We start from the raw sequence: 72,089 nt of genomic DNA, 5'->3' as shown, positions 1-72,089 counted from the left end.
GGGTTTGTCATTTCTGCCTTAGGAAGGGATATCTGTGTTCAGATGATTTAAGAACATAGGAAAGTGAAAGACGGAGAGACCACATTAGACTTTAATGTTTTTAAAGAGAAGCTCTATGCTCACTAGCTTCGGGACCACAATGAGCCTGTCTCATATCGCCTGCCTTCAAAAGATTGTTTTCTGCTCCATATGTCTTAATAAAGATTCTGGAAATAATGGGAGCCAAAAGGATAGTAAAAATCTGTAGGTGATTTACAGATGATGCAGGGATGTAAGTGAGCCCCTGCTAACTGTCAACCTTAGCTAATGTTGTGGGTTTTGCCTAGGTTGGTTCTCTATTCATGTCACTGAGGTGCCTTATCTGACCAAGAGATAAGGAAGCCTTCGGACCAAGAAATGATTGAAGAAAAGCCTGGTTTGAGAGAATTTTTTCTTCCCCCCCAATAAAACAATTCAGTGATGTCTACTCTTTATTGAGACAAGGTGTCAGGCTCTTCTATGAGCTTGTTATAGAAAATCCATTATCTTGATTCATCCTCTTAAAGAAGTGGAATATGTTGTACTCTGCTTGAGAGATGAGGAAAAGAATTTTCCAGATTCTGGGAATTTGACCTGGTCATACAGTGAAAGTGAAGGGACTCAGGCTAAAATGAGACGACATCCTGGGTGCTGACTTGAAGGTGGTTAGAAAGACCTTGACTTTAGTCAAATCATTTGTCTCCCACCTGGAGGTCACTTGACTCCCCGATTTCTCAGACCTAATTTCTAGATTTCTCCTCAGGTGCCTGAAGACCAGCTTGGAAAACCTCACAATAATGCACTGCCTGCTCACGGAATCAGACTTGATCCATCTGTCCCAGTGTCCGAGCATCAGTCAGCTAAAGGGCCTGGATCTGAGTGGGGTCATTTTTTTTTTTTTCTTATCTTTATTTTTTTTTTTCCCTCTAATTTATTTTATTTTTAAACTTTACATAATTGTATTAGTTTTGCCAAATATCAAAATGAATCCGCCACAGGTATACATGTGTTCCCCATCCCGAACCCTCCTCCCTCCTCCCTCCCCATACCATCCCTCTGGGCCGTCCCAGTGCACCAGCCCCAAGCATCCAGCATCATGCATCGAACCTGGACTGGCAACTCGTTTCCTACATGATATTTTACATGTTTCATTGCCATTCTCCCAATTCTTCCCACCCTCTCCCTCTCCCACAGAGTCCATAAGACTGTTCTATACATCAGTGTCTCTTTTGCTGTCTCGTACACCGGGTTATTGTTACCATCTTTCTAAATTCCATATATATGCGTTAGTATACTGTATTTATGTTTTTCCTTCTGGCTTACTTCACTCTGTATAATAGGCTCCAGTTTCATCCACCTCATCAGAACTGATTCAAATGTATTCTTTTTAATGGCTGAGTAATACTCCATTGTATATATGTACCACAGCTTTCTTATCCATTCATCTGCTGATGGACATCTAGGTTGCTTCCATGTCTTGGCTATTATAAACAGTGCTGCGATGAACATTGGGGTACACGTGTCTCTTTCCCTTCTGGTTTCCTCAGTGTGTATGCCCAGCAGTGGGGTTGCTGGATCATAAGGCAATTCTATTTCCAGTTTTTTAAGGAATCTCCACACTGTTCTCCATAGTGGCTGTACTAGTTTGCATTCCCACCAACAGTGTAAAAGGGTTCCCTTTTCTCCACACCCTCTCCAGCATTTATTATTTGTAGACTTTTGGATCGCAGCCATTCTGACTGGTGTGAAATGGTACCTCATAGTGGTTTTGATTTGCATTTCTCTGATAATGAGTGATGTTGAGCATCTTTTCATGTGTTTGTTAGCCATCTGTATGTCTTTTTTGGAGAAATGTCTATTTAGTTCTTTGGCCCATTTTTTGATTGGGTCGTTTATTTTTCTGGAGTTGAGCTGTAGGAGTTGCTTGTATATTTTTGAGATTAGTTGTTTGTCGGTTGCTTCATTTGCTATTATTTTCTCCCATTCTGAAGGCTGTCTTTTCACCTTGCTAATAGTTTCCTTTGATGTGCAGAAGCTTTTAAGGTTAATTAGGTCCCATTTGTTTATTTTTGCTTTTATTTCCAATATTCTGGGAGGTGGGTCATAGAGGATCCTGCTGTGATGTATGTCGGAGAGTGTTTTGAGTGGGGTCATTGTGACCAACTCTAGGCCTGTGATCCTTCAAATTCGGCTGGAGAAAGTAGCAGCCACTGTCCTGGAACTGGGCTTAGATGACTGTGAGATCTTGGACTCCCAACTTGAGGCCATCCTGCCTGCCCTGAGCCTCTGCTTCCAGCTCTGGTCCTCAGTCTGTGAGGGAACATCCTATCCATGGCTGCCACGGAGAAGCTGCTTCTCCATACTGCTGGGCTGCCCAATTTAAGTAAAGAATTTTATTCTGCCCCTCGGGAGAGTTATAGGTCTCAAGGAGTTTTACTCCAAGGGAGATTTGCTCAGCTTCAGGCTGGGTTGAAGGCGATTCTGAAAGTCTTAGGACAGCCCAGGACCATCTGGCTTAGCTCCAGCCCCTTTCTTCACTGCAGTGATGACATGCTCTATCACATGGAGCCTATTACCGACCACTGCAATAGTTCTGCCTATTTGATGCCTCTATCAAAAGCTTCCTTGGAAACTAAAATGAGGCTACAGTGGCATTGTATAGGAGCAGAGATCAATGGTTTTTCACATCTGTTTACTTCAAGTGGGAAAAGTTAAGGTGATCCAGTAAAGGTGCAGGATTGCAGGCAGAAATGTTGGCTTGGGGACTTGATATGACTTTGGGGGCCATGTATCCTATACAGTTGGAAATGTGAACCTAAATTTCTTTGAGGGAAAAGGGCTTGAGATACTCTTGTTAGAGTCATACCTGAGTTGACTGAAATGTTGTTAAGGTTGTTAAGAAATGGTCAGAAATAAAGGGATCCTCAGTGAAAACCAATGGCACCCCACTCCAGTACTCTTGCCTGGAAAATCCCATGGATGGAGGAGCCTGGAAGGCTGTAGTCCATGGGGTTGTGAGGGTTGGACACGACTGAGCGACTTCACTTTCACTTTTCACTTTCATGCATTGGAGAAGGAAATGGCAACCCACTCCAGTGTTCTTGCCTGGAGAATCCCAGGGACGGGGGAGCCTGGTGGGCTGCTGTCTATGGGATCACAAAGAGCTGGACATGACTAAGTGACTAACACACACGCAGGGCTTCCCTGGTGGCTCAGTGATAAAAGAATCTGCAATTCAGGGACCTGGATTCGATCCCTGGGTAGGGAAGATCCCCTGGAGGAAAGCATGTCAACTCACTCCAGTATTCATGGCTGGAGAATCCCATGAACAGAGGAGTCTGGTGAGCTATGGTCCATAGAGTCTCAAAGAGTTGGGCACAAATAAAGCAACTGAGCACACAGTCATCATTACTTTGTTGGAGGCCTGGTTAACGATTGAGTAATGTGACAGATGACAGCCTTATAAAATAGACAAGATATAAGTAATACTACTAATAATATTAATAAAGTCTGAGTACAGCAGAAGCACAAGGTAGAAATAAGTTGAAAACGGCAAGAGAGAATAAATTAACACAATGGTTAGCATAACTAATTATAATCTGGTTGTAATAAACCATCAAGTCCAGATGGGAGTCAGATGGAGAAGCCAAATTCTAAAGTATCAGGAAGAGAGAAGTGGATAAATGCTTCACTGTTGTTTACAAAAGAATAATTTATCAACTTGTTGTAAGTCATAGTTAGCAAAGAGGAAAGATTTTCTGGAAAAGAAATACAAAAAGCCAATGTATTTCAAAATAAATCATAAAATTATAAATCATATTTTCAGTTCATTCATTCCATTCCCAATTATTTCCTATTGATCTGAATGAAGTCATCAGGTTTTCCATTAGTTTTATAATTTCTTACCCAGTTCAATGGAATGGTCTAAAATCACCAGAAATTTATATTTGCCTAAAAGTTCTCTTTATGAATCTTTTCAAAGATTTTCCTTTTATAAAAGTATCAGAGCAAAACAATTATTGTTGATAAATAACAAAAGACTTCAAGTGGTAGGATTAAAGATCTGATTATGATGCAATTGAAAGGAAACTTGGGTATTTCGGTGACACACAACATTTCAAGATAAGAACTAGAATTATGACTGATAACATTGTACCAGCACATATCAGGTTTTTAGAAAGTCCACATATATTTTAGAATATCTGTATTAATGACAGGCTTCCCTGTGGCTCAGACAGTAAAGAACCCGCCTGCCAACATAGGAGACTCGGGTTCGATCCCTGAGTCAGCAAGATACCCTGAAGAAGGAAATGGCAACCCACTCCAGTATTTTTGCATGGAGAATCCCATGGACAGAGGAGCCTGGCAGGTCGCAAAGAGTCAGACACAACTTGAGCGACTAACTGTATGAATGACACTTACACTCCAGTACTCTTGCCTGGAAAACCCCATGGACGAAGAGTCGGACTCAACTGAGTGACTTCACTTTCACTTTTCACTTTCATGCATTGGAGAAGGTAATGGCAACCCACTCCAGTGTTCTTGCCTGGAGAATCCCAGGGATGGGGGAGCCTGGTGACCTGCCGTCTACGGGGTTGCAGAGTCGGACACGACTGAAGCGGCTTAGCAGCAGTAGCAGCAGCAGCACCCACACAATATAACCCAAGAAGGGTTTACCACCACCTATGTGATGTTTCCACGGAATTAGCATACCAAATACATTTAATGTGTTTAATATTTCTCTTTGGGACTTTTCTGGGGCCTTTGGAAGCAGCTCAAAGTTACCTAGAGGTCAAAAGAAATTTATTTAGAATTTGACATGGGAAAATATGTCAAAGGTATCCAAATGTATCAAATGTGGTCATAGAGAAGCATAGGTCACTGTGAAACAATATTTATTCATTCAACCAACATGACAATAGAAGATTTTTTAAGGCAAATACAGATTATTAGAAAGCAAAGAAGCTCACAGTCTGTTATAAAAAAATAATTCAACTTAAAAAACAAACAAAAAATCCTCTGTTCTCTTAACAGAAAGAGAACAGTAAAATGCAGACCTGTACCAGCCCACTCTCAATGACAAACTTCATTTACTTAATTAAATTCAATCTGATTACACCCTCACTTTGTACAAAAATCTTTTCTTAGGGGTCTCTGTTTATAAACTTTACACGGCTTTCTGTATGTATAGTAGTCTATTCTTTATTCTCTTTCCTGTCGAGAAACAACCAGCTTTAGTACAAAATAACTTTCTTTCCTTTTAAAAAAATACATTTCTATTCCCCATATCTTTTTTCTTTTTCTTTTGGCTGAAAACACACATCTTACTTTCCTTGCACACTGAAATGTTTCCCTTAATATTTCTTGTAGCTTTAATTACGTATTTCAGTTAGAATTCTCAACTCTTAAAGACCCAAATCTCCAGCAGAAGCCAAGAAGCAAGGAATTTTGAACACACCAACAATCCTCATTGGCAAAATAAGGTATCTATCTTGTACCCTCTCAGTTCAGTTCAGTTCAGTCGCTCAGTCATGTCCGACTCTTTTCAACCCCATGAATCCCAGCACATCAGCGCTCCCTGTCCATCACCAACTCCCGGAGTTCACTCAGACTCACGTCCATTGAGTCAGTGATGCCATCCAGCCATCTCATCCTCTGTCATCCCCTTCTCCCCCTGCCCCCAATCCCTCCCAGCATCAGAGTCTTTTCCAATGAGTCAACTCTTTGCATGAGGTGGCCAAAGTACTGGAGTTTCAGCTTTAGCATCATTCCTTCCAAAGAAATTCCAGGGCTGATCTCCTTCAGAATGGACTGGTTGGATCTCCTTGCAGTCCAAGGGACTCTCAAGAGTCTTCTCCAACACCACAGTTCAAAAGCATCAATTCTTCAGCACTCAGCCTTCTTCCCAGTCCAACTCTCACATCCATACATGACCACAGGAAAAACCATAGCCTTGACTAGACGGACCTTTGTTGGCAAAGTAATGTCTCTGCTTTTGAATATGCAATCTAGGTTGGTCATAACTTTCCTTCCAAGGAGTAAGCGTCTTTTAATTTCATGGCTGCAGTCACCATCTGCAGTGATTTTGGAGCCCCCCAAAATAAAGTCTGACACTGTTTCCACTGTTTCCCCATCTATTTCCCATGAAGTGATGGGACCACATGCCATGATCTTCGTTTTCTGAATGTTGAGCTTTAAGCCAACTTTTTCACTCTCCACTTTCACTTTCATCAAGAGGCTTTTGAGTTCCTCTTCACTTTCTGCCATAAGGGTGGTGTCATCTGCATATCTGAGGATATTGATATTTCTCCCGGCAATCTTGATTCCAGCTTGTGTTTCTTCCAGTCCAGCGTTTCTCATGATGTACTCTGCATAGAAGTTAAATAAGCAGGGTGACAATATACAGCCTTGATGTACTCCTTTTCCTATTTGGAACCAGTCTGTTGTTCCATGTCCAGTTCTAACTGTTGCTTCCTGACCTGCATATAGGTTTCTCAAGAGGCAGGTCAGGTGGTCTGGTATTCCCATCTCTTTCAGAATTTTCCACAGTTTCTTGTGATTCACACAGTCAAAGGCTTTGGCATAGTCAATAAAGCAGAAATAGATGTTTTTCTGGAACTCTCTTGATTTTTTGATGATCCAGCAGATGTTGGCAATTTGATATCTGGTTCCTCTGCCTTTTCTGAAACCAGCTTGAACATCAGGAAGTTCACGGTTCACATATTGCTGAAGCTTGGCTTGGAGAATTTTGAGCATGACTTTACTAGCGTGTGAGATGAGTGCAATTGTGTGGTAGTTTGAGCATTCTTTGGCATTGCCTTTCTTTGGGATTGGAATGAAAACTGACCTTTTCCAGTCCTGTGGCCACTGCTGAGTTTTCCAAATTTGCTGGCATATTAAGTGCAGCACTTTCACAGCATCATCTTTCAGGATTTGAAATAGCTCAACTGGAATTCCATCACCTCCACTAGCTTTGTTCATAATGATGCTTCCTAAGGCCCCCTTGACTTCACATTCCAGGATGTCTGGCTCTAGGTGAGTGATCACACCACTGTGATTACCTTGGTCGTGAAGATCTTTTTCATACAGTTCTTCTGTGTATTTTTGCCACCACTTCTTAGTATCTTCTGCTTCTGTTAGGTCCATACCATTTCTGTCCTTTATAGAGCCCATCTTTGCATGAAATGTCCCCTTGGTATCTCTAATTTTTTTGAAGAGATCTCTAGTCTTTCCCATTCTGTTGTTTTCCTCTATTTCTTTGCATTGATCGCTGAGGAAGGCTTTCTTATCTCTTCTTGCTATTCTTTGGAACTCTGCATTCAGATGCTTATATCTTTCCTTTTCTCCTTGCTTTTCACTTCTCTTCTTTTCACAGCTATTTGTAAGGCCTCCACAGACAGCCATTCTGCTTTTTTGCATTTCTTTTCCATGGGGATGGTCTTCATCCCTGTCTCCTGTACAAGGTCACGAACCTCATTCCATAGTTCATCAGGCACCTTATCTATCAGATCTAGGCCCGTAAATCTATTTCTCACTTCCACTGTATAATCATAAGGGAGTTGATTTAGGTCATACCTGAATGGTCTAGTGGTTTTCCGTACTTTCTTCAATTGAAGTCTGAATTTGGTAATAAGGAGTTCATGATCTGAGCCACAGTCAGCTCCTGGTCTTGTTTTTATTGTCTGTATAGAGCGTCTCCATCCTTGGCTGCAAAGAATATAATCAATCTGATTTCGTTGTTGACCATCTGGTGATGTTCATGTGTAGAGTCTTCTCTTGTGTTGTTGGAAGAAGGTGTTTGCTATGACCAGTGCATTTTCTTGGCAAAACTCTATTAGTCTTTGCCCTGCTTCATTCCGTATTCCAAGGCCAAATTTGCCTGTTATTCCAGGTGTTTCTTGACTTCCTACTTTTGCATTCCAGTCCCCTATAATGAAAAGGACATCTTTTTTGAGTGTTCTGAAAGGTCTTGTAGGTCTTCATAGAACCGTTCAACTTCAGCTTTTTCAGCGTTACTGGTTGGGGCATAGACTTGGATTACTGTGATATTGAATGGTTTGCCTTGGAAACGAACAGAGATCATTCTGTCATTTTTGAGATTGCATCCAAGTACTATATTTCGAACTCTTCTGTTGACCATGATTGCTACTCCATTTCTTCTGAGGGATTCCTGCCTGCAGTAGTAGATATAATGGTCATCTGAGTTAAATTCACCCATTCCAGTCCATTTTAGTTTGCTGATTCCTAGAATGTCGACATTCACTCTTGCCATCTCTTGTTTGACCACTTCCAATTTGCCTTGATTCATGGACCTGACATTCCAGGTTCCTATGCAATATTGCTCCTTACAGCATCAGACCTTGTCATCACCAGTCACATCCACAGCTGGGTATTATTTTTGCTTTGGCTCCATCCCTTCATTCTTTCTGGAGTTATTTCTCCACTGATTTCCAGTAGCATGTTGGGCACCTACTGACCTGAGGAGTTTCTCTTTCAGTATCCTATCATTTTGCCTTTTCATACTGTTCATGGGGTTCTCAAGGCAAGAATACTGAACTGGTTTGCCATTCCCTTCTCCAGTGGACCCCATTCTGTCAGATCTCTCCACCATGACCCACTGTTTTGGATTGCCCCACGGGCATGGCTTAGTTTAATTGAGTTAGACAAGGCTGTGGTCCTAGTGTGATTAGATTGACCAGTGGGCGGCTGTGACCAGCAGACTAAGCGCGGCTGAGAGGAGCTATCCCACGTCCGAGGTCAGGGGAGAAGCCAGGAGGACCCCATGCCTGAAGGGCAGCGGCCAAGATGAGTTACCCCATGTCCGAGGTCAGGGGCAGAAGCCGGGAGTACCCCATGCCCAAAGGGCGGTGGCCAAAGGAGTCACCCCACATCCGAGGTCAGGGGCAGTGGCAGAGAGTGCCAGGCTGCTACGGCGCAGAAACGGCCGAGAGGAGCTACCCAAGTCTGAGGTTAGGGGCAGTGGCTGGGAGGAGCTACCCCCGTGCCCGAGGTCAGGGGCGGCTGAGAGGAGCTACACCGCGTCCTAGGTCAGGGGTGGTGGCTGGGAGGAGCTACCCCACGCGCCCATGCCCGAGGCCAGGGGTGGCGGCCGGGAGGAGCTACCCCACACCGGAGGCTAGGGGCGGCGGCCGGGAGGACCAACCCCGTGTCTGAGGCCAGGGGCGGCGGCAGGGAGGAGCTACCCTGCGCCCGCGGTCAGGGGCGGCAGCCAGGAGGAGCTACCCAGTGTCCGAGGCCAGGGTGGTGGCCGGGAGGAGCTACCCCACACCCGAGGCTAGGGGCGGTGGCCGGGAGGAGCTACCCTGCATCCGAGGCCAGGGGCGGCGGCCGGGAGGAGCTACCCCGCGTCCGAGGTCAGGGGCGGCGGCGGGAGGAGCTACCCCGCGTCCGAGGTCAGGGGCGGCGGCGGGAGGAGCTACCCCGCGTCCGAGGTCAGGGGTGACTGAGAGGAGCTACACCACGTCCGAGGTCAGGGGTGGCGGCTGGGAGGAGCTACCCCACGTGCCCATGCCCGAGGCCAGGGGTGGCGGCCGGGAGGAGCTCCCCAACACCCGAGGCTAGGGGCAGCGGCCGGGAGGACCAACCCCATGTCCGAGGCCAGGGGCAGCGGCCAGGAGGAGCTACCCTGCGTCCGAGGTTAGTGGCGGTGGCCGAGAGGAGCTACCCCGCGTCCAAGGCCAGGGGCGGCGGCCTAGAGAAGATACCCCACGTCGGAGGCCAGGGGCGGCGGCCTAGAGGAGCTACCCCGCGTCGGAGGCCGGGGGCGGCGGCCTAGAGGAGCTACCCCGCGTCGGAGGCCGGGGGCGGCGGCCTAGAGGAGCTACCCCGCGTCGGAGGCCGGGGGCGGCGGCCTAGAGGAGCTACCCCGCGTCGGAGGCCGGGGGCGGCGGCCTAGAGGAGCTACCCCGCGTCGGAGGCCGGGGGCGGCGGCCTAGAGGAGCTACCCCGCGTCGGAGGCCGGGGGCGGCGGCCTAGAGGAGCTACCCCGCGTCGGAGGCCGGGGGCGGCGGCCTAGAGGAGCTACCCCGCGTCGGAGGCCGGGGGCGGCGGCCTAGAGGAGATACCCCGCGTCGGAGGCCAGGGGCGGCGGCCCGGAGGAGCTAACCCGCGTCCGAGGTCAGGGATGGCGGCCGGGAAGAGCTACCCCTCGTCGAGGTCAGGGGCGGCGGCCGGGAGGAGCTACCCCGCGTCGGGTGCCAGGGGCGGCGGCCTGGAGGAGTTACCCCGCGTCCGAGGTCAGGGACGGCGGCCGGGAGGAGCTACCCCGCGTCCGAGGTCAGGGATGGCGGCCGGGAGGAGCTACTCCTCGTCGAGGTCAGGGGCGGCAGCCGGGAGGAGCTACCCCGCGTCGGGGGCCAGGGGCGGCGGCCTAGAGGAGATACCCCGCGTCGGAGGCCAGGGGCGGCGGCCGAGAGGAGCTACTGCTCGTCGAGGTCAGGGGCGGCAGCCGGGAGGAGCTACCCCGCGTCCGAGGTCAGGGACGGCGGCCGGGAGGAGCTACCCCACGTCCGAGGTCAGGGGCGGCGGCGGAGAGGAGCTACCCCGCGTCCAAGGAGCGGTGGCTTCGCGGGCACAGGAGGGCCTAGAGGACCTATCCCACGTTAAAGGTTAGGAAGAGCGGCAGTGAGGAGATACCCCTCGTCCAAGGTAAGGAACAGCGGCTGCACTCTGCTGGAGCAGCCATGAAGAGATTGTAGCCTCTAGAACCATGTATTTTCTCATAGCAGAGTTTCATTCCTTAATGTGTTTGCTGCTGCTGCTAAGTCGCTTCAGTCGTGTCTGACTCTGTGCGACCCCATAGACAGCAGCCCACCAAGCTTCCCGGTTCCTGGGATTCTCCAGGCAAGAACACTGGAGTGGGTTGCCATTTCCTTCTCCAATGTGTGAAAGTGAAAAGTGAAAGTGAAGTCGCTCAGTCGTGTCCGACTCTAGCGACCCCATGGACTGCAGCCCACCAGGCTCCTCCGTCCATGGGATTTTCCAGGCAAGAGTACTGGAGTGGTGTGCCATTGCCTTCTCCGGGCTTAATGTGTTTAATAAACTCCAAAATCTTTAGATTTCCTTGGGTAAGAAGACAAAATTAAATAAACCAGGACCTCATTAGCAATTAATGTTTCTGTATTTTATGTTACTTGAATGGATACTCAGTGAATAACGATCATTTAACTTAATTTTGCAAAATTCTAAAGTTTTAAGTTATCAAAAATCTGGAGAAACTGTTTTAGATAGACATACCCAAAACATAATTATTTCTAACATTTACCTGAAAAATACTACCTTTACTCTATAAATTAAGAAAATATCATCATTTTGCCAAGTTATTTTCTCTTGCTGGCAAACTCTGCAACAGAACTAACATGAACTTATTGACCTTCAGAAAACCTAGGAACAATAAAAGTAAGGCATGTCTTTCTAAGGGAAGTAAGTTAGACAGAGAAAGAGAACCATCATATGACATCCCATATATGCAGAATTTAAAAGAAATGATACAAATGACCTTATTTTCAAAATAGGAACAGACTCAGAGTTGATCTTACAGGGGGAATAATGGGGGAAAGAGATAGGGAGTTTGGGATTCACAGGCACATACTGCTATATTTAAAATAGATAATCAACAAGGTCTTGCTGTATAGCACAGGAAAATCTGCTCAGCATTATGTGGTAGCTTGGATAGAACAGGAGTTTGGGGATTGAATGGATACATGTGTATGTATGACTGAATTCCTTTGCTGTCCACTTGAAACTTTCACAACTTTTAATTGGCTATTCTCCAATATAGAATAAAAAGCTAAAAAAGAACTAAGGCATGTCTGTGTTGATTAAACCAACAATTTTAAACTAGATTTAATATCAGATATTATTTTAATGGGTTGAATATTTCTGAATAGTCACTGAATATTTCTTAGGTCACATAAACCTAAAATTCTTACTCAGTTTCCTTCATATTTAAAATATTTACTTTGTACATACTTTTAGGTTTATTATAAATTTATTTATCTTAATATTAACTAGAGGTAGAGATATATCATATGTATAATGTACGTAGAATATATAAACAGACAAAACTAGAGAACTCATAGCTTCAATTCAACAGTTATGAATCAGGTATTACAATGTTAATTTACCATTTATAAATAACATTTGGAAAAAGTTAAAAAATTTTTTTCTCAGATGACTAAGGCTTTACTATGTGGGAAAAACTTTTTTTTTCTTTTTTTTTGGGGGGGAAAAACTTTTTTAAGATTTTGTATTTTTGCTTGACAATTCTTTAAGAGGCTATGAATTAGATTTGGGGTAAGGGAGCCTTTCCAGCAGTTTAAAAAGGCCTCTTTTCCCACCTTTTTACTCCTCAACTAGTTTTAGGTTTTACTTGATTGAGTTGATAGAGTTCAGCCTCAGATTATTGTGTGCTGTGTTTATTTCTCGGATTTGCAGAGATGCAAAACAAAGCAGTTGCTTCTATTTCCCTGAAGAACTGATCTGCCAGGGAAATGATGTGAAATGATTGATTTTTCAAACCATATAGTCATTAACTTTCTTTTTTATATGCAAGTGAGAAGATTTCTAAGTAAACTGAAAGTCAAGAGTTCTACATTCTAGAATTTGAGAGTTCAATTTATGATGCCCTCAAAACTGGCACAAGGCGTTCATCAAAGGCTCTCTTTTTGATTGTGCAAGTTAAACCCAGAACAACCACAACAAAAAGAACCCTCTATCATTATTTTTATTAGCCCCTGGATATTTGCTCTCTAATTTTTACTTTGTATTGGGCAGGTTCAGGTAACATCAGTTTCCTTTAGTGTTTTCAACTAATCTTTCTGAGGGGCAGATTCACAGGTTCTGCCTTATACTAAGGAATCAATTCCTAATGAGATATAATGTCTATTCCATAATATAATAAGGGAAAAGAGATATAGCCGTCTTATATATAGCCTATTTTAAGTACACAATTTTTAATGAAATTTTATCTCCATTTTTTTCAAGTTTACAACTTTAATTTCCGATTCCATTAGGACCCTATCAACAAGCCTTGGTTTTATAAGGAGTCCTAGAAGCTTTCCTTTCGTTTTATCCACTGACCACTTTATCTGTTTTTGTATAAAAAGTTGCCAGGGATTCAGCCAGTGTATATGTGCATATTTAAACCTGAATAATTAGAGCAGAATTGTATGAGGTCATTTAACGTAGGTGTCTCCCTTTTACCCATCCCACCTTGGAAAGTGTTGTGTCAGAACATTTTAACCCCCATTAACATTTGTTTTCCTTATTCCGTGTCTTAATAATCATCTAAAGATTTTTATTTTGGGGAGATGAATACCTTTAAATTTTCCAGCTTGTTAAGAAGTCTTTCGGAGAAGGCAATGGCACCCCACTCCACTACTCCTGCCTGGAAAATCCCATGGATGGAGGAGCCTGGTGGGCTGCAGTCCATGGGGTCGCTAGGAGTCGGACATGACTGAGCGACTTCACTTTCAGTTTTCACTTTCATGCATTGGAGAAGGAAATGGCAACCCCACTCCAGTGTTCTTGCCTGGAGAATCCCAGGGCCGGGGGAGCCTGGTGGGCTGCCGTCTATGGTGTCGGACATGACTGAAGCGACTTAGCAGCAGCAGCAGCAGCAAGAAGTCTTTAGAATTTCTATCTTTTTAAAAAAATTTCCTTGTTAATCAATCTAATTAACATTAATGAGCCTAATGTTTTTCTTAGCATCTATGAAACAAATTGAGGAGAAATTGAAATAATAAGTGAGGCTTCCCAAACTGGTTTTTTATTTGTTTTAAAATATGTGAGTTATTAGGTTAATGAAAGTGAAAGTATTAGTCACTCAGTCATCTCCAACTCTTTCCAATCTCATGGACTGGGGGCCACCAGGCTTCTCTGTCGGTGGAATTCTCCAGGCAAGAATACTGGAGTGAGTTGCCATTCCATTCTCCAGGGGATCTTCCTGACCCAGGGATTGAACCCCAGTCTCCTGCATTACAGGCAGATTCTTTACCAGCTGAACCACCCATAGTTATACATATATTTTCCCTTTCTTTCTATTTTGATTTTTCCCATTTGTTGTTGTTCAGTCTGACTCTTTGCGACCCTATGGATTGCAGCACACCGGGGTTCCCTGTCTCTCACTGTCTCTCAAAGTTTGCCCAAGTTCATGTTCTATATTCAATAGTCCATGATGCTATCCAACTGTCTCATCCTCTGCCACTCTTTCCCATAGTTACCGATAAATTAGTTGTTTATGCTGAGAGCTCTCTATAAAATTTTTCATTTTAGAATTTCCTCCAACTTAATGTATCCACTCTTTGGCCATTTGTAAGTATTATTTTAGTAGTGATTTAAACCTATAAGACACAAGAGATATCCTCACAAGAAAATGCAAAGGTTATATGGAATCCTCACAAAATCTGACAAGTTTGCTCCAAAAAATAATCTAAGAAAGTACCTTCATTGCACAGGTGGCTGTAACAAAGGTTAAGATGAGAAAGGCTCCTGACAATTGGTACAGCCAAAAGGACTGTTCAGAATCCCAAGCATACACCATATGTGTACCTTTCCGATGGCAGAGACCAAGCTCTCAAACTCAGGAAAATAAAAATGCCGTAGATGTTCAGATAAAACATTTACACCTCACAGACACTGGGAGAGAAATGTAAGTTCCCTCTAGAAGGGCTTTTGTATCTTTAAGGTCGGAATTCTGAAAAGGAAAAAAAAAAAGAAAAAAAGATTTTTTTTTCAAGCCTGGTGTATATAGCTGTGAGCATTATGCTACCACTTATGGAATATCAAAAGAATCCCAAATTGGCTGTTTTCAAGCTGAAATTTCCTTTAGTATTATTTCCCCTGTCCAGTAAATACTTACAAGCATATGCTCCATATATATTGGACACAAATTAAGCTGGAATGTTACAGTTTGGCTTTCTGACACCACTCTCTTCTCTGTTTGAGAGACTCTGTTTACTATTAAAGTGGAACTGAGGAAGTGTTGGTCACTCAGTCGTGTCTGGCTCTTTGCGATCCCATGGACTGCGAAGCTACAGTCCCTGGGATTCTCCAGGCAAGAATATTGGAGAGGGTAGCCATTCCCTTCTCCAGGTTATTTCCCTGACCCAGGGATCAAACCCGGGTCTCCCGAATTGCAGGCAGAGTCTTTACCATTTGAACCACCAGAGAAACCTACTATCAAATTGTATTTGTTAAGGATGAAACTTAAACTGTGTGGTGGGTCAGTGTGCTCCTTGCAAGCTTAACTCCACTAGGTGTCACCCTGAAGACATTGCAGCTCTCTGAATTGTCTCTGATTCTCCCTCCAGCCCGGAGAAGGCAATGGCACCCCACTCCAGCACTCTTGCCTGGAAAATCCCACGAACGGAGGAGCCTGGTGGGCTGCAGTCCATGGGGTGGCTAAGAGTCAGACACGACTGAGCAACTTCACTTTCACTTTTCACTTTCATGCATTGGAGAAGGAAATGGCAACCCACTCCAGTGTTCTTGCCTGGAGAATCCCAGGGATGGGGGAGCTGCCGTCTATGGGGTCACATAGAGTCGGACACGACTGAAGTGACTTAGCAGCTCCCTCCAGCCAATTAAAAATGCTGTGGGTGCTCAGCTGACTGATGTCCAATTCTTCTACCTCATCCCAGGACAAGCAAGTCTTTTAATTACTAAGTGGGTTTCCCCGTGGGACAACAGTAAGGTATGAATACTTTGCCTCCACCACTCCCCTCAGTCTCTGAGTCACTTGAGAACACTCTAACCAACTGGGAAGAATCTCCTTCCTCTTAATTGGAGCAAAATGCTCATGTGTTGTTTTCACTTTTACCCCAAACACTTATATTAAGACAGCCAAATTGAGGAAAGAGGTCAGGTCAGCCTCCTACTTAACCACTCAGCCAAGACTGCTCAGTGTCTTTCAATTAAGTAAGTCCCAGTGTCTTCCAATTGGACTCCCTCAGAATCTTTCAACTGTGGGGCCAAGTGCCTGCTATTAACCATCATATAAAAGTCAGGATCATGAATCAATAATTGAGGATCTGAGAATCAGAAGAGAGTAATCCAACATAGTCTGAAGTCTTCCAGAAAGTATCTTGTAAAAGGGGACTCTGTTGGTACCAAGGCTCTGCTTCTTTGTAGAGTTAGGTGAAGGAGAGAAGTCAGTTCTGGCTCCTTTCATGGTCACCAAAACTGTTTCCTGTAAAAATGTACACAGCCTGAAAGTTGAGAATTATGTTTTATATAGTGGCCTTACTGAGAACTACAGTTCAGGGAGAAATCTCAAATAGTTCTGAGGAACTGTTTCAAAGAGGTAAGGGAGGAGTCAGGGTATATAGGAGACCCTGATGGAAAAAAAAAAAAAAAGTCAAACATCAAAAATTTATTGCTAATCACAAAAACCAGATATCTCAAATTAGTGATTATGACACTTTTCTATGTATGGGAAGGTATAACAGTCTGGGCTTATTGAATCCATTCCTTTGATACGCATCTTAACTATCTAGGGCCAGTATCCTGTTTCTCCATCCTGAATTCCCCTCAGGGTGCTCTGTTGGAGGAGCTGCAGTGGCTGAAAACTCTGGCTGAAGCATTCATCATATATGAAATGGCAGGTGGCATTCTTTGTCCACAAGCAAAAGCTTAGGAGAAGACCACAAGTGCGACTGGAAAGAGAAGTCTACTTCAGTCCTCCCTGAGACGCACCTACTTGCTGGGTAATGGAAATGGAGAACAGTTGCCTTCAGAAGTGTTTAAGCTCAATCACAGACCTATGTCCAACATGGGCAGGAGAGGCTGTGTCTGAGTGTTATCAGTGAATCTCCTGGGACCTGGACTCTGAGTCAGCTCCTTCCTGCAGGTGGTCTCTTCCATGGGTAGAGGCCGGGTGTGGGCAGCTCCTGGAGACAGAAGTGGCATTGGATTACTACACAGGGGGTCAGTGACTCTGATGGGAATCATTTTGGAAATTTGGGGCTGACTGGGCCCTGAACACACAATTGCAGGATCTCAGTCCACCCTATGTGTCCACTTTTCCAAGGTCTGAAGAACTATATAATGAATATGGGTGGGAAGAGTTCATAGGTGACTTCCATGACTGTGCACAGTGAGAACCAGGGCTGCTGATGAGGAAACACCAGTTATAAAGTTGAGAAGGTGCGCTTCTCCTCAGAAGTACAAGGAACATCTCTTACTTCCCAAGACCCCTGTGACATTTGTTGACTTGGTTTTTTAGGTGGCATTTCAGGAGGTAGTGTGTGTTCCAAGTGTAAACCACAATAATGAAATGGCAATGCAGATGACCAGTTAAGGTACCACAAGGCTGGCTGTGTGGCCTGGGTTGGGACTAGGTGATGGAAAGCATTCTATTGGATCCCGATGTTGAGAGGCTTCCTGGGGGAGCTATTCTCCACCCCAGACCCTAGGTTTGCCTGAACCTACAAAAACCACTTCAGGTTTAGCTGCAACTCTTATTTCTCTATATGCTGGCAAATTAAAGGTGATCTCAGGATTCATACTAAATATAATCCCAGAAAAGAAAACATATAGGTGATCAACAGGTTACATGAAAGATGCTCAACATCACTAATCAGATAAATGCAAGTCACAACCTCCTTGAGATATCCCCTCATATCTTTTAGAATGACAGCAATCAAAAAGATGAGAGAACAAGTGTTGAGGAGGTTGTGGAGCAAAGGAAGCCTTTGTGCATGGTTGGTGGGAATTTAAATTGGTCTAATCACTGTAGAAAACAGTATGCTGCTGCTGCTGCTAAGTCGCTTCAGTCATGTCTGACTCTGTGCGACCCCATAGATGGCAGCCCACCAGGCTCCCCCATCCCTGGGATTCTCCAGGCAAGAACACTGGAGTGGGTTGCCATTTCCTTCTCCAATGCATGAAAGTGAAAAGTGAAAGTGAAGTCGCTCAGTCATGTCCGACTCCTAGTGACCCCATGGACTGCAGCCTACCAGGCTCCTCCATCCATGGGATTTTCCAGGCAAGAGTACTGGAGTGGGGTGCCATTGCCTTCTCCGAGAAAACAGTATGGGAGTTCCTCAAAACATTAAAAAGAGAACTATCATATTATCAAGCAATCTACTTCTGGATTTATATCTGAATTTAATGAAATTGCTATTTCAAAAAGATACTGCACTCCCATGTTCATTGCAGCATTATTTTAAAAAGCCAAGATATGGAAACTAAGTGTCTATCTATGGATGATGGAGAAAATGGCATTTTACAGACACACACACACACACACACACACACACACCATAAAAAGAAGGAATTTCTGACATTTTCTCTTTTTAAAATTTTATTTTTAATTTTTTTAACACCAAAAACATTTTGTATTGGGGTATAGCCAATTAACAATGTTTTGATAGTTTCAGGTGAACAGTAAAGGGACTCAGCTTTACATATACATGTATCCCTTCTTCCCCAAACTCCCCTTCCATCCAGGCTGGCACATAAAATTGAGAAGAGTTCCATGTGCTATATAATAGGTTTTTGTTGGTTATCCATTTTAAATATAGCAGTGTATACGGTGACCTTTCCAAAGTCCTTAAGTATCCCTCCCCTCTGCAACCCTGAGTTCATTTTCTAGGTCTGTGAGTCTTTTTCTGTTCTGTAATTAAGTTATTTGTATCATTTCTTTTTAGATTCCACATATAAGGAGTGTCATATGATATTTCTCTTTCTCTGACTTACTTCTCTGTTTGACTTACTTCACTCAGTATGACACTCTCTAGGTCCATCCATGTTGCTGTAAATGGCCTTATTTCATTCCTTTTAACACTTGAGTAATATTCCATTATCAGATCAGATCAGTCGCTCAGTCCTGTGTGACTCTTTGCGACCCCATGAATCGCAGCACGCCAGGCCTCCCTGTCCATCACCAACTCCCAGAGTTCACTCAGACTCACGTCCATCGAGTCAGTGATGCCATCCAGCCATCTCATCCTCTGTCGTCCCCTTCTCCTCCTGCCCCCAATCCCTCCCAGCATCAGAGTCTTTTCCAATGAGTCAACTCTTTGCATGAGGTGGCCAAAGTACTGGAGTTTCAGCTTTAGCATCATTCCTTCCAAAGAAATCCCAGGGCTGATCTCCTTCAGAGTGGACTGGTTGGATCTCCTTGCAGTCCAAGGGACTCTCAAGAGTCTTCTCCAACACCACAGTTCAAAAGCATCAATTCTTCAGCGCTCACCCTTCTTCACAGTCCAACTCTCACATCCATACATGACCACAGGAAAAACCATAGTCTTGACTAGACGGACCTTTGTTGGCAAAGTAATGTTTCTGCTTTTGAATATGCTATCTAGGTTGGTCATAACTTTCCTTCCAAGGAGTAAGGGGCTTTTAATTTCAGGCCGTAGTCACCATCTGCAGTGATTTTAGAGCCCAAAATAATAAAGTCTGACACTGTTTCCACTGTTTCCCCATCTATTTCCCATGAAGTGATGGGACTGGATGCCATGATCTTCGTTTTCTGAATGTTGAGCTTTAAGCCAACTTTTTCACTCTCCACTTTGACTTTCATCAAGAGGCTCTTAATGTTCCTCTTCACTTTCTGCCATAAGGGTGGTGTCATCTGCATATCTGAGGTTATTGATATTTCTCCCGGCAATGTTGATTCCAGCTTGTGTTTCTTCCAGTCCAGCATTTCTCATGATGTACCCTGCATATAAGTTAAATAAGCAGGGTGACAATATACAGCCTTGACGTACTCCTTTTCCTATTTGGAACCAGTCTTGTTCTATGCCCAGTTCTAACTGTTGCTTCCTGACCTGCATACAAATTTCTCAAGAGGCAGATCAGGTGGTCTGGTATTCCCATCTCTTTCAGAATTTTCCACAGTTTCTTGTGATTCTCACAGTCAAAGGCTTTGGCATAGTCAATAAAGCAGAAATAGATGTTTTTCTGGAACTCTCTTGCTTTTTCCATGGTCCAGAGGATGTTGGCAATTTGATCTCTGGTTCCTCTGCCTTTTCGAAAACCAGCTTGAACATCTGGAAGTTCACAGTTCACGTATTGCTGAAGCCTGGCTTGGAGAATTTTGAGCATTACTTTACTAGCGTGTGAGATGAGTGCAATTGTGCAGTAGTTTGAGCATTCTTTGGCATTGCCATTCTTTGGGATTGGAATGAAAACTGACCTTTTCCAGTCCTGTGGCCACTGCTGAGTTTTCCAAATTTGCTGGCATATTAAGTGCAGCACTTTCACAGCATCATCTTTCAGGATTTGAAATAGCTCAACTGGGGTTCCATCACCTCCATTAGCTTTGTTCGTAGTGATGCTTTCTAAGGCCCACTTGACTTCACATTCCAGGATGTCTGGCTCTAGGTCTGATTACACCATCGTGATTATCTGGGTCATGAAGATCTTTTTTGTACAGTTCTACTGTGTATTCTTGCCACCTCTTCTTAATATCTTCTGCTTCTGTTAGGTCCATACCATTTCTGTCCTTTATAGAGCCCATCTTTGCATGAAATGTCCCCTTGGTATCTCTAATTTTCTTGAAGAGATCTCTAGTCTTTCCCATTCTGTTGTTTTCTCTATTTCTTTGCATTGATCGCTGAGGAAGGCTTTCTTATCTCTTCTTGCTATTCTTTGGAATAGCCATTTTGCTTTTTTGCATTTCTTTTCCATGGGGATGGTCTTCATCCCTGTCTCCTGTACAATGTCATGAACCTCATTCCATAGTTCATCAGGCACTCTATCTATCAGATCTAGGCCCTTAAATCTATTTCTCACTTCCACTGTATAATCATAAGGGATTTGATTTAGGTCATACCTGAATGGTCTAGTGGTTTTCCCTACTTTCTTCAATTTCAGTCTGAATTTGGCAATAAGGAGTTCATGATCTGAGCCACAGTCAGCTCCTGGTCTTGTTTTTGTTAACTGTTTTTGAGCTTCTCCATCCTTGGCTGCAAAGAACATAATCAATCTGATTTCGGTGTTGACCATCTGGTGATGTTCATGTGTAGAGTCTTCTCTTGTGTTGTTGGAAGAGGGTGTTTGCTATGACCAGTGCATTTTCTTGGCAAAACTCTATTAGTCTTTGCCCTGCTTCATTCCGTATTCCAAGGCCAAATTTGCCTGTTACTCCAGGTATTTCTTGACTTCCTACTTTTGCATTCCAGTCCCCTTTAACAAAAAGGACATCTTTTTTGGGTGTTAGTTCTAAAAGGTCTTGTAGGTCTTCATAAAACCATTCAACTTCAGCTTCTTCAGTGTTACTGGTTGGGGCATAGACTTGGATTACTGTGATATTGAATGGTTTGCCTTGGAAACGAAGAGATCATTCTGTCATTTTTGAGACTGCATCCAAGTACTGCATTTCGGACACTTTTGTTGACCATGATGGCTACTCCATTTCTTCTGAGGGACTCCTGCCTGCAGTAGTAGATATAATGGTCATCTGAGTTAAATTCACCCATTCCAGTCCATTTTAGTTCGCTGATTTCTAGAATATTGACATTCACTTTTGCCATCTCTTGTTTGACCACTTCCAATTTGCCTTGATTCATGGACCTGACATTCCAGGTTCCTAAGCAATATTTCTCTTTACAGCATCGGACCTTGCTTCTATCACCAGTCACATCCACAGCTGGGTATTGTTTTGCTTTGGCTCCATCCCTTCATTCTTTCTAGAGTTATTTCTCCACTGATCTCCAGTAGCATATTGGGCACCTACTGACCTGGGGAGTTCCTCTTTCAGTATCCTATCATTTTGCCTTTTCATACTGTCCATGGGCAAGAATCAATCTGATTTCGGTGTTGACCATCTGGTGATGTCCATGTAGAGAGTCTTCTCTTGTGTTGTTGGAAGAGGGTGTTTGTTATGACCAGAGCATTTTCTTGGCAAAACTCTATTAGTCTTTGCCCTGATTTGTTCCATATTCCAAGGCCAAATTTGCCTGTTACTCCAGGTGTTTCTTGACTTCCTACTTTTGCATTCCAGTCCCCTATAATGAAAAGTACATCTTTTTTGGGTGTTAGTTCTAAAAGGTCTTGTAGGTCTTCATAGAACCGTTCAACTTCAGCTTCTTCAGTGTTACTGGTTGGGGCATAGACTAGGATTACTGTGATATTGAATAGTTTGCCTTGGAAACGAACAGAGATTATTCTGTCGTTTTTGAGATTGCATCCAAGTACTGCATTTCAGACTCTTTGTTGACCATTATCGCTACTCCATTTCAGATTGATTATATTCTTTGCAGCCAAAGATGGAGAAGCTCTACAGAGTCAGCAAAAACAAGACCAGGAGCTGACTGTAGCTCAGATTGTGAACTCCTTATTGCCAAATTCAGACTGAAATTGAAGACAGTAGGGAAAACCACTAGACCATTCAGGTATGACCTAAATCAAATCCCTTATGATTATACAGTGGAAGTGAGAAATAGATTTAAGGGCCTAGATCTGATAGAGTGCCTGATGAACTATGGAATGTGGTTCGTGACATTGTACAGGAGACAGGGATGAAGACCATCCCCATGGAAAAGAAATGCAAAAAAGCAAAATGGCTGTCTGGGGAGGCCTTACAAATAGCTGTGAAAAGAAGAGAAGCCAAAAGCAAAGGAAAAAAGGAAATATATAAACATCTGAATGCAGAGTTAAACATCTGAATGCAGAGTTCCAAAGAATAGCAAGAAGAGATGAGAAAGCCTTCTTCAGCGATCAATGCAAAGAAATAGAGGAAAACAACAGAATGGGAAAGACTAGAGATCTCTTTAAGAAAATCAGAGATACCAAAGGAACATTTCATGCAAAGATGGGCTCGATAAAGGACAGAAATGGTATGGACCTAACAGAAGCAGAAGATATTAAGAAGAGGTGGCAAGAATACACAGAAGAACTGTACAAAAAATATCTTCATGACCCAGATAATCACGATGGTGTGATCACTGACCTAGAGCCAGACATCCTGGAATGTGAAGTCAAGTGGGCCTTAGAAAGCATCACTATGAACAAAGCTAGTGGAGGTGATAGAATTCCAGTTAAGCTATTTCAAATCCTGAAAGATGATGCTGTGAAAGTGCTGCACTCAATATGCCAGCAAATTTGGAAAACTCAGCAGTGGCCACAGGACTGGAAAAGGTCAGTTTTCATTCCAATCCCAAAGAAAGGCAACACCAAAGAATGCTCAAACTATCGCACAATTGCACTCATCTCACACGCTAGTAAAGTCATGCTCAAAATTCTCCAAGCCAGGCTTCAGCAATATGTGAACCGTGAACTTCCTGATGTTCAAGCTGGTTTTCGAAAAGGCATAGGAACCAGAGATCAAATTTTCAACATCCTCTGGACCATGGAAAAAGCAAGAGAGTTCCAGAAAAACATCTATTTCTGCTTTATTGACTATGCCAAAGCCTTTGACTGTGTGAATCACAAGAAACTGTGGAAAATTCTGAAAGAGATGGGAATACCAGACCACCTGACTTGCCTCTTGAGAAATTTGTATGCAGGTCAGGAAGCAACAGTTAGAACTGGACATGGAACAACAGACTGGTTCCAAATAGGAAAAGGAGTACGTCAAGGCTGTATATCGTCACCCTGCTTATTTAACCTATATGCAGAGTACATCATGAGAAACACTGGACTGGAAAAAACACAACTGGAATCAAGATTGCCGGGAGAAATACCAATAACCTCAGATAAGCAGATGACACCACCCTTATGGCAGAAAGTGAAGAGGAACATAAAGAGCCACTTGATCAAAGTGAAAGTGGAGAGTGAAAAAGTTGGCTTAAAGCTCAACATTCAGAAAACGAAGATCATGGCATCTGGTCCCATCACTTCATGGGAAATAGGTGGGGAAACAGTGGAAACAGTGTCAGACTTTATTACTTTGGGCTCCAAAATCACTGCAGATGGTGACTGCAGCCCTGCAATTAAAAGCCCCTTACTCCTTGGAAGGAAAGTTATGACCATCCTAGATAGCATATTCAAAAGCAGAGACATTACTTTGTCAACAAAGGTCCGTCTAGTCAAGAATATGGTTTTTCCTGTGGTCATGTATGGATGTAAGAGTTGGACTGTGAAGAAGGCTGAGCGCCGAAGAATTGATGCTTTTGAACTGTGGTGTTGGAGAAGACTCTTGAGAGTCTCCTGGACTGCAAGGAGATCCAACCAGTCCATTCTGAAGGAGATCAGCCCTGGGATTTCTTTGGAAGGAATGATGCTAAAGTTGAAACTCCAGTACTTTGGCCATCTCATGCGAAGAGTTGTCTCACTGGAAAAGACTCTGATGCTGGGAGGGGTTGGGGGCAGGAGGAGAAGGGGATGACAGAGGATGAGATGGCTGGATGGCATCACTGACTCGATGGACGTGAGTCTGAGTGAACTCTGGGAGTTGGTGATGGACAGGGAGGCCTGGCGTGCTGGGATTCATGGGGTCTCAAAGAGTCGGACAAGACTGAGTGACTGATGTGATTTGATCTGATGGGCAAGAATACTGAAGTGGTTTGCCGTTCCCTTCTCCAGTGGACCACGTTCTGTCAGATCTCTCGACCATGACCCGCCCATCTTGGGTTGCCCCATGGGCATGGCTTAGTTTCATTGAGTTAGACAAGGCTGTGGTCCTAGTGTGATTAGATTGACTAGTCTTCTGTGAGTATGGTTTCAGTGTGTCTGCCCCCTGATGCTCTCTTGCAACACCTACCGTCTTACTTGGGTTTCTTTTACCTTGGACGCGGGGTATCTGCATGGCTGCTCCAGCAAAGCGCAGCCGCTGCTCCTTATCTTGGACGAGGGGTATCTCCTCACTGCCGCCCTTCCTGACCTTCACCATGGGATAGCTCCTCTAGGCCCTCCTGGGCCCACACAGCCACCACTCCTTTGACGTGGGGTTCGTCCTCCCAGCCGCCGCCCTTGACCTCGGACGCGGGGTAGCTCCTCCCAGCCGCCGCCCTTGACCTCGGACACGGGGTAGCTCCTCTCGGCCGTTCTTGCGCCGTCGCAGCCTGGCACTCTCGGCCACTTCCCCTGACCTCGGACGTGGGGTAACTCCTCTTGGCTGCCGCCCTTCGGGCATGAGGTCCTCTGGGCTTCTGCCCCTGACCTCGGACGTGGGGTCGCTTCTCGCCCGTGCTTAGTGCGCCGGTCGCAGCCGCCCGCGCTTAGTGCGCCGGTCGCTCCCGAAGAATACAATACAATCATAATTTAAACTGTTTTGAGTCATTACAGGGTCCCTTTAGGAATGCCCTGGCTCCAGACTGCCTGAATCCTCCTTCACTACTCACTGTGATTTTGATCTGCTATCCATCAGAGAAGCCATGACTAAACCCTAGGGACCCAACCATATCCCCAAAAGCACTGCCTTTGCTCCCTTAACAGGCTCATGATCTGCTATTATTCCAACATGACATTGAAATCCTGAAGGAAGAGTTTGGGGTGAAGTAGAAAAACCTAGCTTTATTGCCTTGTTAGGCAAAGGTAGACACACCAGGCTTCTGCCTCAAAAACTATGATGTGTCTTAAACTCAGAGAACTTGATGAGAGTTTTGATAACAGTGAGTCAAAGGTTGGGTCTCTGATAAGATTAGGGTGTGTGCAGGGTCTAGGGTGTTCTGGTCTCCTAAACTTGATGAGCTTCTAAGGTCCCTTTAATCTTTCCTTAGGTGATTTCTTGCCTGATCCTCCCTTGATTAGCAACTGTTGGAATCCATCCCTGGGAACTCAGGTAAGCTCATGGAGGCTTAAGTTTTGCCTACAAGAAAGGGGAGACAGAAAGACCTCTGTGCTTGGGAGACCCACAGGACCCCACTCAGTTTCAATTTCTCATTTAAAAATTTTAAAATGAAAGCAAATAATGTTTTCAAGCCAATTTGTGGTGATACCAAATTTCTGGGAGAGAACACCCTCAAAAGTGACACAGTTTCCTTTTAGTCACTCCCTTTAATTTACAAACACAACCCAGAGAAAAGGATTTAAATCTTCTTCTTCCCCAAGAGAGAGGAAAAGAAAGTTCATTTTACACTATTTGAGTTACATTTTCAGTTTTGAAATGCCCAGTTCCAACTACCTAGCCTCCACCCTTCTCAATGTGATTTTGAACTGATCTCCTTCAGAGAAGTCTTGACCTAAGATTGGAAAACCAATCACATCTCCCAAAGCACTTCCCTTTCCTTCCTGAATGGACTTCCCTGGTGGCTCAGATGGTAAAGTGTCTGCCTACAATGCGGGAGACCCGGGTTTGATCCCTGGGTTGGGAAGATTCCCCTGGAGAAGGAAATGGCAACCCACTCCAGTACCCTTGCCTGGAGAAATCCATGGATGGAGGAGCCTGGTGGGCCCCCAGTCCATGGGGCCGCAAAGAGTCAGACGCGACTTCACTTTTCACTTTCCTTCCTGAATAGATTCCTGATCTCCATGTGTCACACAATATCTAAGTGACACTTGATAAGTGGATAGCTTATTTTACTTCTTTTCAGAACAACACTACTGTCTTTGTGAAGTAGCTTTAATTCTTGGACATTTTGATAATTTTTAATGCCAAAGATCCCCAGTGATGCTTTAAAGTTTCATCTTATCTGCTGTCACAAATCAATAACTCCTTCCTGGTTTCACACCCACAGCTACTACTACTGGTATTGGTAAAGCCCAATCAATGTTTCTAGAATGAACCTAGGAAGGAGCCTTTGACTTCAATAGCCCTCCCTCATTCTTTATCTTCCCTGAATGTAATCTGATTCCATTCATTCCTCTGCAGATTGACAAAGACTCAATCAGGATTAACCAGAGGGGCAGTGTGAAACATTATCAGGTATCATTTTCTGATTGGCTGTTTGTAGTAGGAAAGAATAAGATGTGATTAGAAAAGTCTATAAAAGCCCTCAGTACTAAAGAAAGGATACAGAATCTTCCAGCTCCAGAGGCACCACCTGGGCTCTCCATCATGTCTGAGATCTGAGTAGCCTGCCACCCACATCAGAGCTGGTGAGTTACGGACTATAGACACCTTCATTTTACCCATGATCAACTGGTGTTGAATGGTGGCATGCACCTTGGGATGGCAGGAGAGCTTTTAAAAAGTATTTCTTGAGACTTCCCTGGGGCTCCAGTGGTTAAGGTTCTGCTCTTCCACTGCAGGGGGAACTTGTTCAAGCTCTGGTCCAGGAACAAAGATCCTACAGGTGATGTGGCCAAAATGAATAAATAAAAATAAATGAATAAAAGTATATTTTCAGGTGTACTCATTTAAGGTTTTGGTTTGGCCTCTAAAGTAGTTTAGACTTAATCCCAAATATTTGGATTGGTGCTTTGGTTTATATCATTTTTAAATGTCTTAATCAAGCAGATGCCCCTTTTAATGAAAGATGTTTGCTTGGAATTTTATTTCCTGAAATTTAAAATATTTAATTTGTACACATACAGCATTCATTTTAGGGGTATCTCCTCACCTTTCCCACCCCAGTTAACTGTGGGAACTCAAGATGGAAGCTGTGTGGTCCACATGATGCTTTTATTCCCATACTTTTAAGGCTATAAGTGATATTTTAAGCATTTTTTTTCTGAAAGGATGAAGCTCAGCCTCCAGCTCCCAGTAACTACTCACCAGTGGAACATTATTAAGCAAAGCAGTGGATGAATCAGTGGTTGCATTTTTTCCCCCTCTACTTGTGACAGGCAACTGGCACTAAGGCACTTCTATCACCAGATCCAAGCCTGGTCTGCTCACTCTCACAACAGGCCAATAAATTCAAGAGATGAGAGACTAGGTGTTGAGGCAAGGAATATGACTTTTATTCAGAAAACAGCCTGACCAAGAAGATGGCAAACTAATGTCTCAAAATAACCATCTTGCTGGAGGCTGGGTGCCAGATTCTTTTATAGAATAGAGAGGAGGAGGAGTTGAGAAAGTAAAGTAGAAAGGCAATAATATCTTGCAAGTATCTCCTGGAATGTCCATCCTTGGGGAAGGGGTGTGTTAATCTCTTCATTCTTGCAGTCATTCACAGTTGGGTAGGGGCAAATTATCTCCCTGTGAGCTGAAAAAAGATGCTTTTAGTTTAGTCTTCAGGCAGAGGGCCAGGGTTCCCTGAAGCAGGCCATTATGTATGATTGTAATAACAAAAGCAACAGATTCAAGTCAATGAGAGAGATCTATTTTGGAGAGAGAATTGGCTCTTCCTGCAACAATTCCACCACCACTAGAGCAGTGGCCTTGGCCCTGAGTAGGTTCCTCTCAAGGGTGGGGAGAAACAAACTGAAGTGTGTTCCTGATTTGCCTGAAAAAAATGTCTTGTTCCTTGGAAGTACCCACAGGATTCCTTTTGGAACCAAGTCAGGATGAGTCTCCAGACCCGACCCAGACTCTTGAACCTGGCAGCAGTGAGCCTGCTGAGGGATGAGGCCTTGGCCATCACAGCTCTGGAGTATCTGCCCATCGAACTCTTCCCCCCACTCTTCATGGAAGCCTTCTGTGGGAGTCGAAGTGAGACCCTGAAGGCCATGGTGTATGCCTGGCCCTTTGTCCGTCTGCCTCTGGGGGGCCTGATGCAAAAGCCTCACTTGGGGACCTTACAAGCAGTTCTGGATGGTCTTGATATCCTGCTTGCCCAGAAAAATCATTCCAAGTAAGTCAAATCCAGGTAGCCCAGTAGGTTGCTAGACATCATGAAGAAACACTTGGGGTCATGAGAGTGAATGGTCAAAGGATGGACCAGAAACTTTTGATGATGCCAATGAAGACTCTCAGAGTCCTTGGCTATTGCTGAGCTCACTTTGGGGAAACGCCTCCTGGCAGTGAGAGGAGTGCCTAAGATGCCAGGAAACCTAAAAGAACATGCCTGACATCCTTCTAGTGATTCTTATGGGTACTGGAAGCAGAGACTGAGGAAGGATGGAAGGGGAAAAGCAGGAAGGTGAGGCAGAGAGGAAAGAAGAGGGCAAGGCTGTAGGAATGTCAAGTATAATCTCAGGTGGGAAGTCAGAGTGTAGCCTCAATTCCAAGTCTGTGGTTTTATTCTGTGGTTTCCTTCAAACAGCCAATCTGCTGTTTCCCCACAGGAGGTGCAAACTGCGGGTGCTGGATTTAAGGAATACTGGCCAGGACTTCTGGAAAATGTGGTCTGGATCAAGTGTCCATGTGTCCTCAAGCTCATCAATGACACCAATAGCTGAGGTCAGGTCAAGGACAGAGCAGCCCTTGGCTCCTTTAGAGGTGTTCATAGAACTGCATTTCAAGGAAAGTACCATAGATGACTTCCTCATCTACCTCATTAGGTGGGTGGAGCAGAGAAAAGCTTCCATACACCTGTGCTCTAATAAGCTGAAGATCGCTTCAATGTCCTTAGAAAATATTGTGCAGGTCCTGGGTATAGTGCAACTGGACTGTATTCAGGAAGTGGAAGTGAGTTGCATTTGGCATCTGTCCACTCTGGCCATGTTTGCTCCTTTCTTGGGCCAAATGAGTAATATACAGAGACTCCATCTCTCCCACATCCATGGGCTAGCATTTGAAGAGGAGGAAGAGTATCACCATGCTGTCCAAATTACCTCTCAGTTCCGCAGGTTGTACCACCTCCGGGATCTGTATTTGGAGACTCCCTCCTTCCTTGAAGGCTGCCTGAACCAGATGCTCAGGTGAGTGTGCACCACTGGCCTGGTAACAGTGTACCCAACACTAGAAAGTCAAAAGCACTCCTCCCTTTGATACTGTGATATCATCAGTTCAGTTCAGTTGCTCAGTCGTGTCTGACTCTTTGCGACCCCATGAATTGCGGCACACCAGGCCTCCCTGTCCATCATCAACTCCCGGAGTTCACCCAGACTCATGGGCATTGAGTTGGTGATGCCATCCAGTGTGATATCATATAACCACCCAAATCAAGGTAGCGGCCCAAACTAGGATGGAGGATATGGAAAGGGCCACTCTTTTAGGAAGATACAGACTAAGTGTTAGGATGTACGGGTAGTAGATATGTAATTTTTTCACTGGGCTTCCCAGGTGCCTCAGTGGGTATAGAACCTGCCTGCAGTGCAAGAGATACCGGAGATATGGGTTCGATTCCTAGGTCTGGAAGATCCACTGAAGGAAGGCATGGCAACCCACTCCAGTATCCTTGCCTGGAGAATGCCATGGACAGAGGAGCCTGGCCAGCTACAGTCCATAGGTTGCAAAGAGTTGGACACGACTGAAGCGACTGGGCACAGCACAATTTCTCCATTAGGAAGAGATATCTTTCCTAGATGACTTTGGAAAAATAGATAAGGGAAGGGGGACTTTGAAAAGGGAAATTTGCATTAGTCCTGAGCATTTCTTAATGAAAGTTCCATGCTCTCCAGTTTTGTGACTGCAAGGAACCTGTCTCAAATTCCAAGTCTGTAACAGGTTATCTTTTTATCCAGATAAGGTAATTAACATATAGTAAATGCATGATTCAGGAGATGATGATAATAGAGCAGGAGTCAAAAGAGATCTTACGAATTGGTAGGTGCCTTACAAATAATGTAGGGATGTAAGTGAGCCACTGTGGACTGTTACTTCCAATGGATGTTGTAGGATCTTCCCCAAACTGATTCTCTATGCATATCACCTAGATGCCTTGAGATAAGGGTGTGTGTGCAAGCTCAGTCACTTCAGTTGTGCCTGGCTCTTTAAAACCCTAAGGACTATAACCTGCCAGGCTCCTCTATCCATGGGATTCTCAGGCATGAATATGGGGTGGGTTGCCATGCCCTTCTCCAGAGGATTTTCCCAACCCGGGATTGAATTCACCTCTCTTATGACTCCTGCACTGCAGGCTAATTTTTTACCCACTGAGCCACCTGGGAAAGCTGAGATAAGACTGCCTCAGGTCAAATCATGTGCCTAAGTAAGCTTGAATAGCAAGCACTTTGAGTAAGTCTTTTAAAAAAAATTTTAATTTATTTATATTAATTGGAAGCAAATTACTTTACAATATTGTTGTGGTTTTTGCCATACATTGACATGAATAAGCCATGGGTGTACCTGTGTCCCCCATCCTGAACCCCCCTCCCACCTCCCCTCCCTATCCTGTCATCTCAGTGCACCAGCCCTGAGTATCCTGTCTCATGCATCGAACCTGGGCTGGTGATCTATTTCACATATGGTAATATACATGTTTCAAGGCTATTCTCTCAAATCATCCCATTCTTGCTTTCTCCCATAAAATCCAAAAGTCTGTTCTTTACATTTGTGTCTCTTTTGTTCATCGTTACCATCTTTCTAAATTCCACTCATATGCATTAATATACTGTATTGGTGTTTTTCTTTCTGACTTACTTCACTTTGTATAATAGGCTCCAGTTTCACACACCTCATTAAAACTGATTCAAATGCATTCTTTTTAAGAGCTGAGTACTATTCCATTGTGTATATGTACAACAGCTTTCTTATCCATTTGTCTGCTGATGGACATTTAGGTTGCTTCCATGTCCTAGCTATTGTAAACAGTGCTGTGATGAACATTGGGGTATACAGGTCTCTTTCAATTCTGGTTTCCTCAGTGTGTATGCCTAGCAGTGGGATTGCTGGGTCATATGGCAGTTATATTTCCGTTTATTTAAGGAATCTCCACACTGTTTTCCATAGTGGCTGTACCAGTGTGCATTCCCACCAACAGTGTAAGAGGGTTCCCTTTTCTCTGCACCTGTTCCAGTATTTATTTTTTGAAGACTTTTTTATAGCAGCCATTCTGACTGGTGTGAGATGGTGCCTCATTGTGGTTTTGATTTGCATTTCTCTGATAATGAGTGATGTTGAGCATTCTTTCATGTGTTTTTTATCCATCTGTATGTCTTCTTTGGAGAAATGTCTGTTTAGTTCTTTGGGCCATTTTTTGATTGTATCGTTTATTTTTCTGGAATTGAGCTGCAGGAGCTGCTTGTATATTTTTGAGATAAATTCTTTGTCAGTTGCTTCATTTGCTATTATTTTCTCCCATTCTGAAAGCTGTCTTTTAACCTTGCTTATAGCTTCCTTCATTGTGCAGAAGCTTTTAATTTTAATTAGGTCCCATTTGTTTATTTTTGCTTTTATTTCCAGTACTCTGGGGGGTAGGTCATAGAGGATCCTGCTGTGATTTATGTCAGAGACTGTTTTGCCTATGTTTCCTTCTAAGAGTTTTATAGTTTCTCATCTTACATTTAGATCTTTAATCTATTTTGATTTTATTTTTGTGTATGGTGTTAGAAAGTGTTCTAGTTTCATTCTTTTACAAGTGGTTGACCAGTTTTCCCAGCACCACTTTTTAAAGAGATTGTCTTTCTCCATTGTATATTCATGCCTCCTTTGTCAAAGATAAGGTGTCCATAGGTGCGTGGATTTTTCTCTGGGCTTTCTATTTTGTTCCATTGATCTATATTTCCATCTTTGTGCCAGTACCATACTGTCTTAATGACTGTGGCTTTGTATTATAGCCTGAAGTCAGGCAGGTTGATTCCTTCAGTTCCATTCTTCTTTCTCAAGATTGATTTGGCTATTTGAGTTTTTTGTATTTCCATACAAACTGTGAAATTATTTGTTCTAGTTCTTTGAAAAATACTGTTGATAGCTTGATAGGGATTGCATTGAATCTATAGATTGCTTTGGGTAGTATACTCATTTTCACTGTATTGATTCTTCCAATTCATGAACATGGTATATTTCTTCTATTTGTGTCATCTTTGATTTCTTTCATCAGTGTTTTATAGCATTTATATATGGATCTTTTGTTTCTTTAGATAGATTTATTCCTAAGTATTTTATTCTTTTCGTTGCAATGGTGAATGGAATTGTTTCCTTAATTTCTCTTTCTGTTTTCTCATTGTTAGTGTATAGTAATGCAAGGGATTTCTGTTTGTTGATTTTATATCCTGCCACTTTACTATATTCATTGATTAGCTCTAGTAATTTTCTGGTGGTGTCTTTAGGGTTTTCTATGTAGAGGATCATGTCATCTGCAAACAGTAAGAGTTACTTCTTCTTTCCCAATCTGGATTCCTCTTATTTCTTTTTCTTCTCTGATTGCTGGGGCCAAAACTATGTTGAATAGTAGTGGTGAAAGTGGGCACCCTTGTCTTGTTCCTGACTTTAGGGGAAATGCTTTCAATTTTTCACCATTCAGGATAATGTTTACTGTGGGTTTATCATATATGGCTTTTAATATGTTGAGGTATGTTCCTTCTATGCCTGCTTTCTGGATGGTTTTTATCATAAATTGATGTTGAATTTTGTCAAAGGCTTTCTTTGCATCTATTGAGATAATCATATGGTTTTTATCTTTCAATTTGTTAATGTGGTGTATCACATTGATTGATTTGCGAATATTGAAGAATCCTTGCATTACTGGGATGCCCGCTTGGTCATGATGTATGATTTTTTAAAATGTGTTTTTGGATTCTGTTTGCTAGAATTTTGTTAAGGATTTTTGCATCTATGTTCATCAGTGATGTTGGCCTGTAGTTTTCTTTTTTTGTGACATCTTTGTCCAGTTTTGGTATTAGGGTGATGGTGGCCTCATAGAATGAGTTTGGAAGTTTACCTTCCTCTGCAATTTTCTGGAAGAGTTTGATTAAGATAGGTGTTAGCTCTTCTCTAAATTTTTGGTAGAATACACCTACGAAGCCGTCTGGTTCTGGGCTTTTGTTTGTTGGAAGATTTTTGATTAGAGTTTTGATTTCCATGCCTATGATGGGTCTGTCAAGATTTTCTATTTCTTCCTGGTTCAGTTTTGGAAGGTAATACTTTTCTAAGAATTCATCCATTTCTTCCAAGTTGTCCATTTTGTTGTCATATAGTTGCTGATAGTAGTCTCTAATGATCCTTTGTATTTCTGTGTTGTCTGTCATGATTTCTCCATTTTCATTTCTAGTTTTGTGGATTTGATTATTCTCCTTTTTTTCCTTGATGGATCTGGCTAATGGTTTGTCTATTTCATTTATCTTCTCAAAGAACCAGCTTTTAGTTTTGTTGATTTTTGCTATAGTCTCCTTTGTTTCTTTTTTATGTATTTCTGCCCTAGTTTCTATGATTTCTTTCCTTCTACTAACCCTGAGGTTCTTCATTTCTTCTTTTTCTAGTTGCTTTAAGTGTAAAATTAGGTTATTTATTTGCCTTTTATTTTGTTTTTTGAGGTAAGCTTGTATTGCTATGAACCTTCCCCTTAGCACTGCTTTTACTGAATCCCATAGGTTTTGGGTCGTGTTTTCATTTTCATTCATTTCTAAGCATATTTTGATTTCTTTTTAGATTTCTTCTGTGATTTGTTGATTATTCAGAAGCATGTTGTTTACCCTCCATATGTTTGTATTTTTATTAGTTTTTTTTTTTCCCTGCAGTTGACATCTAATCTTACCGCATCGTGATCAGAAAAGATGCTTGAAATGATTCAATTTTTTGAATTTACCAAGGTTAGATTTATGGCCAAGGATGTGATCTGTCTTGGAGAATGTTCCATATGCACTTGAGAAAAAGGTGAAATTCGTTGTTTTGAGGTGAAATATCCTATAGATATCAATTAGGTCTACTTGGTCCATTGCATCATTTAAAGTTTGTGTTTCCTTGTCAATTTTCTGTTTAGTTGATCTATCCATAGGTGTGAGTGGGGTATTAAAGTCTTCCACTATTACTGTGTTATTGTTAATTTCCTCTTTCATACTTGTTAGCATTTGCCTTACATATTGTGGTACTCCTATGTTGGGTGCATATATATTTATAATTTCCACAGTTTATTGTGATCTACACAGTCACAGGCTTTGGCATAATCAATAAAGCAGAAATAGATGTTTTTCTGGAACTCTCTTGCTTTTTCCATGATCCAGCAGATGTTGGCAATTTGATCTCTAGTTCCTCTGCCTTTTCTAAAACCAGCTTGAACATCTGGAAGTTCACGATTCACATATTGCTGAAGCCTGGCTTGTAGAATTTTGAGCATTACTTTAATAGCATGTGAGATGAGTGCAATTGTGCAGTAGTCTGAGCATTCTTTGGCATTGCCTTTCTTTGGGATTGGAATGAAAACTAACCTTTTCCAGTCCTGTGGCCACTGCTGAGTTTTCCAAATTTGCTGGCATATTGAGTGCAGCACTTTCACAGCATCATCTTTCAGGATTTGAAATAGCTCAACTGGGGTTCCATCACCTCCATTAGCTTTGTTCGTAGTGATGCTTTCTAAGGCCCACTTGACTTCACATTCCAGGATGTCTGGCTCTAGATGAGTGATCACACCATCGTGATTATCTGGGTCATGAAGATCTTTTTTGTACACTTCTCCTGTGTATTCTTGCCACCTCTTCTTAATATCTTCTGCATCTGTTAGGTCTATACCATTTCTGTCCTTTATTGAGCCCATCTTTGCGTGAAATGTTCCCTTGGTATCTCTAATTTTCTTGAAGAGATCTCTAGTCTTTCCCACTCTGTTGTTTTCCCCTATTTCTTTGAATTGATCACTGAGGAAGGCTTTCTTATCTCTTCTTGCTATTCTTTGGAACTCTGCATTCAGATGTTTAACTCTGCATTCAGATGTTTATATCTTTCTTTTCTCCTTTGCTTTTCGCTTCTCTTCTTTTCACAGCTATTTGTAAGGCCTCCACAGACAGCCATTTTGCATTTTTGCATTTCTTTTCCATGGGGATGGTCTTGATCCCTGTCTCCCTTACAGTGTCACGAACCTCAGTCCATAGTTCATCAGGCACTCTTATCTATCAGATCTAGTCCCTTAAATCTATTTCTCACTTCCACTGTATAGTCATAAGGGATGTGATTTAGGTCATACCTGAATGGTCTAGTGGTTTTCCCTACTGTCTTCAATTTCAGTCTGAATTTGGCAATAAGGAGTTCATGATCAGAGCCACAGTCAGCTCCTGGTCTTGTTTTTGCTGACTGTATAGAGCTTCTCCATCTGTGGCTGCAAAGAATATAATCAATCTGATTTCGGTGTTGACCATCTGGTGACGTCCATGTGCAGAGTCTTCTTTTGTGTTGTTGGAAGAAGGTGTTTGCTATGACCAGTGCATTTTCTTGGCAAAACTCTATTAGTCTTTGCCCTGCTTTGTTCCATATTCCAAGGCCAAATTTTCCTGTTATTCCAGGTGTTTCTTGACTTCCTACTTTTGCATTCCAGTCCCCTATAATGAAAAGAACATCTTTTTTGGTTGTTAGTTCTAAAAGGTCTTGTTGGTCTTCATAGAATTGTTCAACTTCAGCTTTTTCAGCGTTACTGGTTGGGGCATAGACTTGGATTACTGTGATATTGAATGGTTTGCCTTGGAAACGAACAGAGATTATTCTGTCGTTTTTTAGATTGCATCCAAGTACTGCATTTCGAACTCTTTTGTTGACCATGATGGCTACTCCATTTGTTCTAAAGGATTCCTGTCCCCAGTAGTAGATATAATGGTCATCTGAGTTAGATTCACCCATTCTGGTCCATTTTAGTTCACTGATTCCTAGAATGTCGACGTTCACTCTTGCCATCTCTTGTTTGATCACTTTCAATTTGCCTTGATTCATGAACCTAACATTCCAGGTTCCTATGCAATATTTCTCTTTACAGCATCGGACCTTGTTTCTATCACCAGTCATATCCACAACTGGGTATTATTTTTGCTTTGGCTCCATCCCTTCATTCTTTCTGGAGTTATTTCTCTACTGATCTCCAGTAGCATATTGGGCACCTACTGACCTGGGGAGTTTCTCTTTCAGTATCCTATCTTTTTGCCTGTTCATACTGTTCATGGGGTTCTCAAGGCAAGAATACTGAAGTGGTTTGCCATTCCTTCCTCCAGTGGACCACATTCTGTCACATCTCTCCACCATGACCCGCCTGTTTTGGGTTGCCCCATGGGCATGGCTTAGTTTCATTGAGTTAGACAAGGCTGTGGTCCTAGTGTGATTAGATCGACTAGTTTTCTGTGAGTATGGTTTCAGTGTGTCTGCCCTCTGATGCCCTCTTGCAACACCTACCGTCTTACTTGGGTTTCTCTTACCTTGGGAGTGGGATATCTCTTCACGGCTGCTCCAGCAAAGCACAGCCGCTGCTCCTTACCTTGGACGAGGGGTATCTCCTCACCGCTGCCCCCCCGACCTTGAACGTGGGATAGCTCCTCTAGGCCCTCCTGCACCCGTGAAGCCATCGCTGATTGGACATGGGGTTGCTCCTCCCGGCCACTGCCCTTGGCCTCGGGCGTGGGGTCGCTCCTCTCGGCTGCTCCTGCACTGTCACAGCCTGGCACTGTTGGCCGCCGCCCCTGACCTCGGACGTGGGGTAGCTCCTCCTGGCCGCCGCCCCTGACCTTGGACGTGGGGTAGCTTATCTCGGCCGTGCTATGTGCGCCAGTTGCGGCTGCCCATGCTATGCGCTATGATTTCAATAACCTCAGGTATACAGATGACACCACCTGTATGGCAGAAAGTGAAGAGGAACTAAAAAGCCTCTTGATGAAAGTGAAAGTGGAGAGTGAAAAAGTTAGCTTAAAGCTCCATTCAGAAAACAAAGATCATGGCATCTGGTCCCATCACTTCATGGCAAATAGATGGGGAAACAGTGAAAACAGTGTCAGACTTTATTTTTGGGGGCTCCAAAATCACTGCAGATGGTGACTGCAGCTATGAAATTAAAAGATGCTTACTCCTTGGAAAGAAAGTTTTGACCAACCTAGATAGCATATTGAAAAGCAGAGACATTACTTTGCCAACAAAGGTCTGGCTAGTCAAGGCTATGGTTTTTCCAGTGGTCATGTATAGATGTGAGAGCTGGACTGTAAAGAAAGCTGAGTGCTGAAGAATGTATGCTTTTGAACTGTGGTGTTGGAGAAGACTCTTGAGAGTCCCTTGGACTGCAAGGAGATCCAACCAGTCCATTCTGAAGGAGATCAGCCCTGGGATTTCTTTGGAAGGAATGATGCTAAAGCTGAAACTCCAGTACTTTGGCCACCTCATGCAAAGAGTTGACTCATTGGAAAAGACTCTGATGCTGGGTGGGATTGGGGGCAGGAACAGAAAGGGACGACAGAGGATGAGATGGCTGGATGGCATCACTGACTCGATGGACGTGAGTCTGAGTGAACTCCGGGAGTTGGTAATGGACAGGGAGGCCTGGTGTGCTGCGATTCATGGGGTCGCAAAGAGTCGGACACGACTGAGGGACTGAACTGAACTGAACTGATATTTATTATTGTTATATCTTCTTCTTGGATTGATTCTTTCATCATTATGTAGTGTTGTCCTTTGTCTGTTTTCACAGCCTTTGTTTTAAAGTCTGTTTTATCTGATATCAGTATTGCTACTCCTGCTTTCTTTTGGTCTCTATTTGCATGGAATATCTTTCTCCAACCCTTCACTTTCAGTCCGTATGTGTCCCTTGTTTTGAGTTGGGTCTCTTGTAGGCAACATATATAGGGGTCTTATTTTTGTATCCATTCAGCCAGTCTTTGTCTTTTGGTTGGGGGATTCAACCAATTTACGTTTAACATAATTATTGATAAGTATGATCCTGTCGCCATTTACTTTATTGTTTTGGGTTTGAGTTTATACACCCTTTTTGTGTTTCCTGTCTAGAGAAGATCCTTTAGCATTTGTTGGAGAGCTGGTTTGGTGGTGCTTAATTCTCTCAGCTTTTGCTTGTCTGTAAAGCTTTTGATTTCTCCTTCATATTTGAATGAGATCTTTGCTGGGTACAGTAATCTGGGCTGTAGGTTATTTCCTTTTATCACTTTAAGTATGTCCTGCTATTCCCTCCTGGCCTGAAGAGTTTCTATTGAAAGATCAGCTGTTATCCTTATGGGAATCCCCTTGGGTGTTATTTGTTGCTTTCCCCTTGCTGCTTTTAATATTTGTTCTTTGTGTTTGATCTGTGTTAATTTTATTAATATGTGTCTTGGGGTGTTTCGCCTTAGGTTTATCCTGTTTGGGATTCTCTGGGTTTCTTGGACTTGGGTCGCTATTTCCTTCCCCATTTTAGGGAAGTTTTCAACTGCTCTCTCCTCAGGTATTTTCTCATGGCCTTTCTTTTTGTCTTCTTCTTCTGGGAGTCCTATGGTTTGAATGTTTGGGTGTTTACCATTGTCCCAGAGGTCTCTGAGGTTGTCCTCATTTCTTTTAGTTCTTTTTTCCTGTCTGTTTCCTTTATTTCCACCATTCTACCTTCCATTTCACTTATCCTATCTTCTGTCTCAGCTATTCTATTGTTGCTTCCCTCCAGAGTGCTTTTGATCTCAGTTATTGCATTATTCATTATTGATTGACTCTTTTTTATTTCTTCTAGGTCTTTGTTAAATATTTCTTGCATCTTCTCAATCCTTTTCTCTAGTCCATTTACCTGTAACTCCATTTTGTTTTCAAGATTTTGGATCATCTTTACTATCATTATTCTGAATTCTTTTCAGATAGACTCGCTATCTCCTCCTCTTTTGTTTGGTTTGGTGGGCATTTATCATGTTCCTTTACCTGCTGGATATTTTTCTGCCTGTTTATTTTGTTTAGATTGCTGTGTTTGGGGTGGCCTTTATGTATGCTGGAAGTTTGTGGTTCCTCTTTATTGTAGAGGTTGCTCCTTGTGAGTGGAATTGGACTAGTGGATTGTTAAGGTTTCCCATTTAGGGAAGCTTGTTGTTGGTGTTTTGGTGGGTGGAGTTGGATCTCTTCTCTCTGGAGTGCAATGAAGTGTCCAGTAGTGAGCTTTGAAGTGTCTATGTCTTTGGTGTGACTTTGGGCAGCCTATATTTTAACTCTCAGGGCTCTGTTCCTGCATTGCTGGAGAATTAGCATGGCACTGTCTTGCTCTGGAACTTGTTGGCTCTTGGGTGGAGCTTGGTTTCAGTGCAGATAAGGAGGCTTTTGGATGAGCTCTTGTAGATTAATGTTCCCTCAAGTCAGGAGTTTTCTGGTGTTGTCAAGTTTTGGATTTAAGGCTCCTGCCTCTGGCTTTCAGTCTTATTCTTACAGTAGCCTCAAGACTTCTCCATCTATACAGCACAGATGATAAATCATCTAGGTTAATGGTGAAAAGATTCTGCACAGTGAGGGACACCCAGAGAGGTTCACAGAGTTACACAAAGAAGAGAAGAGGAAGGAGGGAGATAGAGGTGACCAGGAGGAGAAGAGGGGGAGTCAAAAGGGGAGAGACCAGTCTAGCCAGTAATCAGTTCTCTTATGTGTTCTCCACAGCGAAGAACACCCAGAGAAATTCACAGAGTTAAGTAGAGAAGAGAAGGAGGAGGGAGGAGAAAGAGGTGACCCGGGGGAGAAAAGGGAGAGTCAAAAGGGGAGAGAGCAACCAATTCAGTGATCATATCCCTAAGTAAAAATGGGTACTGAAGATAGATTCTTAAAGGTACAAAATTGATAACAAATACCAAAAAGCAAAGCTTAAAAATCTAGAGTAGAGGTTAGACTCTCAAAGATACAATATTAAAAATACAAAGCAAAATCAATCACAAAAACTATAACAAATATATATGAAATTTGCTTTAAAAATAGGGTCTTTTGAAAAGTAATAGTAAGTTTTAAAAATGAAAATTAAAGGAGTAATAAAGAACTAAAAAATTAAAAAGTGATAATAGTAAGACTGTATCTAGGAATTTCTCTGGAGCTGTTGAGGGCAGTGTGGAGTCAGTTTAGTTTCAGATAGTTCCTTGTTCCAGCTTATACTTCTTCTCAAGGTCTATAGGCCCCTTCCAATGCTTAGTCAATGCTAACTACAGGGTTTTAATCTGTTGCACCTGTCACTTCCAGGGCGGGTCTCTCTTCTTTATTTTGGCTTCTTCTGTTTGCAAGTCTCTTCAGTTTCTAATTTCCACCCTGGCACAAGGGGGCGAAGGTGATCATTTATTTAGGCTCACTTGTTCAGTTGGGATATGGGGAGGGAGAAACACTGTAAACAAATATCACTGGCGTGTGTGGGGAATTTGCAGTGTATGGACGACACTGGGTTTGCCTCAGCTCACCACAGCCTGTGCTTTCTACACTGCTCAGGCTCCAGGTTGCTCTATAGGGGAACTGTCCTAAGTGGGCCCTGGGTTTTGTGCACTTCTGAGGGCTAAACTGCTCAGGTTCAGGTTCTCAAGTATGCCGCAAAGGCACAGATTCAGGTGGGCGTGTGTTTTGTGCCCTTCCCAGGTCCAAGCAGCTCAGGCGACCAATGCTTGGTGAGTGCACTGTCCCGGGTGGCCAGTGTGTCTTAATCACCTCCCCGGTCCCTGCTCAGTTTCCTGGGTGCACTGCAAGAGCACCGTCTCAGGTGTGCCATGTGTCTCCTCTGGGGAGCTGATCTCTGGCTGAGACCCTCCTGGCAGATGTCAGTCATCCAGGATCCCAGGAAGACTTGGTTAGCAACTGGGAGCCTGCTCACAGTTTGGTGTAGGATGCCATCTCTGGGGCTGAAATTGCCCCTTGTCTTCTGACTCTGGCTGTTGCCCGCCTGCCTCTCTTCCTCTGGCGAGGGGATGGGCCTGTCCACAGCCAGCTAGCTCTCCTTTGGTGTTCGCTCAGCCCTGTGTTCTGTGAGTAGGCCAGGCTGCACCTTGGGTTAGAACTTTTCAAGGGAATGTACCTTCTCTCTCTCTCTTTTTTTTTTCTGTTTCTGGCTATCCCACAGTTTCAGTTGCTATCTCAAGTTAGCTCCCTCAGATTGTCCTCAGGGCATTCAGGCCCAGTCCTTACCCTAAGCATGCAGTCCACGCCTCCCTGTTCAGCCCCCACTCGGTGGTAGCGGATGCAAAATTCTGGGCTACTTCTCTGCTGGGAGTTGCAGTTAGGTGCATATTCAGTGTTATTTTTTTTTTCCGCCCTCTCGGTTATGCTGCCCTCTGAGATTCCAAAACTCCCCACAGACCTGCCAGTGAGAGGGTTTCCTGGTGTTTGGAAACTTGTCCTTCACGACTCCCTCCCCGGGACAGGTTTCCATCCCTCTTTTGTTTCTCTTTTTGTCTTTTATATTTTGTCCTACCTCCTTTCAAAGAGAATGGGCTGCCTTCCCGGGTGCCTGGTGTCCTCCAGCAGTGTTCAGAAGTTGGTTTGTGGAAGTTGCTTGGCATTCAAACAATCTTTTGATGAATTTGTGGGGGAGAGAGTGGTCTCCCTGTCCTATTGCTCTACAATCTTAGGACCGCCCCTTAAGTATGTCTCTTACGACCAAAATTCAGTGATGCTCATACTTTATTAGGGCTTCCTTAGTGGCTCAGATGGTAAAGAATCTGCCTGCAATGTGGGAGACCTGGGTTCGATCCCTGGGTTGGGAAGATCCCCTGGAGACAATCTCCACCACAGTATTCTTGCCTGGAGAATCCCCATGGACTGAGGAGCCTGGCAGGCTACAAACCATGTGGTCACAAAGAGTTGGACTTGACTGCAGTTAAGCACAGCACAGCACGTACTTGGTTGCAACAAGATGTCAGGCTCTCCTGAATTTGTTTTAGTCTATTCCATTATGTTTATTCATCCTCATAATGAAGTGGAATATGTTTTACTGTTCTTGACACCTAATGAAAGAGAGTATTTGAGACTGTATGTATTTAATCCAGTCACACAAGGAGGATGAAATGATTCTGGTTGAAATAAAATTGGGCATTCTGGGTTTGATCATTATCAGATGGTCAGACCACACTTGGCCTTGAACAGATCTTTTATCTCTTAACTTGAGGTTACAGTCCACCCCAGATTTTAAAAGACAGCTATTTTTCTCCCCAGGTGCCTGATGACTCCCTTGGATAACCTTGCTATAATTCACTCTCTCCTTACGGATTCAGACTTGACCCATCTGTCCCAATGTCCAAACATCAGTCAGCTAAAGAGCCTGGATCTGACTGGTGACCTCCTGACATACGCCAATGCTGAGCGCCTCTCAGTTCTGCTGGAGAAAGTTGCAGGCACACTTGAAAAACTGGACTTAAACATGTGTGGGATTAGTGACGTCCATCTTGAAGCCATCCTGCCTGCCCTGAGCCATTGCTTCCAGCTCAAGTCCTTCAGCATGTGTGGAAACCTCCTCTCCATGGCTATCATGGAGAAGATGCTGCGACACACCTCTGCACTGCCCAGTTTAAATAAAGAGCTGTATCCTGTACCTCAGGACAGTTTGCTGTCTAGGGGACTCCATCAACCACAGAGACTTGCACAGTGTCGGGCTGAACTGTTTGAGATTCTGAAGGATTTAGGACGTCCCAGGACCATTTGGATTAGCTCTATCTCCTGTCCACAGTGTGAAGGTCATGCATTCTATCATCCTGAGCCCATTATATACCAGGGAAATATCCTTGCCTAGTTGACTGCCTATATGACAAATTTTGTTGGATACTAAAAGCTAGTACAGAGTTGCATCATAAGGGAATAGAAACTCATGGTTTCAGATACCTTCTCAATGTGAATATGAGAAGAAAAAGTGATTCAGCAAAGGTGCAGGATTGCAGAGGGAAAAGTTGATTCTGAGAGGAAAAGGGGGCTTGGAGGACAAGTGTCCTAAAGAGCCAGAAAGATGAACCTAAATTCATTAGGTGGATTTGGAGCTTTTGACATATGAAGTTACCCATGGTTGGATGTTTCTAAAGATATGGTCAAAAATAAAGAGGCTCTCAGTGTAAACTTACTGCTGTTTCTCTGAGGTATTATTCAGTTTTCTCATTTTATACATCAGGAGTCTCCAGACGCTGATAAAAGATTAAGGCACTGAATTGTCTATGATATGAAACATTACCATTTAATCAAGTTCTGTATTCTTTCTGGGTTGTCTCTTCCCTTTGCACTTATTTCTGAGGCTGATCACTGGGTTAATACACTGAAAGGGGAACATACTCAGTGTTCAATGAGCCATTGAAGAGCTCTTGGTAGGGCCCTCACTGCTGATTCAGATCATGATCCTGGACATGACCAGTCCTCATGCTTCTCCTGCTGTGTCCATAAGTCTCAGCCACTGCTGGGAAGGTTGGAGAATGCACAGGAGAGATTGGAGTTAACTCTCGGGATAGACATTCTGAGCCTCAGATCTCCTAGGCTACTTGCTTATAGATCAGACCAAGGATAAAAATTACTTTGACAAGTAGGGATTGTTAACTTGGTAATAAAAAACTAACAGAAACTAGTTATACACGGTTAGTACAAAAGTTAGTACAAGGAAAGAAATCTTAAAGATGAGAGCAGAAATAAATGAGATAGAAATGAAAACAATAAAAGAGATCAGTGAGTTTTGTTTTTTATATCAATGAGACTAAAAACTGATAGCAAAATTGATAAACCTTTATCCAGACTTATCAAGAAAAAGAGGGAGAGGACTCATATCAATAAAATTAGAAGTGAAAACAGATAAGTTACAACTGACATCACAAACACAGAGGATCGACAGACTCCCACAAGCAACTATTTACTAGTAAAATGGACAACTTACAAGAAATGGACAAATCCTTAGAAAGGTACAACTTTCTAAAACTGAACCAGGAAGTAAGAGAAAACATGAACAGACCAAACACAAACACTACAATTGAAAAGTAAAAGTGAAGTTGTTCAGTCGTGTCCGACTCTTTGCGACCCCATGGGCTGTAGCCTACTAGGCTCCTCCCTCCATGGGATTCTCCAGGCAAGAGTACTGGAGTGGGTTGCCATTTCCTTCTCCAGGAAAACTGAAAATTTGAAACTGTGATTTAAAAACTTCCAGAAAACAAAAGTCCAGGACCAGATGGCTCCACAGGAGAATTCTATCAAACATTTAAAGAGTTAACACCTATCCTCCTCCTGTTTCATCAAGCTGTAGAGTAAGAAACACTCCCAAGTTCATTTTATGGCACCACTATCTCCCCGATACCAAAGCCACACAAAGATACGCTCAAAAAAGAAAATTACTGGCCAATATCACCAATGACCACAGGCACAAAAATCCTTAACAAAACACTACCAGATATCAATAGAATCCAGCAATGTATCAAAAAGATCATACACCATGATAACCACACAAAGATACGCTCAAAAAAGAAAATTACCGGCCAATATCACCAATGACCATAGGCACAAAAATCCTTAACAAAACACTACCAGATATCAATAGAACCCAACTAAATCAAAAAGATCATACACCATGATCAAATGGGATTCACCCCAGGGATGCAAGGATTCTTCAGTATATGCAAATCAATCAGCATGACACACCACATTAACCAACTGAAGAATGAAAAACATCTATGAAAAAATATCGATAGATGTAGAATAATCTTTTGACAAAATTCAACACCCATTTATGATTAGAATGAAAGGACAAACAAAACTGGTAAACCTTTAGCCAGACACTTTAAGTAAAAAAACAGAGAAGATTCAAATCAATAAAATTAGAAATGAAAAAGGAGAAGTTACAAGTGACACCTTATTTTTATGAAAAATGTCTCAGGGAAGTAGGCATAAAGGGAACTTGTCTCAACATAATAAATATATGACAAACTCACAGAAAACATCATTCTTAACAGTGCCCTATTTCAGTGAAAAACTGAAAGCATTTCCTCAATGATCAGGAACAAGACAAGGATGTGTACTCCTGTCCCTATTATTTGACATAGTTTTTAAAGTCCTAGCTTCGGCAATCAGAGAAGAAAAAGAAATAAAAAATATCCAGTTTGGAAAATATCAAGTGAAACTCTCACTGTTTACAGATAACATGACTGTATAAATACAAAATCCTAAATATACTACTAGAAAACCAGTAGACCTCATCAATGAATTTGGTAATATTAAAGTTTACAAAGTTAATACACATAAATCTGTTGCATTCCTATATACTAACAATAGGATATCAGAGAGATAAATCAAACAAATTATCCTATTTAGTATTGCATAAAAAGAATAAAATACCTAGAAATAACACCTATCTAAGGAGGCAAAAGACCTATACTCAGAAAACTATAAGGTATAGATGAAAGAAGTAAAAGATAACACAAACAGATGGAGAGGTAGACCATGTATTTTTTTTTTTTTTTTTTTGGAAAAGTCAATATGGTCAAATGACCATACTACACAAGGAAATCTATAGATTCAACACAATCCCTATCAAGTTACCAATAGCATTTTTTACAGCATTAGAACCAAAAATTTTACAATTTGTGTGGACACAAAAAAGACCATGAATACCCAGAATAACTTTGAGAGAGAAAAATGTAGCTGTATGAGGCAGAAAAATGAGGCTCTCTGACCTCAGACTTTACAAGAAAGCTATAGCAATTAAACAGTATGGTACTGGCACAAAAACAGAAATATAGAACTATGGAACAGGATAGAAAGTCCAGTGGTAAACCCACGCATCAATTGTCATCTAATCTCTGACAAAGAAGACAAGCATATACAATGGACAAAAGATAGTCTTTTCAATAAGTGGTGCTGGAAAATTGGACAGCATAAAAAGAATAAAATTCAAGCATTCCCTAACACCAAACAAAAAAATAAAATAGACTAAAGAACTAAATGTAAGTTTGGATACTGTAAAACTCTTAGAGGAAAGCATAGGAAGAACATTCTCTGACAATAATAGCAAGTATTCATTTCAAAATATACAAGCAGCTCATGCAGCTCAATACCAGAAAAATAAACTACCCAATTAAAAAATGGGCCAAGGAGCTGAACAGACATTTCTCCAAAGAAGACATACACATAGATAACAAACACATGAAAAGATGCTCAACATCACTCATTATCAGAGAAATGCAAATCAAAACCAGAATGGCTGCTATCAAAGTCTACAAACAATAAATGCTGGAGAGGGTGCAGAGAAAAGGGACCCCTCTTACACTGGTGGGAGTGCAAACTAGTACAGCCATTATGGAAAACAGTGTGGAGATTCCTTAAAAAACTGGAAATAGAACTGCCATATGACCCAGCAATTCCACTGCTGGGCATACACACTAAGGAAACCAGAATTGAAAGAGACATGTGTACCCCAATGTTCATCACAGCACTGTTTATAATAGGTAGGACATGGAAGCAACCTAGATGTCTATTGGCAGACAGATGGATAAGAAAGCTGTTGTACATATACATAGTGAAATATTACTCAGTTAATAAAATGAACATGTTTGAATCAGTTCTAATGAAGTGGATGAAATGAGCCTATTATACAGACTGAAGTAAATCAGAAAGAAAAACAATAAAGTATATTAACACATATATATAGAATTTAGAAAGATGGTAACAATGACCCTATATGCAAGACAGCAAAAGAGACACAGATATAAAGAACAGACTTTTGGACTCTGTGGGAGAAGGCAAGGGTGGGATGATTTGAGAGAATAGCATGGAAACATGTACATTACCATATATGAAATAGATGACCAGTGTCAGTTTGATGCATGAAATAGGGCACTCAAAGCTGGTACACTGGGACAACTCTGAGGGATGGAATGGGGAGGGAGGTGGAAGAGGAGTTCAGGATGGGGGACTCATGTACACCCATAAATGTATGGCAAAAACCACTAATGTAATTAGTCTCCAATTTAAATTAATTAAAAATATTTTTGGATCCACCTCCTGGAGTAATGAAAGTATAAAAATAAACAAATAGGACCTAAATAAATTTAAAAGTTTTTGAACAGCAAGGGAAACCATAAAAAAACAAACAAAAAACAGAAAGACAACACACAGAGTGGGAGAAAATATTTGCTAATGAGGCAACCAACAGAGGATTAATCTCCAAAATATACAAAATTCTCATACAGCTCTCTCTCTCTATTTATACATGTATGTGTATATATATTTATGTATATGTGTGTGTGTGTATATCAAGAAAATGGGCAGAAGATCTAAATAGACTTTTCTCCAAAGATGACACACAGATGGCCAAAAAGCACATGAAAATATGCTCAGCATCACTAACTATAGGAGAAATGCAAACCAAAACTGCATTGAGGTATCACCTCACATCCTCAGAATGACCATCATCAAAAAATCTACAAGCAGTAAATGCTAGAGAGGATATGAAGAAAAGGGAAACCTCCCACACTGTTGGTGGAATGTAAATTGGTACAACCACTGTGGAACAGTATGGAAGTTTCTTTAAAAACTCAAAATAGAGCTACCATATCGAAATACCCATATGCTGGGAAAGATTGAGGGCAGGAGGAGAAGTGGGTGGCAAAGGATGAGATGGTTAGATAGCACCACTGACTCAATGGATATGTGTTTGAGCAAACTCCGGGAGATAGTGAATGACAAGAAGTCTGGCGTGCTGCAGTCCATGGGGTCACAAAGAATTGGACACAACTGAGTAACTGAAAAACAACAACAATATGATCCAACAGTCTGCCTGTGCATGTCCTGGAGAAGATTGTTACATAATTCAAAAAGCTAATCCACCCAACTCTTCATTGCAGTGCTCTTTACCATAGCCAGGACACAGAAACAAAATGTCCATCTACAGAGGAATGGATAAAGAAGATGTAGTACATATATTTGATGGAATATTAGTCAATCATAAAAAGGATGAAATAATACCAGTTGCAACAACGTTGATGGACCTAGAAATTGCCACACTAAGTCAGACAGAAAAAGACATGTCATACGATATTGTTTATATGTGGAATCTTATAAAAGGGTATAAGTGAAGTTATTTACAAAACAGAAGTAGAGTCACAGATGAAGAAAATAAGCTTATAGTTACCAGAAAGAAAGGGGGATGAATAAATTGGGAGTTTGGGATTGATATATATAACACTATATTAAAATAGATAATGAATAAGGACTTACTGTATAGCACAGGGAACTCCAGTCAATACTCTGTGATGATCTGTGTGGGAAAAGAATCTAAAAAGAAGGGATATATGTATATGTGTTATTCATTCACTTTGTTGTACAGCTGAAACTAATACAACATTGTAAACCAGCTATACTCCAGTAAAAAGAAAAAAAGAATCAAAAGTTCTTTGCCTAACAAAAAGAAATCAGAAACAAAAACATCTTCAGGGGCTATAGATAATATCATGACATGTTTTACAGATATTGAAATCCCTACCAGGTGGGAGAAGTTAATTTTATGCGGACCACTGGCAAGTAGACCAAAGGCCAGTTGAAAGCAGAAAGTTGATGATGTTGACTCTCAATTAAACACCACCTTCCCAGGTGGCACTGGTGGTGAAGAGTCTCCTGGCCAAGGCAGGAGATGCGAGAGATGGGGTTTTGATCCCTGGGTCAGGAAGAACCCCTGTAGTAGGAAGTGGCAACCCACTCCAGTATTCTTGCCTGGAAAATTCCATGAACAGAAGAGCCTGGTGGGCTCCAGTCAATGCGGCCACAAAGAGTCAGACACCACCGAGTGACTGAGCACAAGCACAACCAATCAGAAGGATGGCCATGAGCACACACCCCACAAGCCTCTCCCTCATCCTGTCTTTTAAAGTCTTTCCCTGATAGCTATCCAGGAATTTAGGTCTTCTGAGCAATAGTTGTCTCTGATCTTTGCTTGGCATCTGCAATAAATCCTGCACGTTCCTTCACCAATCCTAGTGTCAGAATACTGGCTTCATTGCATGCTGGTGTGCAGACCCAAGTTTGATTCAGTGAGGAAAAAAAAAATTTTTTTGTTTTTGTTTGTGTGTGTGTGTTTTCTTTTTTCTTTATGCCCAAGTAAGACAGGACTATATTCTCATTGAAAAAATCCCAATAATACAGAGGGAATAAGCATCTCTACTGTACTTCCTTCTCATCCCAGGCCCTTCTTCAGGCTTCCCCATGTGGAGTACTTTCCAGGCTTTTCTCTGATTTTCTGTACTTTTCTATGTGCATGTACAAATGTCTGGTATATCTTCCCTTATAGAACAGGCACCTAGCATGGTTTTGGTCACCTTGCTTTTACTCATTTAAGAGTAGGTCTCCCATTCAGTACTAACCAGGCCTAGCTTCCAAGGTCAGACACTATCGAGTGCATATAGGATGGTATGCATTTTTTACTAAAATAATAATAATAAAATGAGAAAAAAAGAAGAGTAGGTCTCAGGAACTTGTCTAGTGGTCCAGTGGTTATGAATCCACCTGCCAGTACAGGGGACATGGGTTCCATCCATGGTCCAAGAACTGATATCCCACATACTGCAGAGCAACTAATCTGAGTGCTGCAACTCAGAGCCTACACCCCGCAACAACTAAAGCCCACCTGCCCTAGAGCGCATGTTCCTCACAAGAGAGACCAGCACAACTAGAAGCCCACAAGCCTCAACTAGAGAAAGTTCAGGCACAGCAATGAAGTGCCAGACTGTGCACTGCACCCAAGACCCAGCACAGACAAAAATGCAGTGAAAAATCTTTTAAAAATCTGTCCTCCTTTGTATTAGCTGGCATATAGTAGTTCAGAAAACGAATGTTCCGCAGTTTAACCTCTTGCCTGCTCCTGTAAATTTAGGTTGTTTCAATTGTTTCTCTGGGGCTTTCAAGGTGGAGCTACTAGTAAAGAACCTACCTGCCAATGCAGGAGACATAAGAGATGTGCGTTCGATCCGTGGGTCAGGAAGGTCCCCTGGAGGAGGAAATGGCAACCCACTCTAGTATTCTTGCCTGGAGAATCCTATGGACAATGGAGCCTGGTGGGCTATGGTCTGTAGGGTCAAAAAGAGTGGGACATGATTGAAACGACTTAGCATGCAATTGTTTCTGTTCTATCAGCCATAGAGTGAAAAAACCCTTATACTCACCAAAGCCTCTCTTTGGTTTCTCAAAGTTTCCTTCTTGTATTCTTTAAAACTTAAATTTGTATTTAATTGGAGAATAATTCCTTTATAATATTGTTTTCGCTTCTGCCATAAACAATGTGAATTGGCTGTAAGTATACATATGTCCCTTTCCACTTGAATTTCACCCCCAAACCCCTCTAGGTTGTCTCAAAGATGACGATGATGGCCCTGGCCATCAGAACAAGATCAAATTTCCCCCACAGTCAGTCTCTCCCATCAGGAAGCTTCCATAGGCCTCTTATCCTTATCCATCAGAGGGCAGACAGAATGAAAACCACAATCACAGAAAACTAATCAAATTTATCACATGGACCACAGCCTTGTCTAACTCGATGAAACTATGAGCCATGCTGTGTAGGGCCACCCAAGATGGCCAGGTCATGGTGGAGAGTTCTGACAAAATGTGGTCCACTGGAGAAGGGAATGGCAAACCACTTCAGTATTCTTGCCTTCAGAACCCCATGAACAGTATGAAAAGGCAAAAAGATATGACACTGGAAGATGAACTCCCCAGGTTGGTAGGTGCTTAATATGCTACTGGAGAGGAGTAGAGAAATAACTCCAGAAATAATGAAGAGATGGAACCAAAGCAAAACACATTTCCGGTTATAAGATAAATAAGCCATGGGGATGTAATGTGTCTGTCACAGCACAGTGACAAATGTTAACAATATTGTATCTTGTGTTTGAAAATTGCTAAGAGAGTAGATCTTTAAAGTTCTAACCATAAAAAAACAAACAAACATGATTTGATGATGTGATGGATGATAACTTATTTCTTGTGATTATTTCACAATATATACATATGTCACAGGCTTCCCAGGTGGCTCACTGGTGAAGAATTTGCCTGCCAATTCAGGAGACATGGGAGATGTGGATTCGCAGAAGATGTGGGTTTCATCCCTGGGTCAGGAAGATCCCCTGGAGGAGGAAATGGCAACCCACTCCAGTATTCTTGCCCGCAAAATCTCATGGGCAGAGGAGCTTCGTGGGCTTCAGTGCATGGGGTCTCAAAGAGTTAGTCCGTCAGGACTTTGCGACTGAACAGCAACAACAAATAGTTGATTTACAATGTTCTGTCAGTTTCAGGGGTATGACAAAGTAATTCAGTTGTACATGCACATATATCCATTATTCTTCAGGTTCTTTCCCCATATAAGTTATTAAAGAATATTGAGTAGAATTTCTCCTTCATACTGGACCATGACTGACCCTGGCCTGATTTCCAAGTGCAAGGATCCCAGAAGTACTTAAAGGGAAAGAAACCTTCTGTGAACTCAAAGGAGGGGAGGGGACCAGGGGGACAACCCTCCCACAACCTACACCCACTGACAAATGACTCTGGTCCCATATGTATTTTGGACTGGGTGGGCTCTGGGATCCTCTCCTGCACAGGGCCAGATGCAGGGTGTCCTGAAGCTGAGACTCCTCTACAGCAGGAACTTGGGGTGCATGGGGACCCCTGCCCCAGCTGGCTTCCGACTCTGCACTTGATAGAGGGGAGAGAGGAAAGGGCTCACCTGTACTCAGGGCATGGGGTGGGTTCTTGTCTCTGTCCCTCATCCTCCCCCTCCCAGAGTTCCTGAGTCCCCAGTGGGTGGGTGTGGCCTCAAACACTGCCCCAGCCCCATGGCTTCCCAGCCCAAGGAGAAAAAACTCCTCCCAACTCCATGGTTCATTTGATCCTTGTTCCCCAGTGTCCTGTGAGTTTCTGCTGACAAACAGAAACCAGCTTCCATCAGCTACACCCCATTAAATCTGGTAGGAATGTTTCCTGCCTGATGTTCCAGTGACTTTCTGATGAGTGTTCTTTATCCTTCAGTGAAGCCAGCCTGCATGGGGAGACAACATGGTGAGGCATCTCCTGTGAATAAAAAGTATGTAAATCAGACCCTTTCCCCTTCATTTTCCCACGTGTGACTTTGAATCAGTCAAGGGTGACCCTCTTTCCATGGCTTTTGTTCCTCTCAGGGTTGCACTCACCTTCTCCCAGAGAGGCAGGAAGGAGGAAATTGCATGAAGAAACGAATGAATGAAGAGGACATTCTGGTGGTACAGTGAATAAGAATTTGCCTGTCAATGCAGGGGACATGGGTTCTATCCCTGGGCCAGGAGGATTCCACATGCCTGGAAGATACTAAGACCAAGTGCTGCAACTACAGAGCCCTCATGCTACAGTTACTGCAAGCTGTACACTCTAGGACCCCCCAGCCACAAGAGTGAAGCCCCAGGCACCCTAGAGTCCATGCTCTGCAGGAAGAGAAGCCATCACATTGGGAAACCCAAGCACTCCAACTAGAGAGTAGCCCTCAATCTCTGCAAGTAGAGAAAGTCCACGTGCAGCAAAGGTACATCACAGCAAAGAAGGAAATAAATAATTAAGCAAAAAAAATTTAAAATGAAGAAGCCCCAGAGGAGGTGATGCTGGGCCAAAACTTCACACTCACAGGACTTTCAGGGAATTTCATGACATTGGAAGGATGAAGGATCCAATGTGGGAGGCTGATCCAAACTCAGGATGACAATTTACAAAGCATAAAAGAAATGCTCAGACCCTGTTTTCAGCTATGCCATGAGAAGAAAGCAGTCACTGCTCACACTTCTCTAGAGAAGTTTCTCACAAAGAAACAAAACATTGCATTTCTCTACATTTTAAATTACAGTGTGCTAAGTAAATATTAAGGAAATGGCAACCCACTTCAGTGTTCTTGCCTGGAGAATCCCAGGGATGGAGAAGCCTGGTAGGCTGCAGTCCATGGGGTCGCACAGAGTCAGACACGACTGAAGCGACTTAGCAGCAAGTAAATATTAATTTACTAGTTTTCATTCATCTGCATATTTATAATCACAGCAAGAAAGTTCTCAAATTTTTTTAAAGGTTGGAGAATAATCATAATTTTTTGTACTGACTATTAACATAGTATTGTAGCTTCTGTTTGCATATTCATTTTTATCCTTGTGGGGAGGAATTATTCCTCTAATCTCCCTACATTCTTTAATTGGTCTACTAATGAAGTTTACATAAGGCAGATTAAAATGAGAAAAGAAAATAAATTTAAATGGAAATGTTTGTAAATCCAACAAGCACAGTAAGTCCCCAGCAGAAGCCAAGAAATTGAAGCTTAGGTATGATCTCAGGACATAGATAGGGAGATGGGCCCTGGGCTTCAAGAAAAGGGTGATTTATAGAAAAGCAGGCATTTGATAATTATAAGTTTATCCTGCCATACAGGGGGCTTCCCAGGTGGCTCAGTGGTAAAGAATCTGCCTGCCAATGTAGGAGATGTGGCTTCAATCCCTGGGTTGGGAAGATCCCTGGAAAATGAAATGGCAACCCATTCTAGTATTCTTGCCTGGAAAGTCCCATGGATAGAGGAGCCTGGTGAGCTACAGTCCTTGGAGTCACAAAAGCATCAGACACAACTTAGTGACTAAATAACCACAATAGCAATCTGCCATACAGATGTCATTTAGAGGAAGTTGTCTCGGTAATAGCTCTCTCAGGCTCCCTTTCTAAGTTATTTCAGGTAGTTCAGAGAAAGAAAGTTTTCTTTGTTTCAATTGGTAGTATCTTGATTGCCTACAGCTCAAAAAAAGAAAAAATGCATACCACATGGCACATTTTGGGGGTGGCGTTTTAATACCTTCACTTTCCTTCACTACTATAGTATAGGTTCAGTTCAGTTCAGTCGCTCAGTCGTGTCTGACTCTTTGCGACCCCATGAATCACAGCATGCCAGGCCTCCCTGTCCATCACCAACTCCCAGAGTTCACTCAGACTCATGTCCATCAAGTCAGTGATGCCATCCAGCCATCTCATCCTCTGTCGTCCCCTTCTCCTGCCCCCAATCCCTCCCAGCATCAGAGTCTTTTCCAATGAGTCAACTCTTCGCATGAGGTGGCCAAAGTACTGGAGTTTCAGCTCTAGCATCATTCCTTCCAAAGAAATCCCAGGGCTGATATCCTTCAGAATGGACTGGTTGGATCTCCTTGCAGTCCAAGGGACTCTCAAGAGTCTTCTCCAACACCACAGTTCAAAAGCATCAATTCTTCAGTGCTCAGCTTTCTTCACAGCCCAACTCTCACATCTATACATGACCACTGGAAAAACCATAGCCTTGACTAGATGGACCTTTGTTGACGAAGTAATGTCTCTGCTTTTGAATATACTATCTAGGTTGGTCATAACTTTCCTTCCAAGGAGTAAGCGTCTTTTAATTTCATGGCTGCAGTCACCATCTGCAGTGATTGGAGCCCAAAAAAATAAAGTCTGACACTGTTTCCACTGTCCACTGTTTCCCCGTCTATTTCCCATGAAATGATGGGACCAGATGCCATGATCTTCATTTTCTGAATGTTAAGTTTTAAGCCAACTTTTTCACTCCCCTCTTTCACCTTCATCAAGAGGCTTTTGAGTTCCTCTTCACTTTCTGCCATAAGGGTGGTGTCATCTGCATATCTGAGGTTATTGATATTTCTCCCGGCAATCTTGATTCCAGCTTGTGCTTCTTCCAGTCCAGCATTTCTCGTGATGTACTCTGCATATAAGTTAAATAAGCAGGGTGACAATATACAGCCTTGATGAACTCCTTTTCCTATTTGGAACCAGTCTGTTGTTCCATGCCCAGTTCTAACTGTTGCTTCCTGACCTGCATACAAATTTCTCAAGAGGCAGATCAGGTGGTCTGGTATTCCCGTCTCTTGAAGAATTTTCTTAATTTTGCTTTTCAGTTTATATATTTTTTTGTCTAAACCAATAGAATGTAAGAACTATTCATAGAGGTAACATGAGAGTAGTACCATGTCACATCGATTGGATGTTTCCCTGACACCCAGAGTATTAGTTGGCACACCCTAGACACTAAGTAAATACATTTATATACTTTTCTAATTGTGTAATAAATGATAAATGTAATTGTAGGTGTTTAAAATACACAATGATGATGATGGGATAGACAAAAACATTGTGAAATGATTATCAAGATCAGGAGACTTAAGACATCTATCTGGAACTTCCTTGGTGGTCTAGTGAAGAATCTACCTTGCAATGCAGGGGACCCAGGTTCGACTCCTGGTTGGGGAACTAAGATCTCATGTGCCCCAGGGCAACTAATCCTCTGAGCCACAGCTACTGAAGCCCACAAGCTCCGGAGCCTGTATGCCAAAACTAGAGTCCCACAGGCTGCAGTGAAGATCCTGCATTTTGCAACTAAGACCCAAGGGAGCCAAATAAATAAATTATATATAAAATAAGAATTAAATAAATGGGAAAACCTTAAAAAAAGACATCTATCACTTTATAGTTAACTGCTGTGTGCTGTGTGGGTTGTGAGAATGCTTAAAATCTACTTACAGAAAATTTCAACTATACAATATTGTATTATTAACTATAGTCACCATGAGTGTCTTAGATCCTTGAAGAGATATCCGAACACCCATAATTACTGCAGCATTATTCATAATAGTCAAGATATGGAAACAATCTAAATGTCCTTTGGTGGATGAATGAATAAATAAAAGTATGCTAAGTCGCTTCAGTCGTGTCCGACTCTGTGCAACCCCATGGACGGCAGCCCACCAGGCTCCGCTGTCCCTGGGATTCTCCAGGCAAGAACACTGGAGTGGGTTGCCATTTCCTTCTCCAATGCATGAAAGTGAAAAGTAAAAGTGAAGTCGTTCAGTCGTGTCCGACTCTTAGCGACCCAATGGACTGCAGCCTACCAGGCTCCTTGGTCCATGGGAGTTGCTAGGCAAGAGTACTGGAGTGGGCTGCCATTGCCTTCTCCAATGTATATGTATATGTATATGTATATGTATATGTATATGTATATGTATATGTATATGTATATGTATGTAACAGTGTATTACTAGGCCATGAAAAGAAGGAAATCCTGCCATTTGTGAAAACATGGAAAACTCAGCAGTGGCCACAGGACTGGAAAGGGTCAGTTTTCATTCCAATCCCAAAGAAAGGCAATGCCAAAGAATGCTCAAACTACCCCACAATTGCACTCATCTCACACACTAGTAAAGTAATGCTCAAAATTCTCCAAGCCAGGCTTCAGCAATATGTGAACCGTGAACTTCCTGATGTTCAAGCTGGTTTTAGAAAAGGCAGAGGAACCAGAGATCAAATTGCCAACATCCGCTGGATCATAGAAAAAGCAAGAGAGTTCCAGAAAAACATCTATTTCTGCTTTATTGACTATGCCAAAGCCTTTAACTGTGTGGATCACAAGAAACTGTGGAAAATTCTGAAAGAGATGGGAATACCAGACCACCTGATCTGCCTCTTGAGAAATTTGTATGCAGGTCAGGAAGCAACAGTTAGAACTGGACATGGAACAACAGACTGGTTCCAAATAGGAAAAGGAGTTCATCAAGGCTGTATATTGTCACCCTGTTTATTTAACTTCTATGCAGAGTACATCATGAGAAACGCTGGACTGGAAGAAACACAAGCTGGAATCAAGCTTGCCGGGAGAAATATCAATAACCTCAGATATGCAGATGACACCACCCTTATGGCAGAAAGTGAAGAGGAACTCAAAAGCCTCTTGATGAAAGTGAAAGTGGAGAGTGAAAAAGTTGGCTTAAAGCTCAACATTCAGAAAACGAAGATCATGGCATCCGGTCCCACTACTTCATGGGAAATAGATGGGGAAACAGTGGAAACAGTGTCAGACTTTATTTTTCTGGGCTCCAAAATCACTACAGATGGTGACTGCAGCCATGAAATTAAAAGACGCTTATTCCTTAGAAGGAAAGTTATGACCAACCTAGATAGCATATTCAAAAGTAGAGACACTACTTTGCCAACAAAGGTTCGTCTAGTCAAGGCTATGGTTTTTCCTGTGGTCATGTATGGATGTGAGAGTTGGACTGTGAAGAAGGGTGAGCGCTGAAGAATTGATGCTTTTGAACTGTGGTGTTGGAGAAGACTCTTGAGAGTCCCTTGGACTGCAAGGAGATCCAACCAGTCCATTCTGAAGGAGATGAGCCCTGGGATTTCTCTGGAAGGAATGATGCTAAAGCTGAAACTCCAGTACTTTGGCCACCTCATGCGAAGAGTTGACTCATTGGAAAAGACTCTGATGCTGGGAGGGATTGGGGGCAGGAGCAGAAGGGGACGACAGAGGATGAGATGGTTGGATGGCATCACTGACTTGATGGAGGTGAGTCTGAGTGAACTCCGGGAGTTGGTGATGGACAGGGAGGCCTGGCGTGCTGCGATTCATGGGGTCGCAAAGAGTCGGACATGACTGAGCGACTGATCTGATCTGATGCTAACTGAAGTAAGCCAGAGAGAAAAAGACAAATGTTTTATGGAATCATTTGTATTTAGTAAAGTAAATAATAATAATAAATTTAAAAAATAAAAATAAAATAAAAATTAAGGTCTTGAAAAAAAATAGAATCCAAAAATAAAAACATAACAAAACAAACAAAAAAATGATTTCACAGAAACAGAGAATAGGATGGTAGTTGCCAGGCACTGGGCCAGGGAGAATGGAGAGAAGAAGTTGAAGGGTACAAAATTTCAGTTATAAAAAAAATAAACAAGGATTTTGAAATGAATCAGGTTGAGAGGAGTGAGGGGCAATACCAGATGTTGAGTGTTAGGGGTGTCGTGTACTGGAGACTTAGTGCAGGTGTCACAGAGTCCCTCACTCTGGGCTCCTGCTGTCCTCAGCCCTGGACGTTAGAGGAGTTTTCCCACAAAGGGGAGGCTAGTGCCCCTGAAACCCCTGCGGCTCCCTGTGCTCCTCCTTCATTTGTGCCAGGCAGCCAGTGGCACATGAGATTTCATCTACCATGACCTTTCTATGGGTCAAAGTAGGCAATCTAAGGTCACTTGGATGACAAGGACTCAGTGCCAGACCTCCTTCTTTCTCATTTCCTTCTGAAAAGCCCACTTCTCAAAGTCTGGAGGCTCTGATGAGTGAGGAGACTAGACTGCAATAAAAATTTCCAAAGAATATTTATCCTTTGCCTTGGCCTCAACCAAGATAGGAGCCCTGCATCATATCCCACACAACTTGCTCCTCGTCTTTGCATCCAGAATGGATACTCTTCACTCTCTCTCTCCAGATTGTTTCTGTGCCCTTGGCCTGGGGGTGAAGGCAGACACTGGAGCCTAAGGCAGGCCAGGGCAAGCAAATCCAGTCTCTCCGGAATTCACACTTCCAAACTCTGGTCCTCAGTGCCCCCAATGGCCTCAGAAAGAAGTCCCCAGATTTTAAGGGACACAGCCCTGTGAGAGTCAGAAGACATGGTCTCCTGTTCAGCTGACTCCAGTCTCTGTTTTCCAATACCACCAGGAGAGAGTCCCAGACATCCTCCCCAACCACCATGTATCTGTATGTCTATCCCTCAGGATTAATTGCCTGGACCCAGGGTAATAATGTCATCAAGCCTTTACTGAGGAGAAAGAAAGAGCAACAACTCCTTGCTTACAGAAAGATGGTAAAAGTGGAACCAGAGCTTGTTGAGAACTGGAAGGAGAAAGGAAGGCTGATCAAGACACCTGGACTTTTAAAAAAGCACAAAGGGCAAGACATTTCAGGGCAAGAAGAGATCTGAGTTGGGAGAGTAAAAGACTTATTGGACCTGGAAAACTTTGTCAGCTCCAGCACTGGAACAAGAGAGCCACAGAGGGGAGGACCTCTGCAGGTGTCTGGTCCCAAGGGTCTCCCAAGAGTTGTCACCTCTAGGAAGAGCAGAGGAATCAGGGTTCTCCTCTGTAACCTGGGTGCAGTTGCCTCCAGCATTCCTGGGTGCTGAATGGATCCAGAGGAGCAGTGGTGAACTCTGCACCTTGAGGTTAGTCATAAACTTCAAATAATCCAGAGGAATTTGAGAAGAATCCCTTGATTCCTACTGGTCCCAGTGGAAGGGTGCCCCAACATTGTAGCCACGCTCCAGATTCTAGGAGAAGAGATGGTGGTGGGCTGAAGAAAGAGGGCTCTGAGCCAGCTCATGCTGGGAGAGGAAACTGGATGCACAGAAAGAAACATTCTAAATGCCAGAGCAGGGAGTCAGAGGCTGTTTTGGAATCTCACTTGGAATCCTGTGACTGGAGCATCAGAATAGGACAATCCCCTGATGGGCTCAAGGGGCTTCCCTGACCAGGGCAGCAAATAAGATCATGAAGAGAGGCAACCAGGACAAGGCAGAACTGCCAAATCCAGGCTCCTCACCAGACCCTGGGAGTCCTACTGGCCCAGAACTGGGGGCAGGGGAGGGAAGAACAGCACCTCTGTACACATGGGCTCCTTTCTCCTTGACACAGAGTGTGTCTCCTGAGCAAGCAGGCTCTGTGTGGAGATGGACAGAGGATGTTACACTCTACTCAGGGGGAAGGGAGAGGGCTGGGCGTTTATAATTTCTAGAATACTCCAACACTTGGAGTGCTCCTACTTTCTTGGCTATCACAGAAGCCAGAATTCCATACAAATATCCTCAGCTTGGACTCTGATATTTCCTATTTTGCACTGACATCATATTAAGTCTGTCAGTCAGTCCACCCGAACACTTAGGTTGTCTGACAACTTGGGGGGGCCTTCTGAACCTTTTACCTGAGGGACTCTACCATGTAGAAGTTGGCAATTTCCTCTCCCAAGCCCAGTCCTGAATCTACCTGCTTAAAAATGGGAAAAGAGCAGCGAGCTTTACATTTCCTGTGAGGCTTACTTGAGGTAGTGGGTAAAAAAAGTGCTGGCACCTTTGCTCACAGAGTTGGTGTTCAGTAAACAGAGATGTTTACAATTATCCTTGTTACTAATTCACTCTATGGAAGGTCATTAATAAAGGCTTTTGGTGGCCTGGGAGTTAAAATGTCTGATGAGTATAATCCAATTTAACCTTACTTTATGCAAAAGCCATTTATATCTGTGGTAGAAATACGGTGAAAGGAATCCTCCTGAAGGATACCAAGGGAGAGAACACTCTTCAGCACTCCTAGTCCTGGATTTCTCTGATGCTTCAGTGGACAAGTATCTGTCTGTCAAGGCAGGGGACACAGGTTTGATCCCTGGACTTGGAAAATTCCACATGCTGCCAGATAACTAAGCCTGTGTACCACAACACTGAAAACTTCACACCCTAGAGCCTATGCTTTGAAACAAGAGAAGCCGCTGTAATGAGAGGCCAGAACACAGCAATGAAGAGAATTCCTGTTTGCTGCAACTAGAGAAAGCCTGTGTAGCAACGAAGATCCAGCACAGCCAAAAATAAAAAAATAAAGTAAGTAAGTAGTAAAATAAAACTCCTAGCTTTCTTTGGCTGTTTTACAACTGAATTACTTGAATATCTCAGTGAATGGAGGAAAGAAAGGCATGGAGATTTCTTGGGGGTAGAGGGAAGGTCTTTCTCTGCATTCTGAAACTGCAAAATTTTTTTCTAATTTCTGTGGGATGCAGCCCAGGGTGGGAATGATCCCTGAGCATGGCAGATCCTTAATACACATATATGGAGAGAGAGCCTCTGAATTTTGTAGGGAAAGGTGTTGGTATTTGTAAACAGTGCATACTGTGAGGAGAAGAATTTTATTTTGTAGTTAATGGCATTACTTTGGCCAGAATTTTTTTTAACTTCTCTAATTTTAAGGAAATAGAATTATCAAAACATATTGGAAAGGGGCCAATAGGATTATGGTTTCACTGCCAAGCCCCCAGGAAAAAGGCTGGAGCAAACTGCCATCTGGTTGTATCTACTGCGTGTGCTGACGTGTGCTAAGTCCCAACAGTCATGTCTGACTCTTAGTGACTCTGTAGCCTGCCAGGCTCCCCTGGCCATTGGATTTTTCCAGGCAACAATACTGGAGTGGATTGTCATTCCCTCCTCCAGAGGATTTTCCCATCCCAGGGATCGAACCCATCTCTTTCATCTCCTACACTAGCAGGTGGGTTCTTTACCACTTGTGACACCTGGGAAGAACCTAAAAAAATGTATACTGGTAGCAGCAACCATGATGAGGGAAGGGTTAGATGCAAGTTGTCTATGTTCACTTTCTCCAATGGGTCCAAGTTCCCAAAGAACCCACAGTGCCCACCACCAGTGCCTCTCAGTCTTAAACATGTATGGCTTCCCAGCTCTCCTTCCGTTCACATTCTTTCATGCCAATTTACTGTGTTGATCCCATCTTTCTGGAAGGAGACACCCTCAAAGATGATCCTGTTTCCTTTTTAATTTATTTGTTGTGGTCTTCAGTCACTAGTAATATCTGACTTTTTGTGACCCCACGGACTACAGCATGCCAGGCTTCCCTGTCCCTCACCATCGCCCAGAGTTTGGTCAAACTTATGTCCATTGAATCTGTGATGCCATCCAACCATCTCATCTGCTGTTTCCTTCTTCTCCTTCTGCTTTCAATCTTTCCCAGCATCAGGGTCTTTTCCAATGAGTCAGCTGTTTGTATTGGGTGGCCAAAGTATTGGAGCTTCAGCTTCAGCATCAGTCCTTGCAATGAGCATCCAGGGTTGATTTCTTTAAGATTGGTTTGATTTCTTTGCTGTCAAAGGGACTCTCAAGAGTTTTCTCCAGCACCACAGTTTGAAAGCATCAATTCTTCATCACTCTGCTTTCTTTATGGTCCAGCTCTCACATCTGTACACGACTACTAGAAAGACCCTTGGACTGCAAGGAGATCCAACCAGTCCATTCTAAAGGAGATCAGTCCTTGGTGTTCTTTGGAAGGAATGATGCTAAAGCTGAAACTCCAGTACTTTGCACCTCATGCAAAGAGTTGACTCATTGGAAAATACTCTGATGCTGGGAGGGATTGGGGGCAGGAGGAAAAGGGGATGACAGAGGATGAGATGGCTGGATGACATCACCGACTCAATGGACTTGAGTTTGAGTGAACTCCGGGAGTTGGTGATGGACAGGGAGGCCTGGCATGCTGCAATTCATGGGGTCACAAAGAGTCGGACACGACTGAGCGAGTGAACTGAACTGAACTGTACTAGAAAGACCAGAGCCTTTACTATATGGACCTTTGTCAGCAAAGTGAGGGAGGTCTTTGCTTTTTAATACACTGTCTAGGTTTGTCATAGCTTGTCTGCCAAGAAGCAATCATCTTCTAATTTCATGGCTGCAGTCACCATCTGCAGTGATTTTTAGAACCTAAGAAGAGGAAATTTGTCACTGCTTCCACCTTTTAAATCCCCATTCTACTTGCCATGAAGTGATGGGACCAGATGCCATGATCTTAGTTTTTTTAATATTGAGTTTTAAGCTGACTTTTTCACTCGCCTCTTTCACCCTCATCAAGAGGCTTTTTAGTCCCTCTTCACATTCTACTGTAGAGTGGTATCATCTGCATGTTTGAGGTGGTTGATATATCTTCCAGTAACCTTGATTTCAGCTTGTAGCTCACCCAGCTGGACATTTCAAATCATGTGCTCTGCATATAAGTTAAATAAATAGGGTGACAATAAACAGCCTTGTAGTACTCCTTTCTCAATTTTAACCAATCAGTTCCATATAAGGTTCAAACTGTTACTTCTTGACCTGCATACAGGTTTCTCAGGAGACAGGTAAGGTGGTCTGGTATTTCCATCTCTTTAAGAGTTTTCCACAGTTTGTTGTGATCCACAGAGTCAAAGGCTTTAGCATAGTCAATGAAATAGAGGTAGATATTTTTTTCCTGGAATTCCCTTGCTTTCTCCATGATCCAGGGGATGCTGGCAATTTGATCTCTGGTTCCTCTGCCTTTTCTAAAACCAGCTTGAATGTCTGGAAGTTCTCAGTTCATGTAATGCTGAAGCATAGCTTGGAGGACTTTGAGCATAACCTTACTAGCATAGGAGATGAGTGCAATTGTCTGGTAGTTTGAACTTTCTTTAGTACTGCCCTTCTTGGGAATTGGGATGAAGATTGACCTTTTTCAGTCCTGTGACCCCTGCTGGTTCTCCAAATTTACTGACATATTAAGTGCAACACTTTAATAGCATAATTTTTTAGGCTTTAAAATCGCTCTGCTTGAATTACATCACCTCCACTAGCTTTATTGGCAGGAATGCTTCCTAAGTCTCACTTAACTTTACTACACAATGTCTGGCTCTGAGTGAGTGACCACACCGTTGTTATTTTCTGGGTCATTAAGATCTTTCTTGTACAGTTCTTCTATGTATTCTTGCCATCTCTTCTTGATCTCTTCTGCTTCTATTATGTCTTTATCATTTCTGTCCTTTATTGTAATGATCTTTGGATGAAATGTTCCTTTGATGTTTCCAACTTTCTTGAAGAGATGTCTAATCTTTCCCCTTCTGTTGTTTTCCTCTCTTTGTATTGTTCATTGAAGAAGGCTTTCTTGTCTTTCCTTGGTATTCTTTGGAACTCAACATTTAGTTGGGTGTACCTTTCCCTTTCTCCCTTACTTTTTGCTTCTTTTCTTTCTTCAGCTATTTATAAAGTCTCCTCAGACAACCAGCCTGCCTTCTTGCATTTCTTTTTCTTTGGGGTGGTTTCCACCACTGCTTCCTGTTCAGTGTTCTTCAAGAACCTCTGTCCATAGTTTTTCAGGCGTTCTGTTTACTAGATCTAATCCTTTGAATCTATACATCACTTCCACTCTATATTCATGGTGAATTTGATTCAAGTCAGTACCTGACTGTCCTAGTAGTTTTCCCCACTTTCTTTATTTTAAGCCTGAAGTTTGCTATAGGGAGCTGATGATCTGAGCCACAGTCATTTCTGGGTCTTATTTTTTGCTGACTGATTTCAGCTTCTCCATCTTTGGCTACAAAGAATGTGATCAATCTGAATTTGGTATTGATCATTTGGTGATGTCCATGTGTAAAGTCATCTCTTATGTTGTTGAAAAAGGGGGTTCACTATGACTAGTGTATTCTCTGGGCAGAATTCTGTTAACCTTTGCCTTGCTTCATTTTGTACTCCAAGGCCAAACTTGCCTTTTACTCCAGGCATCTCTTGACTTCCTATTTTTGCCTTCCAATCCCTTATGATGAAAAGGACATCTTTTCTTGTTATTAGTTCTAGAAGGTCTTGTAGGTCTTCATAGAACTGGACAACTTCACCTTCTTTGGCACCAGTGGTTGGGGCATAGACTTGGATTACTGTGATGTTGAATGGTTTGCCTTGGAAATGAATCAAGAACATTCTGTCGTTTTTGAGGCTGCACCCAAGTACTGCATTTTGGACTCTTGTTGATTGTGAGGGCTACTCCACTTCTTCTATGGGATTCTTGCCCACAGTAGTAGCTATAACGGTCATCTGAATTAAATTCACCCAGTCCCATCCATTTTAGTTCACTGATTCCTAAGATGGTCATCTCCATCTCGACCTTGATTCCTGGACTTAACATTCCGGGTTTCTATGCAATACTGTTATTTAGAGTATCAAATTTTACGTTTTTCACCAAATACCCACAGCTGAGCATCATTTCCACTTTGGCCCACCTGCTTCATTCTTTCTGAAGCTATTAGTAGTTGTCCTCTGCTCTTTCCCAGTAGCATATTGGACACCTCTGACCTGGGGGGCTCATGTTTCAGTGTCCTATATTTTTGTCTTTTTATACAGTTCATGAGGTTCTCATGGCAAGTATACTGGGGTGGTTTGCCATTCCCTCCTCCAGTGGATCATGTTTAGTCAGAATTCTCCACTATGCCCCATCTGTCTTGGGTGGCTTATAGTTTCACTGAGTTACACAAGCCTTTTTGCCATGATAAGGCAGTGATTCATACAAGGGTTTTAATTGCTAAACCCCACCAACAATCTTTTTATTCTTCTTGTTCTCCAAGAGGAAAAACAAAAAACAAAAAAACAGACAATATTTTACACTGTGTCATTCACAGGGACCCTTTAGGAACATGCCCCCCTCCCCACCCCCACGCCCAGCCCCCTGCCTCACTACTCAGTCCCCACCCTTACTCTTTATTGTGATTTAGAGCCAGTTCTTTCAGAGAAGCCTTGGCTTAAGCCCAGAGAACCAAACACATGCCCAATTGCATTTCCCTTGCTCCTTTTAATGGGCTTATGATCTGCTATTTCTGATGTAAAGTCAAAGTGACAACTTGACACAGAGAGGAATTTATGTTGTTTCCTTTGGGAATGACACTACCATGTTTTTGAAGCTGCTCTAATAGTGGGACATTTTGTTTATATCGATCTGTCAAAGCATTCCCAAACAATACAATGATGCTTTCAAACTTCATTTTAGCTTTCCAATGGCAGAAACAAATAATGGCTTTCCTGTCTCACACCCATGGCTATAACAGACCCCATTTGTTGTTATTGTTTAGTGCTAAGTTGTGTCCAACTCTTTTGTGACCTCATGGACTATAGCCCACCAGGCTCCTCTGTCCATGGGATTTCCCAGACAAGAATGCTAGAGTGAGTTGTCATTTCCTTCCCCAGGGATCTTCCCAACCTCGGCAGAACCCGAGTCTCCTGCTTGGCAGGCAGATTCTTTACCACTCAGACACCTGGGAAGCCCCCAGAAGTGACCTACTAGTGAAAATTAATGTTCCAGGAGTGAATCCATGATTGAGTCTTTGATTCCTCTCCCCCCCCCCCCATATATTCCCTCCTGAATGAATATCTGATTAAACCAATTCATCTGGTTATATGTGAAGATCTGATCAGGATTTTCCCGGAGGAGAGTCCCAAATCTAATCAGGCATCACTTTCTGATTGGATAGTAGCAGTTGGACAGGGAAATGATGTGATCAGAAAGGCTTATAAAAACCCCAGGCATCACAGAAGAGGTGCAGAAGTTTCTTTCTCTGGAGTCACTGCCTGGGATCCATCTGAGCACACTGCCAACCACAGCAGAGCTGGTAAGTTACAGACCTCAGCAAAGGACACCCTCATCTTACCTATGGTCAGCAGGTTTCCACGGGTGGTGTGCAGCTATGGATGTCAAGGAGATTTTCCTTTTTCTTTCTTTCCAGATGTGTAAACGTAAGGCTTTGGTTTTGCCTCTAAGTGTAATTTTGCCTTAATCCCAAAAATCTGAATTTGTGCTTTGGTTTATGTCATTTAAAAATATCTTAATCAATAAGCTTTTATTTTTCAAAGAAAACATCTAAATTTTTGAAATTTTATTTCTCAACATTGAAAATAGTTTGTGCAAGTAGCATTCATATAAGGAGTATCTGTTTCACCCCAGCACGTTAAATGTGGGAACTGAGGGTAAAGGCTGTGTTGGGTACATGAAGCTATTAATCCCATAGCTTTAGGCTATAAGTGATGATTTAAAGTTTTCTTCCCCTTAAAAAGATGGAGCTTAACATTCAACTCATGGTACAAGTTTCCCATGAGCAAAGTAGTGGATGGAAATGGATGGATTAGTGGGTTGTGTTTCTTCCTCCTTGGTCCTTCTGAGATGCTTGTTCTGGTGCCTGTAGGGGCAGAGCTATGGTTTTCTGCCCACTGAACCCAGAGTGAAATTGTACAAAAACTGAGGCTCTTCCACCACTGCCAGAGCAGTGACTTTGACTGTAAGTTCCTCTGAAGGGTGGGGAGATAGTGAAGGGGTGTTCATGCTTACCTGAGAAAGATGCCTTGTTCCCTGCAAGTTCTCACAGGATTCCTTTAGGAGCAGATTCAGGATGAGTGTCCAGAACCCCCTGAGACTCATGAACCTCGCAGGAAAGAGCCTACTAGCCAATGAGGCCTTGGCCATTTCTGCTCTGGAGTATCTGCCCATCGAGCTCTTCCCCCAACTCTTCATGGAAGCGTTCTTTGGAAGACACAGAAAGACCTTAAAGGCCTTGGTGCAAGCCTGGCCCTTTGTCCGCTTGCCTCTGGGAGGCCTGATGCAGACGCCTCATCTGGGAACCTTACAAACAGTACTGGATGGCCTTAATGTCCTGCTTGCACAGAAGGATCAGCCCAGGTGAGTCTGATGCAGGTAACCTGGTAGGATATGGGCAGTCCTGAAGAGACAGCCAAAGTCAGGAGTGAAGTGAGTGAAAGTCGCACGACTGAGTGACTCACTCACATCTGACTCCGTGCAACCCCGTGGACTGTAGTCCATGGAATTCTCCAGGCCAGAATACTGGAGTGGGTAGCCTTTTCCTTCTCCAGGGGACCTTCCCAACCTAGGGATCAAATCCAGGTCTCCCGCACTGCAGGCAAATTCTTTACCAGCTGATCTACAAGGGAAGTCCAAGAATACTGGAATGGGTAGCCTGTCTCTTCACCAGTGGATCTTCCCGGCCCAGGAATAGAACCGGGGTCTCCTGCATTTCAGGTAGACTCTGTACCAACTGAGTTATCAGGGACGTCAGGAGAGTAGATAGCAAATCGATGGGCCAGTGGCCTCTGATGATGTCAATGAAGAAATACAGAGATGTGGCCATTGCTGAGCTCACTTTGAGAAATACCAGGTAGCACTAGTGGTAAAGAACTTGCTTGCCAATGCAGGAGACATAGGAGACATGGGTTCAATCCCCGTGTCAGGAAGATCCCCTGGAGGAGGGCATAGCAACCCACTCCAGTATTCTTGCCTGGAAAATTCCATGAACAAAGGAACCTGGGTTACAACCCAAGGAGTCGCAAAAGAGTTAGACATGACTGAAGGGACTAAGCACATGTCTTTCAGTAGTGCATCAGTGTCCAAGATGCAAGGGAATCTGAAAGTATGTCCCAGCCTCCTCCCAGGGGTGCATAAGGGCACTAGAAGTATAAAGCTAGGAGAAATGAAAGGGGAAAAGGAGATGAAGGAAGGTGAGGCAGAGACAGAAGAAGAGGGCAAGGCAGCAGGTGATGTCAGGAATATGAAGTAAAAGTTCAGGTGGGAAGTCAGAGTGTTGCCTAAATTTTGTGTGGATCTTAAACCATCCTTGCCAATCTGCTGTTTCCCCACAGGAGGTGCAAATTGCAGGTGCTGGATTTAAGAAATTCTGGACAGGACTTCTGGAGAATGTGGTCTGGATCCAAGATCCATGTGTCTTCAAGCTCATCAATGGCACCAGGGGCTGTGGAGAGTTTGAGGGCGGAGAAGCCCTTGGCTCCCTTCGAGGTGTTCATAGAACTTCATCTCAAGGAAAGGAGCATGGATGGATTCCTCACCTACCTCCTAAAGTGGGTGGAGGAGAGAAAAGCTTCCATACACCTGTGCTGTAAGAAACTAAGCATTCTTTCATTTCCCATGGAAAATATTATGAAGGTGCTGAGCATGGTGCGACTGGACTGTATCGAGGAGGTACACGTGAATTGCACCTGGTATTTGCCCACCCTGGCCATGTTTGCTCCTCTCCTGGGCCAGATAAGCAAAGTGCAGAGACTCCTCATCTCCCACATCCACCTGCCAGCTCCCAAGGAGCAGGACAAGCAGCACGTTGTCAAAATTACATCTCAGTTCTTGAGGCCGCACCACCTCCGGGATCTTCATCTGGAATCCCCCTTCTACCTTGAAGGCTGCCTGGACCAGATGCTCAGGTGAGTGTGCATCGCTGGCCAGGTAACAGTAAACAGTACTAGGATATCAAATGCACTATCTTCTTTGCTGTTCTATCCTGAAATGTGGTATCACACAACCATCAAATCAACGTAAGGGTCCAAACTGGGACAGAAGTTCTGGAAAGGGACAGCCTGTTAGGAAGCTATAGACTAGGGGTTAGAATATAGTGGGGTGGGTATTTGAATTCCTTTTTAGTTAGCGTTATCTTTCCTAGATGACTTAGGAAAATGGGTCAGGGAATGTGGCATCAAATATGGACAACTCAACCAGGCCTGCATTTATAAACTGAAGCTGTGTGCCCTCCAGTTCTGTGACCACTATAAGCCTATTTCAAATACCCTATCAACACACAGAAATCCCTTGCATTCCTATACACTAATAATGAGAAAATAGAGAAATTAAGGAAACAATTCCACTCACCATTGCAATGAAAAGAATAAAATACTTAGGAATATATTTACCTAAAGAAACAAAAGACCTATATATAGAAAACTATAAAAACACTGGTGAAAGAAATCAAAGAGGACACTAATAGATGGAGAAAAATACCATGTTCATGGATTGGAAGAATCAATATAGTGAAAGTGAGTATACTACCCAAAGAAATCTATAGATTCAATGCAATCCCTATCAAGCTAATATTTTTCACAGAGCTAGAACAAATAATTTCACAATTTGTATGGAAATACAAAAAACCTTGAATAGCCAAAGCAATCTTGAGAAATAAGAATGGAACTGGAGGAATCAACCTGCCTGACTTCAGGCTCTACTACAAAGCCACAGTCATCAAGACAGTATGGTACTGGCACAAAGACAGAAATATAGATCAATGGAACAAAATAGAAAGCCCGGAGATAAACCCACACACCTATGGACACCTTATCTTTGACAAAGGAGGCAAGAATATACAATGGAGAAAAGACAATCTCTTTAACAAGTAGTGCTGGGAAAACTGGTCAACCACTTGTAAAAGAATGAAACTAGAACACTTTCTAACACCATACACAAAAATAAACTCAAAATAGATTAAAGACCTAGACATAAGACAAGAAACTATAAAACTCCTAGAGAAGAACATAGGAAAAACACTCTGACATAAATCACAGCAGGATTCTCTATGACCCACCTCCCAGAATATTGGAAATAAAAGCAAACATAAACAAATGGGACCTAATTAAAAGCTTCTGCACAACAAAGGAAACTCTAAGCAAGGTGAAAAGACAGCCTTCAGAATGGGAGAAAATAATAGCAAATGAAGCAACTGACAAAGAATTAATCTCAAAAATATACAAGCAACTCCTGCAGCTCAATTCCAGAAAAATAAATGACCCAATCAAAAAATGGGCCAAAGAACTAAACAGACATTTCTCCAAAGAAAACATACAGATGGATAACAAACACATGAAAAGGTGCTCAACATCACTCATTATCAGAGAAATGCAAATCAAAACCACAATGAGGTACCATTTCACACCAGTCAGAATGGCTTCGATCCAAAAGTCTACAAGCAATAGATGCTGGAGAGGGTGTGGAGAAAAGGGAACCCTCTTACACTGTTGGTGGGAATGCAAACTAGTACAGCCACTATGGAGAACAGTGTGGAGATTCCTTAAAAAACTGGAAATAGAACTTCCATACGACCCAGCAATCCCACTACTGGGCATACACACCAAGGAAACCAGAATTGAAAAAGACACGTGTATCCCAATGTTCATCACAGCACTGTTTATAATAGCCAGGACATGGAAGCAACCTAGATGTCCATCAGCAGATGAATGGATAAGAAAGCTGTGGTACATACACACAATGGAGTATTACTCAGCCATTAAAAAGAATGCATTTGAATCAGGTCTAATGAGGTGGATGAAACTAGAACCTATTATAGAGTGAAGTAAGCCAGAAAGAAAAACACCAATACAGTATACTAACGCATATATATGGAATTTAGAAAGATGGTAATGATAACCCTGTATGCCCGACAGCAAAAGAGACACAGATGTATTGAACAGTCTTTTGGATTCTGTGGGAGAGGGATAGGGTGGGATGATTCGGGAGAATGGCATTGAAACATGTATAATATCATATGTGAAATGAATCGCTAGTCCAGGTTTGATGCATGATACAGGATGCTCGGGGCTGGTGCACTGGGATGACCCAGAGAGATGGGATGGGGAGGAAGGTGGGAGAGGGGTTCAGGATGGGGAACATATGTACACCTGTGGCCGATTCATGTCTATGTATGGCAAAACCAATATAATGTTGTAAAGTAATTAGCCTCCAATTAAAATAAATAAATTTATATATAAAAAAAATCTGATACCACCGAGGGGGTGGGGAATCAAATACCCTATGTGTAAAAGCTTGTTTGTGGATCCAGATAATGCAATTAATATATGGAAAATACATGGTCCTGAAGTTGATAGTAATAGAGCAGGGGTCAAAGGGATCATAAAATTTGGTAGATAGTTTGTAGATAAAGCAGGGATGTAGGTGAGCCCCTGAAGACTGTTAACCTCAGTGGATGTCATGGGATATTGCCCAGGTTGGTCCTCTACACATGTCACCCAGAAGCCTCACCTGCCTGAGATGGGTGTCCAGGGCCAAAGCCTGATGGGATGAAGCCGGCCTAGGAAGCATTTTAAGTATATCTGTTACTATTAACATTTGGTGATGTCCACTATTGATTGAAGTAAGATGTCAGGCTCTCCTCTGAGCTTGTCCTAGTGCATTCGATTGTCTTCATTCATCCTCATAAGGAAGCAAAGTAAGTTTTCCTTGATTGAGTAATGAGGAGAGAGAGCTTTTAAGATTCTATATACTTTAAGGGATGGGATGGGGAGGGAGGTGGGAGGGAGGGTCAGGATGGGAACACATGTACACCTATGGCTGATTCTTGTGAATGTATGGCAAAAACCACCACAATATTGTAATTAGACTCCGATTAAAATAAATTAAAAAAATAAAAGAAAATTCCTTAAAATGTCAACCTAAAAAATTGATA

General features: G+C 42.8%; 2 protein-coding genes and 1 pseudogene across 2 annotated transcripts in view; all 3 read left to right on the top strand.

Moving 5' to 3' along the window:
* Positions 1–2,733, top strand: part of LOC113906233 — an 8,471-nt pseudogene extending 5,738 nt beyond the window's left edge.
* A 25,587-nt stretch (positions 2,734–28,320) lies between these two features.
* On the top strand, positions 28,321–43,235 carry LOC113906232 (PRAME family member 12-like). Its single transcript, XM_027564121.1, has 3 exons — positions 28,321–28,607; positions 29,041–29,616; positions 42,662–43,235. Exons 1-3 carry the CDS (start codon positions 28,321–28,323, stop codon positions 43,233–43,235), a joined length of 1,437 nt encoding a protein of 478 aa, XP_027419922.1.
* A 23,997-nt stretch (positions 43,236–67,232) lies between these two features.
* Positions 67,233–72,089, top strand: part of LOC113906231 (melanoma antigen preferentially expressed in tumors-like) — a 5,669-nt gene continuing 812 nt past the window's right edge. The window contains exons 1-2 of the mRNA XM_027564120.1: positions 67,233–67,519; positions 68,494–69,066. Of these exons, the coding sequence (XP_027419921.1) occupies positions 67,233–67,519; positions 68,494–69,066 (860 nt within the window). The remainder of the gene's footprint in view (positions 67,520–68,493; positions 69,067–72,089) is intronic.

This window comes from Bos indicus x Bos taurus, chromosome 16, assembly GCF_003369695.1.
Source record: "Bos indicus x Bos taurus breed Angus x Brahman F1 hybrid chromosome 16, Bos_hybrid_MaternalHap_v2.0, whole genome shotgun sequence".
In the NCBI taxonomy this organism is placed as follows: domain Eukaryota; kingdom Metazoa; phylum Chordata; class Mammalia; order Artiodactyla; family Bovidae; genus Bos; species Bos indicus x Bos taurus.
This window is presented reverse-complemented; position numbering and strand designations above follow the sequence as displayed.

Excerpts from the sequence above, each read along its gene's own strand:
- LOC113906232 (XM_027564121.1), top strand. The coding sequence starts at position 28,321 with ATGAGTCTCCAGACCCGACCCAGACTCTTGAACCTGGCAGCAGTGAGC. Across the intron at positions 28,608-29,040 it reads GCCCAGAAAAATCATTCCAA|GAGGTGCAAACTGCGGGTGC; the intron begins GTAAGTCAAATC and ends GTTTCCCCACAG. Across the intron at positions 29,617-42,661 it reads TGCCTGAACCAGATGCTCAG|GTGCCTGATGACTCCCTTGG; the intron begins GTGAGTGTGCAC and ends TTTTCTCCCCAG.